The sequence below is a fragment of the Neodiprion pinetum genome, chromosome 3 (genome assembly GCF_021155775.2).
Source record: "Neodiprion pinetum isolate iyNeoPine1 chromosome 3, iyNeoPine1.2, whole genome shotgun sequence".
In the NCBI taxonomy this organism is placed as follows: Eukaryota; Metazoa; Arthropoda; class Insecta; order Hymenoptera; family Diprionidae; genus Neodiprion; species Neodiprion pinetum.
In genome coordinates, this window is record NC_060234.1 from 15,630,139 (window position 1) to 15,698,870 (window position 68,732).

Genomic DNA, 68,732 nt, shown 5'->3' on the forward strand with positions numbered 1-68,732 from the left:
AAATATCGATGTTAGCAATTTGGTTTTCTGAAACTTTTTTGTAGGAAATTGAATTTCCTACAAATTTGTTGAATATTTTTTTTGTAGCTCTTGTTATTTACGAGTTACGGGCAAAAAGACAAGAATTTCATGAAAAAATTGGGTTTGGGTGGCCCGTACGACTTCGCCGGTGTGAGTTACGACTTCACCGCAATAAGCACTTTTGTAGAGCATTTCATTCCGAAAAAAACCTACTGACGTCCTAGACTACACCATAGAATGCCTCTAAACTGTAGATGTTTTGAAGAAAAAAATTAAAGTTTACGTGTATTTTAAGCGCGAAATCTTGACATGCCTTGGGCGAGCACTTAATATTAATATTAAGGGCTCATTCTTTCAGGGAATTTTTTTTGTTGTATTTTCAACAAAATTTCACGATGGGACCGAAAAAAAAAAAATATAGTCCAAAAAAAAAGCACCCTAATATATATATATATATATATATGTCGGAGTATCACTAATTTCGTTTAATAATTCCATTTTAAAATGTATTTAGTGATTAAAAGGATATTTCTTTTGAAATTGAACTCTCGATGAGTCCACCGTATCGAGCGTCAAGCGTTATTAGCAAGCTAAGAGTATAGCTGAATGACAGAATCCTAGCAACAAACAAATGGTTTGTTTATAACAACGCTTGGACGAAATCGACAGTCGTGAATTAGCTAGAGAGCAGACCAGACGTGTCGGGATCGTCACGCTAAATATGAATAATCAACGCCCAAATAAACGCTTTACATCCTCTCCGCCTTTCCGAGGCTTTACGCTGATATATATATGTATATATTGTGACGTGGTATTTCGCACCCCGTCACTTTGTTCAACTATTGCACTTCCCTAGGTACAAATATCGCCAAAAATAACGAAAGCACGTCTGAGGCCAATACTCCAAAAATGAACGACTAATTATCTTTAAGTTGAATTCTCTTTACTAAGCTAATTTGATGCTATTTTCTAATTCTGTAACGCTCTACGAGGACCATCTACGAGACCTTCGCTTCGAGATACCAGGACACTGCTTGACAGGGGTCACGTACCAGCTCAACATCGACCACAACCGACTACAGACGAACGAATACCGCTGGAACCACTCCCGATGGATGCCTATCTAGTTGTCGAACAGGGTCGTGCGTGATGCACAAACAGTACCTCCGACTATTTAAGACTTATCGGCCAGGAGCCGAACCACGAATGAATGCTTCTACCGCTCGGATGCATCGTCAGGCAGCGTACAGGGCTGTGCGTCAAAAACACAACAAAGCCTCCCGTCGACGATACTTATCAGCCTGGAGCTGAACCGACCCTAACATCTACTAAGTCGTTGTCTATCAAATAGAGGACGGTTTTCTCTTCACGAACCGTCCTATCGAAGGACTGCGGCGTGGAATAGACTAGACTATGCTGACCACGTGGATCTGGTGGATATAGTGTGGGGATCCAAGTTGAGGGCCATCACCACCAGATCGTTCCGACATGAGAGCTTCAATGAGCGAGGGCCGGGATGCAGCGCCGATGAAATAGCTACAACGGGGAGTACCAGTAAAGCAAGGAGTGAAGTACAGTCGGTCGCTAGTCCAAAAGATCGGTGGCGTAATATTGTCGCACATCTCAATATCGCAACACATGAGCGGTACGACCTCCCCTCTCACCAACGATACCACACAGCTGAGGGAAAACATCTCCGACCAACTTCCGACGTCCCGATACTTCGATACCTGTCGTCGCGGAAGAAGAAAAATTAGCAGCGAGGGATTATCGCCGCCTATCCGTAGACCAGACCTACGCGACCTGCTGGTCCAATTAGAATACCGCAAATTTAAGGAAGAATCACGTGACGGTAGCTCGACGAAAATCAGGATCATCGCTCGTCTCGACACTCTACGTTCAGTTATCGCTCTAAGAAGACGTGCTATCGCTATATCGTACCGCTATTATTATCTCTTGTATCTCTCGTATTGTAAATTCAGTTTTGCTATTATTATCTCTTGTGTCTCTCGTATCGTAAATTCAGTTCTCGCTTTTGTTACCGCATCTTCGGTGCCTTCTCCGTCTTCTTTTTACGTGAGTGAGGTTCCTTTTCTATTTTGTGAAGCCACGAGATTACTTGCAATATATCGTATCTTTATTTTTATCTCTCTCTCTTTATCTCTATCTTGCAGTTGGTTTGCTTGAGCCACCTGGGCTCGTATCTTATTCTCTATTATCTCTTATCTTGTCCCTTTCCATTTCTTATTGCAAGTAACCTCGCGACTGGTTGACTATTACTTACGCATTGTTAGTGACTATCGCTTTATTTTATTATCTTTCTCTTCTGGAATATCTAAATGTCTAATATCGCTGTATAGCAGCGTGTTCTCTTGAATGATCAATTTTTATCTTGGTTAGTGAGCATTATTATTTCGCTATACTTTCTCTGATTAATTCATATCTGTTTCTGTACCTATTACCTTTGATTGATTTATCTTAGTGAGTGTACTGCGTGAGCGATCTTACATCGCCGCGCGGTCCCGCTCGTCGTTCATTTGACATTGGAGTATTTTGCCGTATCGCATAACATCTTTTTCATTATTTTCTTCGCTAATATCGCTGATCGTAGTTGTCCGTAGTCTCTTTGGTTTGCCGTATGTTGCATATTAATTCTCTTGAATATTATTTGTCTTATGTTAAATTACCTTTTACCGTACCAAACATTATCGCTTTTTCTTCTCGCGCTTACCGCAAACTAGAAACTACGTATTATCTGTTAGTATCTATATTTCATAATAATCTTCTACTTGACCTGTTTCCTTGAATTTACCTTGTAAGTCATAATTCCCTGTCTTCGCATATTTCTGATAATTCTGGTAATGTGATAACTATTACGATTTCTGTATTTCGCATGTGTCTTATAATCGCTTCTCATATCTTATGGTTTACTTGATCCATGCTTAATTTGAGTACCGTTTATCTTTTCTGTTGTGCCTATTCATTATAAAACCGTGTGAGTCATTACCTCGAATCATAGTATTGCGAGCCTACGCATATCTCTCGCTTATTCAGAAAACGCTCTGTTATTTGTTAAATCTCTTGCTTAACTTTTCTCTGGCTGTGAATATTAATTATCGCATTTATCGTAATTGTATCTTAATCTCTGCAGTTGTCTGCTTGTTATTAAAATTTATCGCTTCTTAATCGATATATTCGATACTATTCCGCTTCACCTGTTTCTTATTTTACCTATTGGATTCTACTCCGCCCCTCTACCATTATCTTGTCTATACTGAGCAAGCTGTGCAAAACCGTCGTAGAACCTGACCTTACCTTTACCGATTACCTTTACCTTTACTTATATCTTATTCTCTAATTACCTATTCTCTTTGACGCATGTGCGTCTGTCGCCCAACAATCATATCTGTCTCTTTTCTTATCTCTCCCTATTTCTAATTATTCAGGTTGGTGACTGCGCCGTAGGGTAACTAATTGGCTCATTTCTTCATTTTACCCTCAACGCCAAAAATTTGTTACTATATATATATATATATATATATATTTATATATACAGGGTGACCACGATGAGGTGGCCACCCCCCTCCAAAATCTAGCCGTGTGATAATTTGAGAAATTTTTTGCATGATTTTTGAAGGATTTGCGACGATCTCTCCGATAGTGAAGTCGAAATTTTTTTAGAAACAACCGTTTTTGCGCGCGAAAAAAAAAATTTCGATTTCGAGACCAAAAATAGGGTTTAATTTTTTTTCTGAAAAAACGCAAAATCCTGAGCGCGGATTTCAAAAATTTTCCGGGATTCGTCGAACCAATCACCCAGAAATAAATCTCAAAATTCGAACTTTTTGTCGAAAATTCGGTACTAACTGGCGGAACAGGTGGAAATGAAATACCTGGCAAAATCGACCAGCGCCAACTTCACCCAAGTCCAGGTAGCGGTATACGATATGTCATTGACGATTCTGCGCGATGAGTTTCGTTGGACTGACTTTCTCTGTTTGCAGCTAGGCGAGCAGCAAGATTAGTAGTTTGAAAATATCTGCATTGAGAGAAGCGTGACAAAAACGTCCGCATTTAAAATTATCAATGATAATTACACGAAAGCAGCATAACGGGAGGTTAACAAGCATTTTGTTATCATCGGTTGCCAGTGACAACCGTTGTAGCACGGAGGTGAGCGAACGCTCGCGCGTGGCCGATCCGGCCAATCAAGATCCCGCTATTACCGTTTGCCGACGCGGCGACGTCGAGATGATGTAGCGCAAAAATTAAAATTCTTTCGAAAATGATCATCGAATCATCCCGATTCCGTCAGAGTGCAGCATTATTGACAAAGGCTTATCACTCTTGTTTTACACTAAAATGATTTGAAGAAACGAACAGAATCGACCCGAATTTTGACAGTGTATTGCTTGTTCATCGCAAAATTCTAGGTCAGTTTGTTCATATTCTGGAGAATGATGCGCGAAAATTGGTTAGTTCTGACACCGTGTATTTACTTTCGTACGTCGAATATTTCCGCGGCAACAAAGCACATGGGTGGCCGACTTTTCTGTAATTCTAGTAGTAACAATGAGCGCAATATTGCCACGAGCCAGCGTTATTTTCATGAAATGATCAAACCGGGGACAGTAAAACACGGTTCAAAATTATTTTCGATGAAAATATGCCGTTGCATTTTGGAATTTCGTTGATTGTCCGACAAATTGATACGTAATGCGTAAGAACGAAATGACTCGCATTTGTTTAGAACGAAACCCTTGCATTGCTCTTTACTTCAATACGAAAATCGTACTGTTCTTATCCAGATGACATAAGTATGTACGAAGCACGAGAGGCTGAGGTATCGTTGAAGTACGGCGGTAGTATGGCCGAAGTTATGACAGAAGTAGAAGCATGAAGGAATAATCGTCAGGTTATGATTCATCTACCTTTTACCTGTGATTTTTCCATTTCGTGGGCGGCAAAGACAGTATTTTGTCGTAAATGCGATCGCCACGCTTCACTTTCCATTTCAATTCAATGACAGTTCGTCAATGACAATAATTAGCAGCATAATATTGAGTTTGTAAACCGATGCAGAGATTTGATACTTAATTCTATACAATTCCTTACAGATATGGCAATACAAATGTTTGATTGGTTTTTACATGTGCAATGGAATATTTTGTTTCATTCAAAATATGTACAATGCGTAAATTCGGGAATCCGTTATTTTTTCGGATCGCGCATAGTATTGCACAACAGAATTATGCACCTTCGATACTCCTCTTATGTTAATCCGTCCTCCTCGCTGAAAATTTTTTCAACGAATGCTGAAATTTACAGGGACGCGGGCATAATATTTGCAATGTTGCCCGCTACATTTCATACATTGAATAATGCGTAATTACTTTTCACTGCGTAATAAATATTCTCCGGCATTGCTTCGTGTTTGCCTTTCCCGTTCGGACTCATCTCTGTCAAACTATCGTTGTCTCGGATAATTTTGAAGAGTGCTCGGTTCGTTTCTTTCCGACTCTTGTACATAATCTCTGTGACGGCGGCGATTTGCACATTGTCAACCCACACGTCGTACCCTATGTTTAACCGTACTTGATGACAATTTAAAAATGATAATTATCTTATTAAAATTAGTGACCATTTAGTGTGAAAGTATTACCAACAGATCGTTCTCCGCTACTCGGTGCTGTCACTTTCAGAACAATTTGAAAAGTGTTCTATGAATTCGTTTGATTAACGCATTTATTCGTTTCTTTGTTTTAATTGCGACTGTAGTCGCAGTTTCATAATGTAGCTACACAACATTTTGTTGGAGACATTGAATTGATGCATTATTTACTGAAAATTTAATGCATTATGAAACGGACGCAGCATTATTGTGAATGGTGTATTTTTTCACAGATCACGAGTGCACCACCTCGACATACAAGTTTAAATTTCTGAATCGACGTGATCTGAGATACTGTATTCGTGCGTGTACATATAATTATTTTTAATTATTTAATTTATTCATTTATTTATTTATTCATTCATTCATTCATTCATTTAATTATTCATTGATTCATTCATTTATTTATTCATTGATTAATTCATTGATCCATTCATTTGTTCATTCGTTTGATCATTCATTTATTTATTTATTCATTTACTTATTTTTTTTTTCTCTTCTCTGCGTATGGCTAAATCGGTAGGGAAATCCTTTATGGACCACCCTAGGTAGGGTACCGTCACTCCCAGGAGTGTGGGACTCGCCTTACGGAATACCCACTAAAACCACCACCAAAAACAGTTCCTTGCTGTCGTCCACATCCCACGGAACTTCCGTCGTACCTGTTTTTGAGATTCAAATATCACGATTAGAACAATACCAGGCAAATATTTTGATAAAATTAAATCTAACAAACGAATGTGAACTAGACTTTTCACCATTTTCGTGACACCATTCTCGCGTTACAGAAACGCTAAAACTCAGGTTTATTTGCAATAAAATTCATTAGAGTTCAGTAGTATTCAATACGAGCCTGTAGTAAGGAGAAACTTGTCTTGTATTCCACTTCTGGTTTCGTTCTGTGTTTTCGTCCGCCAAAAGCCATTTCTAGCTGTCGTCCACACCACACGAAATTGTCGTCGCATCTGTTTTCCAGAATCAAATATGAGGATTAGAAAAATACGAGGCACATGTTTTGATAAAATTAGATTTGACATTTTTGAAACTACAGATGCAGTATAACGTGCATCAAAAATAAACGAATGTGCACTCGACTTCATACGATTTTCGTGACACTATTCTCTTATTACAGAAACGCTGAAGCTCAAATTTCTTCGCAATAAGAATCAATCATTAGAGTTTTGTGGTGTTTAATACGTGCGTTTAGTGATAAGAAACTTGTCTTGCGTTTTACGTCTGATTTTGCCAGCTCTTCGTGTCCGACGATAGCCGTACCTTGCTCATCCTCGAGACCCCACGGGACTTTCGTCTTACCTATTTTCAACATTAAACAGCAAAATAAGAAAAATACGAGGTGCCTTTTTGAGAATAACGATTCCTATGTTATTCAAACATCAGATACAGTTTTGTGTGCGGTAGCAAACAAAAAGAGTTTTGACGTCCCACCACTTCTGTTATATTATTTTCACACATCTGAGGATTTTTTTTTTTAACCCTCTAAATAACAATAATAATAATTCATGACAGTTTCGCGTTGTCAATCATTGAAGATTTGTAAAAAGAATCATATCTTACATTTCATTCCTGGTTCCGTTGCCGGAAGAGATGCTCGATGTGCCCTCCGTTCTGCTGGACAGTGAGTGCAAGCCGTTTCCGGATCGACCCTCGCACCCGTTGCATCTCCCTAACAGGAATAGCGGCACACGCTTCGGCGATGCGGAGGCGCATGTCGTGTTTTGTTGTGGGGGCCCGTTTGTAGACGATTTCCTTGACTCTACTCCAGAACCAGAAATCACAGACGGTGAGATCTGGTGAGTGCGCTGGCCACCTAACCGGACCTCTCGTACCGATCCAGCGCTCCGGGAACATGGCGTCCAGGATTGCCTTGTTCGCGTTACTGTTGTGGGCAGGGGCCCCGTCCTGCTGCCACCAAACCTGGTCCATACGGATGGGGTTTCCGTCCATCAGGCGGGGGAGTTCCTTGGTGGGTACGGTCGTGTACTCGGCTGACGTGAGATTTCCGTCGAGGGAAATGGGCCCGAGGATCCTGTCCTGTAATACTCCAACCCAGACGTGGAGCTTCCAACGGTGCTGGTTGTCCTGTTCGACGATCCAGTGTGGGTTTTCCGGAGCCCACCAACGACAGTTCTGCTTGTTGACGAGTTCGAGGTTCGCGAACAGCGCTTCGTCCGTGAAGCACACGATCCTGAAGAAATCGGGATCCTCCTGCAGACGCTCCAGTCCCCAGCGACAGTACGTCAGTCTTCGTTCGGCATCACCTGGGCACAGCTTTTGCACCGGCTGGTACTTAAACGGACGGTTCAGCTCGCGTGCGATTTTTCTCACAGATTCTCGAGGAACCTTTGTACGGAATTAATTACTCCTTTTAGAAAGCACGAAGAGACAATTATCGCATTGACCCCTAAATATACGTTGAATTTGTGTCCAGAATTGTCTCGTCTCTAATAAATCTCACCCAACAGAACGAGGTATGACTTGGTAATATAATTTCGCATCAAACCGACGGGGAAATATCTCGCCGAACTCACGAGTCAATGGATTTTCGGCTTAAGTACAATTCACCTGAATAAATGTTGAATAACTTGATTAATGAGAATTAACTGAATCACTAAATATAACTGAAATGTTGAGAATTAACTGAGACACAACTGAATTACGGAAAATTAAATCAAGTATATTGGCTATTCCGCGTCAACCGGATCAGTCATCTCTCAGATATTTTTTCAATTTGGCATGTGGATTGTGTGGGAAAAGTTAGATTCTTGTGCCAAAGCGCGAATCTCATAATGCAAAATTCGATTTTTTATTAACAAAAACAAATTAGACTTCCATTTTTTTCAAAAATTCATAACTTTGGCAAAGAATTAGATACAATACATTTTTTTTTCAAATCACGCGAAAAGCTCCATAGAATTTAAAAAAGATACGAAACGGTAAAAAAAAGTTGTCATCAATTGTTTATTTAACAATTAATTTTTCAAAGATTTTTAAAACAGTGACTGACACGATCAAAAAATTTTTCTTAAATTCCGACATGTACCTTGAACTGTACTACAACCTGTGAATTGATTCCAGAGGGGTGTTTTCCTTCGTTTTCGAGTAAAAAATCATTAAAGGTGTCGATGCGCATGAAATTGCGGCGCGCCGAGTTTCTACGTAATGGCGGGCGGCCGGTTGCCGTCCACCGCTACACCGCGGTGGCGTCGCAGTGTTATGGAGCTTTCCGCGTGATTTGAAAAAAAAATGTATTGTATCTAATTCTTTGCCAAAGTTATGAATTTTTGAAAAAAATGGGAGTCTAATTTGTCATTGTTAATAAAAAATCGAATTTTGCATTATGAGATTCGCACTTTGGCACAAGAATCTAACTTCTCCCACACAATCCACATGCCGAATTAAAAAAATATCTGAGAGATGACTGATCCGGTTGACGCGGAATAGCCCATATACTTGATTTAATTTTCCGTAATTCAGTTGTGTCTCAGTTAATTCTCAACATTTCAGTTATATTTAGTGATTCAGTTGATACTCATTAATCAAGTTATTTTACATTCATTCAGGTGAATTGTCATTAAGCCGAAAATCCATTGACTCGTCAGTTCGGCGAGATATTTCCCCGTCGGTTTGATGCGAAATTTTATTACCAAGTCATACCTCGTTCTGTTGGGTGAGATTTATTAGAGACGAGACAATCCTGGACACAAATTCAACGTATATTTAGGGGTCAATGCGATAATTGTCTCTTCGTGCTTTCTAAAAGGAGTAATTAATTCCCTACAGAGGTTCCTCGAGAATCTGTAAGAAAAATCGCACGCGAGCTGAACCGTCCGTTCAAGTACCAGCCGGTGCAAAAGCTGTGCCCAGGTGATGCCAAACGAAGACTGACGTACTGTCGCTGGGGACTGGAGCGTCTGTAGGAGGATCCCAATTTCTTCAGGAACGTGTGCTTCACGGACGAAGCGCTGTTCACGAACCCCGAACTCGTCAACAAGCAGAACTGTCGTCGGTGGGCTCTGGAAAACCCACACTGGATCGTCGAACAGGACAACCAGCACCGTTGGAAGCTCCACGTCTGGGTTGGAGTAATACAGGACAGGATCCTTGGGCCCATATTCCTCGACGGAAATCTCACGTCAGCCAAGTTCACGACCGTACTCACCGAGGAACTCCCCCGCCTGATGGACGGAAACCCCATCCGTATGGACCAGGTTTGGTGGCAGCAGGACGGGGCCCCTGCCCATAACAGTAACGCGAACAAGGCAATCCGGGAAGCCATGTTCCCGGAGCGCTGGATCGGTACGAGAGGTCCGGTTAGGTGGCCAGCGCGCTCACCAGATCTCACCGTCTGTGATTTCTGGTTCTGGAGTAAAGTAAAGGAAATCGTCTACGAACGGGCCCCCTCAACAAAACACGACATGCGCCACCGCATCGCCGAAGCGTGTGCCGCTATTCCTGTTAGGGAGATGCAACGGGTGCGAGGGTCGATCCGGAAACGGCTCGCACACACTGTCCAGCAGAACGAAGGGCACATCGAGCATCTCCTCAGGCAACGGAACCAGGAATGAAATATGAGATATGATTCTTTTTACAAATCTTCAATGATTGACAACGCGAAACTGTCATGAATTATTATTATTGTTATTTAGAGGGTTAAAAAAAAATCCTCAGATGTGTGAAAATAATATAACAGAAGTGGTGGGACGTCAAAACTCTCTTTGTTTGCTACCGCACACAAAACTGTATCTGATGTTTGAATAACATAGGAATCATTATCATCAAAAAGGCACCTCCTATTTTTCTTATTGTGCTGTTCAATGTTGAAAATAGGTAAGACGATAGTCCCGTGGGGTCTCGAGGATAAGCAAGCTACGGCCATCGGCGGACACGAAGAGCTGGCAAAATCAGACGTGAAACGCAAGACAAGTTTCTTTTTATTAAACGCTCGTATTAAACACTACAAAACTGTAATGATTGATTTTTATTGCGAAGAAATTTGAGCTTTAGCGTTTCTGTAATGCGAGAATGGTGTCACGAAAATCGTGAAAAGTCGAGTGCACATTCGTTTGTTCTTGATGCACGTTAAACTGCATCTGTAGTTTCAAAAATGTCAAATCTAATTTTATCAAAATATGTGCCTCGTATTTTTCTAATCCTCATATTTGATCCTCAAAAACAGATGCGACGACAGTTCCGTGTGGTGTGGACGACAGCTAGGAATAGCTTTTGGCGGACGATATCACAGAACGAGACGAGAAATGAAATGCAAGACAAGTTTCTTTCTATTAAACGCTCGTATTAAACACTACAAAACTCTGATGATTGATTTTTATTGCGAAGAAATTTGAGCTTCAGCGTTTCTGTAATGCGAGAATGGTGTAACGAAAATCGTAAAAAGTCGAGTGCACATTCGTTTGTTCTTGATGCACGTTAAACTGCATCTGTAGTTTCAAAAATGTCAAATCTAATTTTATCAAAATATGTGCCTCGTATTTTTCTAATCCTCATATTTGATCCTCAAAAACAGATGCGACGACAGTTCCGTGTGGTGTGGACGACAGCTAGGAATGGCTTCTGGCGGACGATAACACAGAACGAGACGAGAAATGAAATGCAAGACAAGTTTCTTTCTATTAAACGCTCGTATTAAACACTACAAAACTCTGATGATTGATTCTTATTGCGAAGAAATCTGAACTTCAGCGTTTCTGTAATGCGAGAATAGTGTCACGAAAATCGTAAGAAGTCGAGTGCACATTCGCTTTTTTCTGATGCACGTCAATCTGCATCTGTAGTTTCAAAAATGTCAAATCAAATTTTATCAAAATATGTGCCTCGTATTTTTCTAATCCTCATATTTGATTCTCAAAAACAGATGCGACGACAGTTCCGTGTGGTGTGAACGACAGCTAGGAATGGCATTCGGCGGACGATAACACAGAACGAGACCAGAAATGAAATACAAGACAAGTTTCTTTTTACTACAGGCTCGTATTGAATACTACTGAACTCTAATGAATCTTATTGCAAATAAACCTGAGTTTCAGCGTTTCTGTAACGCGAGAATGGTGTCACGAAAATGGTGAAAAGTCTAGTTCACATCCGTTTGTTAGATTCAATTTTATCAAAATATTTGCCTGGTATTGTTCTAATCGTGATATTTGATTCTCAAAAACAGGTACGACGACAGTTGCGTGGGGTGTGGACGACAGCAAGGAACGGTTTTTGGTGGTGGTTTTAGTGGGTATTCTGTAAGGCGAGTCCCAGACTCCTGGGAGTGACGGTACCCTACCTAGGGTGGTCCATAAAGGATTTCCCCACCGATTTGGCCATACGCAAAGAAAAAAAAAAAAAATAAGTAAATGAATAAATAAATGAATGAATGATCAAACGAATGAATGAATGAATGAATCAATGAATGAATCAACGAATAAATAAATGAATGAATCAATGAATAATTGAATGAATGAATGAATGAATGAATGAATGAATGAATAAATAAATAAATAAATTAATCAATTGAAAATAATTATATGTACACGCACGAATACAGTATCTCGGATCACGTCGATTCAGAAATTTAAACTTGTATGTCGAGGTGGTGCACTCGTGATCTGTGAAAAAATACACCATTGACAATAATGCTGCGTCCGTTTCATAATGCATTAAATTTTCAGTAAATAATGCATCAATTCAATGTCTCCAACAAAATGTTGTGTAGCTACATTATGAAACTGCGACTACAGTCGCAATTAAAACAAAGAAACGAATGAATGCGTTAATCAAACGAATTCATGGAACACTTTTTAAATTGTCCTGAAAGTAACAGCACCGAGTAGCGGAAAACGATCTGTTGGTAATACTTTTAAACTAAATGGTCACTAATTTTGATAAGATGATTATCATTCTTAAATTGTCATCAAGTACGGTTAAGCATAGGGTACGACGTGTGGGTTGACAATGTGCAAATGGCCGCCGTCACAGAGATTATGTACAAGAGTCGGAAAGAAACGAACCGAGCACTCTTCAAAATTATCTTAGACAACGATAGTTTGGCAGAGATGAGTCCAACCGGGAAAGGCAAACACGAAGCAATGCTGGAGAATATTTATTACGCAGTGAAAAGTAATTACGCATTATTCAATGTATGAAATGTAGCGGGCAACATTGCAAATATTATGCCCGCGTCCCTGTAAATTTCAGCATTCGTTGAAAAAATTTTCAGCGAGGAGGACGGATTAACATAAGAGGAGTATCGAAGGTGCATAATTCTGTTGTGCAATACTATGCGCGATCCGAAAAAATAACGGATTCCCGAATTTACGCATTGTACATATTTTGAATGAAACAAAATATTCCATTGCACATGTAAAAACCAATCAAACATTTGTATTACCATATCTGTAAGGAATTGTATAGAATTAAGTATCAAATCTCTGCATCGGTTTACAAACTCAATATTAGTTTGCTAATTATTGTCATTGACGAACTGTCATTGAATTGAAATGGAAAGTGAAGCGTAGCGATCGCATTTACGAAAAAATACTGTCTTTGTCGCCCACGAAATGGAAAAATCACAGGTAAAAGGTAGATGAATCATAACCTGACGATTATTCCTTCATGCTTCTACTTCTGTCATAACATCGGCCATACTTTCGCCGTACTTTAACGATACCTCAGCCTATCGTGCTTCGTACATACTTATGTCATCTGGATAAGAATAGTACGATTTTCGTATTGAAGTAAAGAGCAATGCAAGGGTTTCGTTCTAAACAAATGCGAGTCATTTCGTTCTTACGCATTACGTATCAATTTGTCGGACAATTAACGAAATTCCAGAATGCAACGGCAGATTTTCATCGAAAATAATTTCGAACCGTGGTTTACTGTCCCCGGTTTGATCATTGCGTGAAAATAACGCTGGGTCGTGGCAATATTGCGCTCATTGTTACTACTAGAATCACAGAAAAGTCGGCCACCCATGTGCTTTGTTGCCGCGGAAATATTCGACGTACGAAAGTAAATACTCGGTGTCAGAATTAACCAATTTTCGCGCATCGTTCTCCAGAATATAAATAAACTGACCTAGAATTTTGCGACGAACAAGCAGTACGCTGTCAAAATTCGGGTGGATTCTGTTCGTTTCTTCAAATCATTTTTGTGTAAAATAAGAGTGATAAGCCTCTGTCAATAATGCTGCACTTTGACGGAATCGGGATGATTCGATGATCATTTTCGAAAGAATTTCAATTTTTGCGCTACATCATATTGACGTCGCCGCGTCGTCAAACGGTAATAGCGGGATCTAGATCGGCCGGATCGGCCACGCGCGAGCGTTCGCTAACCTCCGTGCTACAACGGTTGTCACTGGCAACCGCTGATAACAAAATGCTTGTTAACCTCCCGTTATGCTGCTTTCGTGTTAATCATTATTGATAATTTTAAATGCGGACGTTCTTGTCACGCTTCTCTCAATGCAGATATTTTCAAACTACTAATCTTGCTGCTCGCCTAGCTGCAAACAGAGAAAGTCAGTCCAACGAAACTCATAGCGCAGAATCGTCAATGACATATCGTATACCGCTACCTGGACTCGGGTGAAGTTGGCGCTGGTCGACTTTGCCAGATATTTCAATTCCACCTGTTTCGCCAGTTAGTACCGAATTTTCGACAAAAAGTTCGAATTTTGAGATTTATTTCTGGGTGATTGGTTCGACGAATCCCGAAAAATTTTCGATATCCGCGCTCAGGATTTTGCGTATTTTCAGAAAAAAAAATTAAACCCTATTTTTGGTCTCGAAATCGAAAATTTTTTTTTCGCGCGCAAAAACGGTTGTTTCTAAAAAAATTTCGATTTTACTATCGGAGAGATCGTCGCAAATCCTTCAAAAATCATGCAAAAAATTTCTCAAATTATCACACGGTTAGATTTTGGAGGGGGGTGGCCACCTTATCGTGTTCACCCTGTATATATATATATATATTATAATTTTCAATTTACTTTTAAAAAAAAAGAAATTTTTTGAAAAAAAATATTTTTTTTACGTCAATTAAATTTTTTAAAATTATATATAATTATTAAAAAAATCCTATATATTTTTTAATTATCTGCTCACATGTTAATTGGAATAAAAATATTATTCATCAGAAAAATGCCATTTAATTTACTTCATGAATTGTAATTTGGAACCTTTATACAATGGATTAGAACTTATTATGAAATTTGAAGAGAACATACAGATAGAATAATGATTATTTATTCAATTCCATATTTTCAATTTTTAAAAATGAATTATTCTTCAATTTAAGAAAAATAAGTTATTTAAATTAATTGTTTCTTTTTGTTAATCAATTATTTAACTTGATTGCCTCTATTTATATTCAATTATGTTAATGTATAATAATAATGTTTAATAATAATGTATAATAATAAGGTGTGTATATATACCACTGATATATATATGCACTGGATTGGATATTACCGTATACTCTACGTGTAAGCTCGTGCGTCCAATTAAACACTTGAATTTCCGCCATCTTGTACAGAAAGTTGTCACAGAATGCGCGCTAGATTTGAACTGCGTAAAATATGCTATTCAAATCTAACGATATATTCGTCACACAAAAAAGTTTTTGACGAGTAAAATAATGTTTGATACATTAAATGGAGAACAAATCATTTTTTCGAAAGTATATTATTATTTACAATTATATGATGTAAAAGATCATTAAATAATATGACGAAAAACTTGTATTTAAGCGTGATTTTTCTTTATGTTTAAAAGAAGTCCTCAATTCTAAGAAGTTTCCGTCCATTATCCTTTATCCGATGGTGGGCTGAATTCCATACGGATGATTCAAAAATTTGTATAACACTAATTCAACCGTTAGGGAATCCATTTACCATCCATTGGCATCAAAGTGGAGCTCAAGACATGTAAAAAAAGTTTTGAATTAAATTATATCGAATTGGGTGAGTAAAAACTTTATTCAAAAATATGGAGAATAAAACATTCCTTGCAAATGTTAAGGGACTTTTATAGAGTAGCGTGCGATAAACCACAACCGTAATATAATTAGTAGTATCAATCCACAATCCATTCACACGAAGAAAAAGTTACAAGCACAATTAAAAGAAAATAAAAAAGATATACATATCTGAGCATGCGAATCAGGTACAAATGTGTAGGTGACATATTGGATCTCGTCAGGGGATATAAATGGTTACTGATTGGCCCATACGAGTTGCCGATTTGTGTAATGCCGTATATTCAATCCTGTTTGTCGCAAAGTAGCAATCTTGGTTAAAGCAAACATTTGTAATTCGATATACTCTTTGATGACAGATTTTGTGAGTTGATATACGTGATTAGAAAGCTCATCTGGCGCATCGTCGAAAATGTGAGCATCTAGCTCACTGAATATTAAATTTTCCAACGGATTCTGTAAAAGACTTTTTAAAATCTGCAAACACAAAATACCTGGAAACTGAGGCTCTACTGGAGGGAGACCTTGATTGCAATTTACAGCATGCCTGAACATTTTTTCAGCAACAGAGGCAATGTTGATCACTGATTCGCTCGGTACGGCAAGGCCTCCCCTATTCTTAATGATCAGAAGTTTTAAGCTTGTGGACACAGTTTGATTGGTATCTTCGGTTATATCATATAGGAGAGCCAATCGACAATCATCACACTTTAGGCGCTTCAGTATTTTCCTAACCACATAACCGCAAGTATATGCAATTGCATTTGCCGAGAAGTTGCTCAAGTTTTCCGGCAGCATATGCTGAGAATATAAAAAATTATCGTCAATGTTCTCATCAGTCCCCAAACTATCATGTAAGTCGTACTTTTTGCATATCCTTATGACATCCATCTCATCGTATAATCGTGAATCGTACCGGTCGACAATTTTTTTTTTTTTATGACCTGAAGAAACTGTTAGAATTCCAGTATTATCCATAGATGCGGAATTACCATTTGAAGCCTCGATCTCGTGTCGGGTCAATAAGCGTTTATATGCCGATACAAACTGCGAGCAGGTTGGATTTGGGCACCAACGACCACATGCCCTAATCGCACAAAAGAAAAGTTCCAAATGGTCCTGACTAAGCTTGTAAATGAGGAGGTAGTTTATCTGTGCATCTTTGGGAGATACATATGTATCAAAGATATTAATAACAGAATGAGCTGCTGTATACATTCCTACAAACCCTGTTTTCCTCCGACTATCCTGCATCAGTTTACCCTCTGGATCTCTCACCTTTGAAATGTAATGAAGAATTTCTAGAATTCGTGGACGCCATAAATGTTCATTGCTTCTCTCAAGTGGAGCTTTATAGCCTTTGGCAAAAGGATTTCTAGAGTTCAAAAAGTCGAACAGTATGTCCACACACCGTATAAACTGTATAGTAGCCTCACAATCTTCAAATTCGGGTAACCCGAGATGTAAACAAAATTCCAACGAATCAGCTACACTTTGACTTAGCGTTTTAGCAGCTAATCTTACTTTCATTTTCATTTTAGAGTACTATATATGACTGAGTCGCAATTTGTTACCTGCTCTCAAGCCCTCAATCTCTTGTAAATGCGCAAGCTCTGCGATAAATCTCCACTCGATTTTATTCCCAGCTTCATCGTATAGAATTTTAAAGTCACCCAAGCAATTTCTGATCAACTTAAGCATATGACAAGCGTCAAAAATTACGTGTATCCGATGTTCAGTTATGGGGTGTGGAAAGGAAGGCTGCGGATCAGGCATTTTGAAATTAGCACCTAACAATCGCACCAAGGCAAAGTGTTCACTAGGCCCATCTAAAGTTAGGGATACAACGTGAACGTTAATTTCATGCAATTTTATCAATGCATCAGTGACCAAAGTGTACAATGCTTCTGATCCGATACCATTCAGGAGAAAATATCCAATTGGTAATTTCCAACGATTATTAATAGCAACTACCAACAAAACAAGGACATTTTTGGCTTCTTTTATCAGATCATCATTCGACTCCAAAGTAGTACCAAAATCAACATGACCTCTAATAGTCCCATCTCTGTTTCGCTGAATTCCTTTTTTTATTCCCATTTCATCGAGTATCAGACCACAGAATACGTCTTTGTTATTAGTTCTTTCACTCTCTACTCTTATTTTTAAAGTAGCAAAACTTTCTGCCGTAAAGCCAGGTTCACAGTCAATGCTTTGATACCAGTCTCGTAACACACGAAGATCAGGCAGAGCTAAATTAAATTTTTTTCTCACAAAATTATAAGCTTTTGCCGAATAGAAATGGAGTGTCAAAGCAAAAGAACGAAGTGCAGGCGGATACTTTTTTCTTGTAATACGTACTTTACCATTTTTAGCAGCACGTTCAATTAGTTCCGAAACAGCTTCGTCCGGTATTGATTCCAAGGAACTCAATGCATTTTCAGATACCAACCTTTCATTTCGAAGTTCGGTAATGATATCTTGCAAAGATGTTACTCGTCTTTTTAAGCGACCTATTTCTATCTCTTTGTGATTTTATAAGTTTTTTTTTCACATGCAGAATGGCCCTGGTTTGAAACAGTTTCTTTATAGTGGTCCTCGGACTATGTGTGTAGCGATGATCATGTGAGACTGCCTTCGAACTTCTCGGCGTACCAATGCATACGCTTGTTGGTGTCAACTTAGTCCTCAGGTTATCCCTAGAGTCATCTAAAAATAATTTTTGAATTGAATTAAGATTCGTATTTCCTCCATAGTTCTGTAACAAGTGGTATACTAAGTAATATTTTCACATACTATTACTTGAGCTGAGGAGGTTAGTACTCAAACTGAGACGATCACTATCAGTTTCTATGGCGTTGGCGTTTTGCTCTGTTACATCTACGGAGACAATGGCATTGGCATTCTGGTCTGTTACATCTACGGAGACAATGAAATCTTGGATTCAATTTTACTGAACAGAAGACAAAAAACATCGGTAAACCTAACAACATTTCAGAATAATACAATTACCTGAAATCAGTAGCTTATTAACATCATGTACTTCGGTTGTATTTACTGTGGTAGACAATGGCTCATCAAGATCATGTAATTTGGTTACATTCACTGTGGTAGGCCGATCGGATTCATTCTGAAATTCGGTCTGCTGCAAGTTTTCACCTACAGATAAGTTACTAATAAATAACGACAATGGAAATACACAGAAATATGTCACACACGATTTTTTTGTAACAGAGCGCTTTATAATCTGTAGGTAATTAACCGCTTCGACGGCATTGACGCAATAGTGCATCACATCAACGTGTCTTCATGCACACTGAGTTTTCTCTGACCTAAAAGGGATTAATAGTTTCAGATCTTACCAAATAACGTTGGGATACTGCCTTTTCGTAAAGTTATATAATTTTTGCTTTTCTTCTGGAAGCAAGAGGGTTCAAAGTGGTCGGAACACAGAAGGCTATCACTTGATGGAGACCACGGTCCAATGTTTATATTTGCGATCCACTGCTTCATAATATCAGGTTCATCCAATGGGAACCTACATAACAAGCAAAGTTTAAATTCATTAATTCACACGTTATGTTGCATTGAGTAACGGTACTTACTTGAAGAATGAATAGCCACGTCCATATTCCCTTAATCGGCGACAAGATGAACACTCTGATTTTGGGTTGTCAAATACAGTTGGTACACTGTTCTTTTTCAATGTAATTAGGAATCCTGTCCTATCAAAGCAGTCGTTTGTAAAATGAGCTGAACACAATGTACTATTTCGGTTTGGCTTCCAGTCCTTCCTCTTCATTTCTTTTAACCACTGCTGAAGGCGAAACACATCTTTCACGGGAAATCTACACATCGAATTATAATTTAATCCCTGAGTCAATAATACCCGAGTTTTCAATTTCAATTATAATAAGATCGGTTCATAATTCAAATATTGTGAATTTTTACTGACACGATTCGTACGTTATAATACTCGTTGAATATAATTAGTAAATACTTCGTATGCTGACATAACCTCTGCAAGTTATCATTTGCAGAACGCTTCAGCGTTGTATACTCACTTGTGAAATGATCGCCCACAATATTTTGATTGCTTTGTTTTGCAAAAAACGCAGGTACTCATTGTTACCTCAATAATTGTAACTGCAATTTTCCAACACAATCGATTGTATACACATACATATATCACGTATATATTTATATATATCTGAAGTGACAAGAATCTGTACAAAATGGCTACCGTTCAATTGGCGTGACGGCACCACGCTTAATCCAATCCAGTGTACATATATATCAGTGATATATACGTATATATATTATGATTTTCAAATTACTTTTAAAAAAAGAGATATTTTTGAAAAAAAAAAAATTTTTTCACATCAATTAAATTTTTTGAAATTATACATAATTATTCGAAAAATCCTATATATTTTTTATTTGTCTGCTCACATAATGATTGAAATAAAAATATTATTCATTAGAAAAATGCCATTTAATTTACTTTCTGAATTGTAATTTGGAACATTTATACAATGGATTAGAACATATTATAACATTTGAAGAAAACATACAGACAGATAATTGATTATTTATTTAATTTCATATTTTCAATTTTTAGAAATTAATTGTTTTTCAATTCAAGAGAAATTATTTATTTGAATTGATAATTTTTCTATTCTATCAAATTATTTAACTGAATTGCCTCCATTTATATTCAATTATATTAATGAATAATATTCATGTGTATACATATATATATATATATATATATATATATATATATATATATATATATATGTATACATCATAATTTCAAATTTCCTTTGAAATCCAAAAAAATTATTATAATAAAAAAAATATGTTCATGAAAAAAACACGAATCGCGAATTTATTCCTCGTCCACCTTTCAAATAAATATATATATATATATATATATATATATATATATATATATGTACATCATAATCATGAAATAACTTCGAAAATCATTTTTATTAAATAGACGGACGAGAAATGAATTTGTTATTTATGTGTCTTTTTCTATACATAATTTTTTTATAACATGAATTATTTTCCTTTCGAAGCTGATTAAAAATTATAATATGGGCTATTCCGCGTCAACCGGATCAGTCATCTCTCAGATATTTTTTTAATTTGGCATGTGGATTGTGTGGGAGGAGTTAGATTTTTGTGCCAAAGCGCGAATCTCATGATGCAAAATTCGATTTTTTATCAACAATAACAAATTAGACTCCCATTTTTTTCAAAAATTCATAACTTTGGCAAAAATTAGATACAATATATATTTTTTTTTTAAATTACGCGGAAAGCTCCATGGAATTTAAAAAAAAATACGAAATGGTAAAAAAAAGTTGTTATCAATTGTTTATTTAACAATTAATTTTTCAAAGATTTTTAAAACAGTGACTGACGCGATTAAAAAATTTTTTCAAAATTCCGACATGTTCTTTGAACTATACTACAACCTGGTAATTAATTCCAGAGGGGTGTTTTTCTTCGTTTCCGAGTAAAAAATCATGAAAGGTGTCGATGCGCATGAAATTGCAGCGCGCCGAGTCTCTACGTAATGGCGGGCAGCCGGTTGCCGTTCATCGCTACCTCGCGGTGGCGTCGCAGCGTTATTTTAGAGTCATTTCCACGATGTAGGACACGATTGAAGAATCTGAAAAAAATACTGTACCTTCACAAGGCCTGCTCAAAGCGATAAGTGAAGTTTCAAGAATGTGTTTTTATTTTGAAATAAGTAGCAAGTTATGTAATTATTATCATTTATGTGCCCTCTCATGGTGTGTAACCGTTATTTTGAATCTCTGTAATAAAAAAACGGTGAAAAACACATTCCTGAAACTTCACTTATCGCTTTGAGCAGGCCTTGTGAAGGTACACTATTTTTTTCAGATTCTTCAATCGTGTCCTACATCGTGAAAATGACTCTGAAATAACGCTGCGACGCCGCCGCGGGGTAGCGGTGGACGGCAACCGGCTGCCCGCCATTACGTAGAGACTCGGCGCGCCGCAATTTAATGCGCATCGACACCTTTAATCATTTTTTACTCAAAAACGAAGAAAAACACCCCTCTGGAATTAATTCACAGGTTGTAGTACAGTTCAAGGAATATGTCGGAATTTTAAAAAAATTTTTTGATCGTGTCAGTCACTGTTTTAAAAATCTTTGAAAAATTAATTGTTAAATAAACAATTGATAACAACTTTTTTTTACCATTTCGTATTTTTTTTCAAATTCTATGGAGCTTTCCGCGTAATTTGAAAAAAAAATATGTTGTATCTAATTTTTTGCCAAAGTTATGAATTTTTGAAAAAAATGGGAGTCTAATTTGTTATTGTTGATAAAAAATCGAATTTTGCATTATGAGATTCGCGCTTTGGCACAAAAATGTAACTCCTCACACACAATCCACATGCCAAATTAAAAAAATATCTGAGAGATGACTGATCCGGTTGACGCGGAATAGCCCATATATATCTATATATATATTTATATGTGTATAAGTACATTGGAAATCTTGACGACTCTTGAAAAAAAAAAAAAAACATAATGAAAAAATATATATATAACAAACAACATGAATTTTTTTTTATTCGTATTTTTTGTTTTTCAAGTCAATCAAAAGTTATAATATATATATGATGAATACATATATATATAATAATTTTGAATTAACTTTCAAAATCATTTTCATCAAAAAGGTAGACGAAAAATAAATTCATGATTCCTTTTTTTTTTTATTTATATATTTTTTTCATTATAATAATTTTTTTAATTTTTAAAGAGTATTTGAAATTTGAAAGTATATATATATATATATATATATATATATGTATATATATATATATATATATATATATATATATATATATATATATATATATATCATGATTGATAATTACCTTTCGAAATCATTTTGATTCAATAGGAGGTCGAGAAATGAATTTATAATTCATGTTTTTTTCTATGTATATATTTTTTTCGTGACATGAATTTTTGTTTTTCAAAGTTAATTGAAAATCATTATATATACACATATATATATAAATATATATAAATATATATATATATATATATTTATATATATGTATATATATATATACATGTACATATATATATATATGAATATGTATGTATATTGAAATTTTTGATGACCTTTGAGAAAAGAAAAAATAAAATAAAAAAAATATATATATGACAAGAAGTATGAGTTATAAATTCATTATGTATTTTTTTTTTTGTACATAATTTTTTTTTTATAATGCGAATTTTTTTTTTCTGAAGTCAATCAAAAGTTATAATATATGTCTACATATATCATGATTTTGAATAACTTTCAAAATCATTCTTATTGAAAACGTGGACGAGAAATGAATTCTTGATTCCTGTTTTTTTTTATATATATATTTTTTACATCATAATAATTTTTTTGGATTTACATGGAAATTTGAAATTATAATGTATATACATATGTATATCATAACTGATAATTACCTTTCGAAATCATTTTTATGAACTGGGAGGTCGAGAAATGTAGTTATTATCGATGTTTTTGTTTATGTATATATTTTTTTCATAACATGAATTTTTTTTCTTAAAGTTAATTGAAAATCATTCTGCATATATATATGTATTGTAACGCTCAATTCTGTTACCCTCGGATGAGGACTCACCGTTGACACTTTGGCGCGATTCTCTACTTATCCACAATACCAAACTATAACAAAATCAATGAGGTTGGGCGCCAGATGCGTTAGCGTCGATTTTCAAACAATAATACAAATCAATAAAAATAACACAAAACCGTACAAGAAAGACAAATAGAGAACCCGTTGTATGGCTGGCTAGGCTCAGGTACGTTCGCGTACATCCCGGTAGAGTGGCGGTATTCAAGGCAGCTAACAGTAATTCCAGAATTAAAGAAAATAACAAAATAAAGAATAAACTCCAGGCAAAAGGAAAATGAACAGGTCAATCGATCATATATTGACGAGAAGTTTACATGGTTGAGACAGGCAAATAAAATGGTATCGACAGCGGTAGTTAACAAAATAAACAATCGTTGTTCCCAATAATTTCGGTAGAATAGCAGTAAACGGTAGCTTTAAAACGAGAGGCGGTAGTTAACAGAGAAAAATGAACGTAGGTCGCGAGATGCGATATAATGCAAGAATTTACTTAAAACTACACGTCACTGGGCGACGTGATCTTACCCAAGTTGCAAATGACGCTACGAAAATTATTATTCTGTCAATGAGAAACGAGAGAACTTTACTGCGATTGGTAGAAAACAACGTAACGATAGTTCGGTAGATAATACGACGAATTTACCATGAATTATAACCAGTACGAGAGATTGACATTCATTAACAATTTACAAAGTCGGCAAACGATCGACTAGATAGCCTTCGGTAAAATTATTCATAAACGGTAGATTCGATAATTTATAATTATTACGGACTTGAGGAATTAAATAATGAATTCCTAAACATCACTTTTGAGAGAATACAAAATACAAAATTACGAGAGAGTGAGAATTTCGGAGAGTTTACAAAATAAAGAAATACACTAAATACACGGCGGTACAAAACAATAATTCGCAGAACTCAATTTAACAAGGTACAGAGAAATAAATAACAGGCAAAAATAATATAAAATTGCCAATAGCAATAAAGAAAAAGTGCAGTAATATCTAGGGGCTGATTCTACGCTCGGTTGTACTCCAAGGAACTCGATATATGATACAATAGGCACAAAAATAAACGAAAATATAATAAGCAATAACAGAAATAAAATATGAAGCACACTTTTATTACAAAAGAGTATGAAATGAAATATAAAGCCAATAGGGCTCAAAATACGATAGAAAGTACAGAAGCAAGCTGATAGTAACTCACAAATAATCAGAAAAATCATAAATACATAAGAAATAATTATTCGGCAGTTATGAGGTCGCTCAGATACGAAAATAATAAATTACTGAAATCATGCAGTCACACGGCGGCTTACTGCAACTCCAGGCCGTGGACCATGATTCACACAAAACTGGCATCACACGATGCAACCAAGAAACAATAAATATGATATGAATGACCGAAATCATGCAGCCACACGGCGGCTTATTGCAACTTTAAGCCGTGGACCATGATTCACACAAAGTCGATGAATACCATAAGAAAGAATAAAAATTATGAGCAACTTCGTAACGATACAATTCAAAGGCAGAAGCCTTACCTTGGCTGTTGACTTCAGGCACACAAACTTACTCTAATTTAAATCAAACTTAGAATAATAAAACGAAAGTAGAAAGGAAGGAAAGGACTTGAATTTACAGGAAGAAGTTAACGGTAGTGCAACGATAGAGAGTATGGAAAAACGGTAGATACAATAACGGTAGAATGAAAGGAAGAAGGATCGGTAGCTTAAACCGAGAGAACAATCGGAAGGATGCGGAAAACAAAGCTGTCTCTCAGCAGGTCAAGCGTAGAATAGGAGGTCGTAGTTCGGCTCGCCGATCTTGCGGTTGTCGTGAGGTGATTCTTCTTCTTTGATTGGTGGGTTGAACCCCACCGCAAATAGGCCATCCCCCTGTGGCAAATATTGGTTACGGCGTGGTCATACGTTTTCCAAAATTACCGCTAGATGTGGCGTAATGTGCTGCTCGCGATTTCGTCGTTGACACCAACTCGTACGTTTTTGTAGCTGCTTCGGTTTACGGTCTAGGCTGCCTATCATCGGGGACTTCTTTGACAGAGGCATACACAGGGTGCCTCTCAGCCAAAGTTACCGGGTGGAGAGTGACGCCTTATTGTTCTCCTCCACCGGCTTTTGCACAGACAGTAGCTAGCTGCCTGTACCTGAGGTCGTGCAGTCAGACGGTTGGCCAAACCGTGAACCACGACCCACACAATTAGTCCTTGCCGATAGGAAGGCAGCGCGATCCTCGGAACGATGGCTTTATCAACCTGAACGTAGTGGTTTGGGGTCGGTCCGGCACCAGGCCGGTAAGTCGGAAAATGGCAGGCTACGGTCTGCCCTTCACGCCATCCTTACGGCATCCGATAGAGCTGGCGGCTGCTTCCTCTTCGAGAAACGGTGCCCTTGGCCGCCGGGAGGATTTTTATCTTCCTGTTCACCGGCAGTCGAGGCGATACGGAAGGTTTGGGTGGATGCTACCCCAGGTGTATGTAAAGGTGCACCAAGGTAGCCAGTATAGTCTGATTAGACCGTCAGTAGGCGAAGTCGTCGAGAGCTGCAAACGGTAGCTAGTGGTCCCTTGTTGGTCGGGATCGTTGTCGTCCAAGTACCTTATTAGCTTGCGCCGAAGCGCGAAATAAAGAATTTACAAAAAAGAATTAGTTAAACGTACTTATTGCCTATTTTGTGTCGAGTTCGGTTGGAGTACCCTGCTGAGGACGCGTAAACTAGGAATAATAGCGGTTGTGTGCCCTTGTGACGGGTGACTCTGAAACGCCACGTTACAATATATATATATATATATATATATGTATATATATATATATATACACATTAATATTATACATTAATATTATACATTAATATAACTGAATATAAATGGAGGCAATTAAGTTAAATAATTTGATAAAATAAAAAAATGATCAATTTGAATAAATTATTTTTCCTAAATTGAAGAATAATTAATTTTTAAAAATTAAAAATATGAAATTAAATAAATAATCATTTATTCATCTGTATGTTTCCTTCAAATTTCATGATAAGTTCTAATCCATTGTATAAATGTTCCAAATTATGATTCATAAAGTAAATTAAATGGCATTTTTCTAATGAATAATATTTTTATTTTAATCAATATGTGAGCAGATAATTAAAAAATATATAGGAATTTTTTTAATAATTATACATAATTTTAAAAAATTTAATTAATGTAAAAAACATTTTTTTTTGCAAAAATTTTACTTTTTTTAAAAGTAAATTAAAAATTATCATATTATATATATATATATATATATATACATAATTAAAATAAAAACATTAAATTATTATTTAATTAAAATAAATTTAAATATATTTAAATAAATAAATGTAAAAAAAATAAATAAATCCATTTCTTAATTTATATGAATTATAATTGATAAAAATTTTAATAGAAGACATTTCAATTTCATAAATAAATTTACAGTTTATCGCCTAAATTCAGCCATTTTATCAAATATTGAATAAATGATTATTTTCAACTAACCATAGAAACATTGGCACATTATACTTTATATTTGGAATCTGATCAGGAATATTTGGATTATCATCTAGAATAATTATTCCCATAGAACTAGGAACACCTTCATCATTTATTGGTGATGATCAAATTTGTAACATAATCGTAACATCTCATGCATTCTTAATAATTTTTTTTATAGTTATACTTATTACAATTGGATGATTTGAAAATTGACTAATTCCTCTAATACTAGGAGCCCCAGATATAGCTTTCCCCGAATAAATAATGTAAGATTTTGATTGCTTCCACCATCATTAATCTTACTAATTTCAAGAAGATTAGTAGATTCAGGTACAGGTACAGGTACAGGTTGAACAGTTTACCCTCCATTATCAAGAAGTCTTGGACACTCAGGACCATCTGTTGATTATACAATTTTTTCTTTACACATAGCAGGAATTTCATCAATTCTTGGGGCAATCAATTTTATTTCTACAATAATTAATATACGACCAAAAGGAATAAGATTTGAACAAATACCTTTATTCGTTTGAGCAGTAAAATTAACAGCTATTCTTCTTTTATTATCTCTTCCAGTTCTAGCAGGAGCAATTACAATATTATTAACAGATCGAAATATAAATACAACTTTTTTTGATCCTTCAGGAGGAGGAGACCCAATCTTATACCAACACTTATTTTGATTTTTCGGACACCCAGAAGTTTATATTCTAATTTTACCAGCCTTCGGAATAATTTCACACATTATTTCACAAAAATCAGGAAAAAAAGAAACATTTGGAACTCTTGGAATAATTTATGCAATAATAACAATTGGACTATTAGGATTTGTAATATGAGCCCACCATATATTCACTGTAGGTAGAGATGTTGATACACGAGCTTACTTTACCGCCGCTACAATAATTATTGCAATCCCTACTAGTATTAAAATTTTTAGATGATTAGCAACTCTATATGGATCTAAAATAAATTTTAGATCATCAATACTATGAACATTGGGATTCATCTTTCTCTTTACAATAGGAGGATTAACAGGAATTATACTTTCTAACTCTTGTATTGATATTATTCTACATGACAAATATTATGTTGTAGCACATTTTCATTATGTTTTATCTATAGGAGCAGTATTTGGAATTATAGCAGGTTTCATTTACTGATACCCATTATTTACTGGAATAACATTAAATATAAAATGATTAAAAATTCAATTTACTATTACATTCTTAGGAGTAAATATAACTTTCTTTCCTCAACATTTTTTAGGTTCAAATGGTATACCACGTGGATACTCTGATTACCCTCATGCATTTACAATATGAAATATTATCTCAACAATTGGGTCAATTATATCATTTATTAAAGTACTATACCTAATTTTTATTATTTGAGAAAGAATGTCAACTCAACGACAAATTATATTCATAGAAATTACAAACTCATCTATTGAATGAAAACAAAAATTTCCACCTTCAGATCATAGATATGAAGAAATTCCAAGAATAACAAGGAAATTCTATTACGGCAGAAAAATGCATTGAATTTAAACCCCATAAATAAAGTTTTAAACTTTTTTTAGAAAATGATAACCTGATCAAGAATAAATTTTCAAAACGCTAATTCTCCTATTATAGAACAATTAATCTTATTTCATGATTATACTATAATTATTTTAATTTTAATTACAGTCTCAATTTTATATTTAATATTAACAATATAATTAAATGAATTTACTAATAAAAACCTTGTAAATAAACAAAACATTGAAATTATTTGAACAATAACCCCTTCAATATTACTAATCTTTATTGCTATACCATCAATTCATCTACTATACTTAACAGGCGAAATTAATAAACCCCTAATTACAATCAAAACAATTGGGCATCAATGATATTGAAGATACGAATACTTAGACTTCAAAAATATCGAATTTGACTCTTATATAAATAAATCAATTAATAAAAATTCTTTCCGTTTATTAGATGTAGATAATAACACAATTATTCCCTTAAATACACAAATTCGTATAATTGTTAGATCAAATGATGTAATTCACTCTTGAACAATTCCTAGACTAGGACAAAAAATTGATGCAATTCCAGGACGATTAAATCAAATTAGATTATTAATCAAACGACCAGGATTAATATTTGGACAATGTTCAGAAATTTGTCGAGCCAATCATAGATTTATATCAATTGTTATAGAAAGAATTCCAATAATTTATTTTTTAAAGTGAATTAATTCATTTTAATTCATTAAGTGACTGAAAAGCAAGCAATGATCTCTTAAATCATTTTATAATATATGAGCAAATATTCTTAATGAAAAGAATTAATTTATTAAAATAATAGTTAGTCAAACTATAAATATTAGGAAAATCTATTATTCTTTTATTCCACAGATATACCCTATAAATTGATTATTTTTATATACAATTTTTACTATTCTTTTTATTACAATTATTATTATAGCATACTTGAGAAAAAAAAATTTTTTTTAAAAAAAATTCGATAAATTTTTTAAGAAGAAAAAATTTAACTTTTGAAAATGATAATAAATTCATTTTCCATTTTCGATCCAACTTCAACATTTTTTCCTAACCTAAACTTAAATTGATCAAGAACATTAATTGGAACTTTCCTATTTCCATCAACAACTTTTTGATTAATTATATCACGGAAAAATATTTTATGATGAAAATTAATATATATAATTCATTCAGAAGTAAAAATTTTATTAGGTAATTTTAAAATTAACAGAACGTTAATTTTCTCATCTTTATTTTTATTTATTTTATTTCATAATTTTATAGGTCTTTTTCCCTATATTTTTACTAGAACTAGACATTTATCAAATAGAATTACATTATCATTATCTTTATGATTAAGACTCGTACTATTTGGGTGATTAAAAAATATAAATCATATATTTACCCATCTTGTACCTCAAAATACACCAAATGCATTAATACCTTTTATAGTATTAATTGAATCAATCAGAATTTTAATTCGCCCTTTAACACTTGCGGTACGATTAACAGCAAATATTATTGCAGGCCACTTATTAATAACCTTATTAAGAAGAATCGGAACAAAAATTAATATATTATCATCATCTTTTTTAGTAATTAGACAAATTTCTTTATCAATTTTAGAATTCGCTGTTTCAATTATTCAGGCTTATGTTTTTATAGTGTTAATCACCCTATACTCTAGAGAAGTAAACTAATGTCAAATAAAAATATATCCTTTCCTCAACATCCATTTCATTTAGTTAATTACAGACCTTGACCTTCATTAGGATCATTAGCTGTAATAATTCTACTTTTAGGTTCTATTAAATGATTCAATTTCGAAATAAAAAATATATTAATATTAGGAATTCTAATCACCATTTTAATTATAATTCAATGATGACGAGACATCATTCGAGAAAGAACTTATCAAGGATTACATACATCAAATGTAATAATAGGAATAAAATTAGGAATAATTTTATTCATTATTTCAGAAGATTTTTTCTTTTTATCTTTTTTTTGAGCATTTTGTCATAGATCCCTCTCACCTTCAATTGAAATTGGGAGAATAATACCACCCAAAAATATTACACCATTTAACCCTTATGATATTCCTTTATTAAATACAATTATTTTAGTTTCTTCAGGAGCAACAATTACATGAGCCCACCATAGATTAATAAATAATATAAAAAAGGAAACACTTAAAAGAATATTATTAACAAGCATTCTAGGTATTACTTTCTCAATCTTACAATGCTACGAATATTTAGAAGCACCATTCACTATAGCAGATTCAGTTTACGGATCAACTTTCTTTATTGCTACAGGATTTCACGGAATTCATGTTTTAATTGGTACAACATTTATTATAATTAACTTATTTCGAGTATATTTAAATCATTATTCTAATTTTCATCACTTTGGATTTGAAGCAGCAGCATGATACTGACATTTCGTAGATGTAATTTGACTTTTCCTTTATATTTCTATTTACTGATGAAGAACCTACCAATATAATTTATATAATATAACTTAAGTATAATTGATTTCCAATCAATAAGTCTAATAAAATTTAGTATAAATAATTAAATTAATATTTAATACCTTAATAATAATTATAATACTTACTATTATTATATTAACTATTTCAATAATCTTATCAAAAAAAACATTTTATGAATTAGAAAAAAATTCACCCTTTGAATGTGGATTTGACCCAAAAGGATACCCTCGTATATCATTTTCTATTCTTTTTTTTTTAATTGCAGTTATTTTTTTAATTTTTGATGTAGATGTAACATTAATATTACCAATAATTATAACCTTAACAATTTCAAATATAAAAATTTGACTATTTATAGTATCATACTTTATCTTAATTTTATTGTTAGGATTATATTATGAATGAAAATTTGGGGCACTAAATTGAATTTAAAAATTATAAAAATGAATTAAATTTTATATTCAGTTTCGGCCTGAAATTATAGTTATTTATTAATAACTCTACTTTATGGGATAATAGTTAAATATAACATTTGATCTGCATTCAAAAATTATAATTATTAATTAATTTATCTTAGATAATTTATATTAAAAATTAATTGAAGCCAAAAAGAGGCTAATTATTGTTAATAATAAAAATGAATATAAATTCCAATTAAATAGATATATAAAATAAAAATGCTTCTAACTTTTTATTAAATGATTAAAATTCATTTATATTTCTAATTTATATAGTTTACAAAAACATTACATTTTCATTGTGAAAATAAATTATTTAATTTTATAAATTAAATGTTTAAAGATTTAAATAAATCATCATATTATCTTTAATAATATACTTTTAATTTTAAGCTATTTAAACATTTATAACATAAATAAATAATAAAAAAATAAAAAAGCAAATAATAAAAATAAATTTAAAATATTATTAAAATAAAAAATCAATAAATCTATAAATATATAAAAATTTTTCATAAAAATTATAATAATTCTTCTTTTATAAAATTCTAATCAATTTTGATTAAAATTTAATGTTAATTCTTTATTTATAAATGCAATATTTTTAATTAAACCATCAGTAGAAATAACAGGTAAAAACCATATTGTTCTAAAAAATAACTTTAAAAAATTAAACTTCAATTTAAACGTTTCAACATTTAAATAATAAACAAAAAATCCAAATAATGTACCTAAAAAAATAATTAAAATTGGTAAAATTTTTATATAAAAAGGCAAAATAATGACATATCTATAAGGAAAAATCAATCATCTAAACATAGAACCTCCTAAAATTACCATCAATATCATAAAATATATTGAATTATTTATATAAACATCATAATCATTTAAGGGGGTATTCTAGTGTAGAAATTTGAAAAAATCGTTTTTTTTTTTTTTATATTTTCAAAGCTTAACCTTTCAAGAATGTGTCCTTAAAAGGACAAGTCAAAATTTCAATTATTTTCAGAGATATAGCTATTTTAGTGACACGTCTTCAATACTGGCTCGGCTGGAACGAATTTTACTCGAAACTTTAAACGCGTTTTTCTCAAAACTACATTTTTCAAAACGGTTGACATGATTTCTCAAGTTCTATTGAACCGATTTACTTGAAATTTGGTGAGAATCTTCTCAATACATGTCTCTATTGCACAAACTATTATTATAACGAAATAATAATTTTGACTATTTTTAAAAAATTCAGAAACGTCCAAAAAAGTCAAAAAAAACGTATTATTTTTTCGGACAGCCGTAATTTGGCAAAAAAAAAATTTTTTTCGACTTTTTTTTAGTTAGTACGATAGCTGCATTTATTTAGATTACTAATCTTTTTTTTTTTTTTCCTCTGATTTTGAAAATGCTTGCAATCGTGACAACATTGGCGCGCCATTTTTTTTGTACCCCCCACTTCAACAACTCATAGCACTTTCAATTTTGTATTTTTTGACTTGTTTTTTTTTTTTTTGTAATCGTGAAATAATAATAAACGCCTGATAAAAAAATGGATGGTAAAAATATTTTTTGTTTTTTGTTTATAGCACTTCAAAAAACACCTCAAATTCATGCCTCTACACTAGAATACCCCCTTAAATAATTTAATCTAATTATATTATACCAACCTAATAAAGAAAAATAAATCAAACGAAAAGTATAAGAAACAGTGAAAAAAGTTGAAATAAAAAAAATAAATATAATAAATATATAATTATAATTTAATATTAAAACTATTTCCAAAATTATATCCTTAGAGTAAAACCCAGCTAAAAAAGGAAATCCACATAAACATAAATTAGAAAAATGAAAACATATAGAAGTAAATGGTATTTGATTAAATATTGAACCTGATAAACGAATATCCTGAAAATTATTCAATTCATGAATAAAAACTCCTGAACATATGAATAATAATGCTTTAAAAAATGCATGTATTAAAAGATGAAAAAAGCCAAAAACTTAAATCCTAAAAATAAAATTTTTATTATTAAGCCTAATTGACTTAAACTTGATAAAGCAATAATTTTTTTTAAATCAAATTCAAAATTTGCATTTAATCCTGACATAAATATAGTTAATCTAGATAATAATAAAAATAGAATAATAAAATTCTCTCCATTAAATAAATTTTCAAATCGAATTAATAAATAAACTCCTGCCGTTACTAAAGTAGAAGAATGAACTAATGAAGATACAGGAGTAGGAGCTGCTATTGCCGCAGGAAGTCAAGAAGAAAAAGGAATTTGAGCACTTTTAGTAAATGAAGCAATCAAAATTATTAAAGTAATTACTATTATAAAAGAATTATATTTTGAAAAATCTGTTTAAAAATAAAAATTTCAACCCCCAAAATTTATTATTCAAGAAATTGATAATAATAAAAAAATTTCACCAATACGATTAGAAATAACAGTTAATATACCAGCATTAAAAGACTTAACATTTTGATAATAAATTACTAAACAATAAGAAATTAATCCTAACCCGTCCCAACCTAATAAAATACTAATTAAATTTGGACTAACAATTATTAATATCATTGATACAATAAATAAAATTACTAATATAATAAACCGATTCAAATTTAAATCATTTATTATATAAGAATTTCTATATAAAATTACCAAAGAAGAAATAAATAAAACTGTTCTTATAAAAATTAATGATATCCAGTCAAACAAAAATGTTATTACTACACAAGGAGAATTAATTTCAATCAAATTATACCCAAAAAAATAGACTGAATCATATAATAAAAAATAAATACTTAATATAAATAAAACTAATCTAATAAAAAAAATTATATCGAGATAAACAAATATTCAATATAAAAATAATTTGAAAACTAAATTTAATTTTCTTTGACACCACAAATCAATATTTTATATGAACTATTTAAATTAATTTATATTCAAGCAATAAAAGATTCTCTATTTAGAATAATTAAATTTAAAGGAATTCAATGTAATATTAATAAAATATACTCAGGAATATTACCTTGAGAAAATGAATAAAAAAAATAATTTATTTTACCATGTTGAGTAATATATATATTAATTTCAAAAAAAAGAAAAAATTTCCTATCATTAATCTCCAAAATTAATATTTTAATAAACTGTTTTTCGAAATTTTAATAAAATATAAGTTTTAATAGTTTATTAAAAATATTGATTTTGTAAATCAAAGAAAAAAAATTTTTTTTTTTAAAACTAATTAAGATAAATTTATTTAAATTAATTAACAAAAATTAATTAAATATTTAACGAAAACTCCATTTACAATAGGATTAATCTTACTAATCCGAACATCTTTAATTTCTGTAACATCAGGAATGTTAAATATAAGATTTTAATACTCATTTATAATTTTTTTAATTTTTTTAGGAAGATTTTTAATTATTTTTATTTATGTATCAAGATTAATCTCAAACGTAAAATTTCTTTTTAACAAATGAATAATAATAAATATTATCATAATTATTTTAATATTTATATTAATAATTAATTATAATAAAATAAATTTCATATTTGAAGATACAATAAAATTACCTTATATCTCTCTATCTAATAAAAAAGTTTCAAACAAATGAACGCAGAAAAAGATTATAATAACAATAGTAAAAAAAGATTATAATAACAATAGTATACGCATGAAGTTGGCGGTGGGGTGAGATCCCGAAAACGAAACAAAAAGCATCTAGCAAACCCTTTGACAGCTGTCATCGGCTGTTTATGACAGTCTTTGACAAATATATTTATAGGTATCTGTTTCTGACGCGCAAACAATGAACATGCAAACGAAAATTATCACGATGATTCCCGACAGGAATTGTCTTTTTCGCGCGTTGGCGTATTGTCTATACGGCACTCAAGATCGACACGCAGAGGTAAGACTGAGTATCGTTTCAAATATAGTGGATAATTGGTCTACATTTGCGGGTTTTATTACAGGTAATGAGTCAAACGGTGCTGTGATTAGGTGACCTGGTGATTACAAATCACATATGAATAAAAATGCAATATATGCAGCTGCGGATATTTTTAGGATATGTTTAATCGTGTATCGCGAAGAACAAATTCATCCACACCGGATCGGATCACAAAATGGAACACAATTCTCGCTACTCTTCACCGGCGCCGGAGACAGTGGACACTTTGATGTCTTACAGAACAAAAATAAAATTCAGATAGTGAGTAATAAGTATGAAAAGTAACAATCAAATAATAGTAAATCTAAATATATCACCAAACAGTCAAAAGGACAGCCAGGATTTACGATGACAATGGAGAAAGGAGGAGTTTCAAGCAGCAAACAAGGCGATGAAGATGGTGGATGGTCGGAAGTATCACAAAAGAAATAGGAAAATAAAATTGTAAGTGCGAAGAACCAAATAAGCCATAGAATAATATCCACCAAATATTCGTATAACCAGGAAAGAGGACGACCAGGATCGATGTTGACCACAAGAGAAAGAGGTGTTTTGCGGAATGAACATCAACGCAAATATAGAGAAAAAAATAATATAAAGAAGGTGATTTTGGAGAATAACCGGCAGAGCGGCAGTAAAAATAATTCAACGAAGGGTGTCGAAGAATTAGAAGAATCGATTGCGATGATTGATTCGGAAAATAAATCGAGAGGACGACCAACTAATGTGATGTACAAAGAAGAGCGAAAAATTAGACGACGGGAACAACAGCGAAAATATAGGGAAGCGAACAAAAAATATCATACTGGCTTTTCAACCAACGAACAGAAAGGAGGAGTTTCAACCAGCAGACAAGGCGATGAAGATGGTGGATGGTCGGAAGTATCACAAAGGAAAAAGGAAAATAAAATTTTAAGTGAGAAGAACCAAATAAGCCAGAGAATAATAGTAAACAAATATTCCTATAACCAGGCAAGAGGACGACCATGATAGATGTTGACCACAAGAAAAAGAGGTGTTTTACGGAGTGAACAGCAACATAAATATAGAGAAAAAAAAAATATAAAGAAGGTGATTTTGTAGAATAACGGGCAGAGCGGTAGCAAAAATAATTCAGCAAGTCAAGGAGATAGACAGATATCAATAGAGAAGGAACACCAATTTTCAACCAACAAATGGAAGCTTAGATTGATGAAAAAAAGAAAAGTAAGCACAGAAAGAATAGATGTGGACAGCAAGTGCAGGACCTGTCATTAAATCAACATGAAGGAATTCGCCTGTCTACTAGACAATGCGTAAGGAAATAGTGAGGCGCGAAGCGCCGAACTACGAGGCGCGCAGCGCCGAGTGCCCGAGGCGCGTAGCGCCGAGATGGGGTTGGCGCGCGAAGCGCGCAGGGGCGAAGCCCCTAGTAATTATATAATTTAAAATCAAGTATAAAATTAAGAATTAAAGCTAATCCCTTAAAACTTTTATATCAAAAATAATTATTTTCATAAATTAAAATAATTAAAAATGATATTTAAATTAAATTTATTTATCAAAAAACTAGATAACTTAAAAACCGAAAAACATTTCATTTCCATTTAAAATTTAAAAATAATTACTAAGCATTAAAAATAATTTTAAATTAAATAGCTCTTTTCAATTCGAGAAAAATATTAATTTATATTATTTTTTCAATTAACACTGATACACAAGGTACAATAAATAGTATATACTTTTTTGAAAATTTCATTTTTGTAAATATTTCAAATTTCTATCATTATACAATTAAACTATAATTTAAATTATTTTTTCTTTCAACAATACTGAAATTATAAATTTAGTAAAAATATTTTTATTGATAAAAAAATTTTAAATATAAAAAATATAATTTATCAATTTCAAATTAAGTTGAATTGGACAACTATTTAATTTATTGCAAATAAAAAAAATCCTTCTAAATAATTTGAATTCTAAATACACTTTCCAGTATATTTACTTTGTTACGACTTATCCCATTTTATAATGAGAGTGACGGGCGATTTGTACATATTTAGTTCTTAATTCGAATAAATATAATTTCAAATTTTACTAGTAAGTCCAATTTTAAATAAATATGTCAATTTAATATCCAAAAATAAAATTTTGATTGTAATTCATTTAAACTTTAATATAAGCTACATCTTGATCTGAGATGAAATTTCTATAAAATTAAATGAAAATTAATAGTTTTGAAAAAATATTCTGTAACGAAAATAAATAAACTCAATTAATTAAAGTAAGATTTATCGCGGATTATCGTTTGATGAACAAATTCCCCCAATTATTTTTAAATACAGCCAATTTTTTCAATTTTAAAGAACACAACTATTAATTATTAAAATGTAATATTAACATCTCAAATAATGAGGTATCTAATCCTAGTTTAAATTTTAGATTTCATAAACTATAATATATATATATATATATATATATATATATATATATATATATATATATATATATATATAATCAAAAAATTCTATTTCACCATAAAGATCTTTTTAATTAAATATGAATAAATGAATACAATTTATTAATTAAAAATAATAACTTGTATAAAACGTTTAACCGCTACTGCTGGCACAATTTTTGTGTCTATACTTTTATATTATTCATAATTCTAAATTTCTTTAATTATTAAAATTAAATGCTGCAAAATAATATTTTTGATCAATCAAAAAAATGCATGCAAAAAAAAAATTATACTAGTATAGAAACCAAAATCAAACTTTAATAAAAAACAAATAAAAATTATAATATATATATATATATATTATTTAGTGTAATAAGCACAAAGATTTTTGAAATCTTTAGAAATAGTTCAATTCTTTTATTAATAAAATAAGATTTGAAAACAAATTTTTATATGAAACTTTGAAGGTTATTAGTTTGATTGGGTCAAACTCTTAATTTTATAGTTAGATATACATATAACATTAAATTGCGAATTGAAAATTACGAAAATTATGACAATTTTTTCAAATTAAATATTAAAATATAATAAAATAGAAAAAGTCATTAATATATTAAGACATCGAATGAAATAATTATAATGAAATAGAACAATTATTGTGAAAATAATAAATGTCAAAAAAATTGAAAAATAAAAAATATGATTTATTAATTTCAAATTTTTATATTAGTTAAATTTTGTGGAATTATATATAATTATCAAAAAAATCTTATGTATTTTTTAATTATCTGCTTACAAATTGAATAAAATAAAAATAGCATTCATTAGAAAAATGCCATTTGATTCACTTTGTGAGTTGTAATTTGGAACATTTATACAATGGTTTACAACTTATAATGGAATTCAAAGAAAACATACAGATAGATAAATGATTGTTTATTTAATTTCATTTTTTTAATTTTTAAAAATTAAATATTCTTCAATTTAAGAGAAATAATCTATCTGAATTAAACATTTTTTGATTTTATTCAATTATTTTACTTAATTGCCTTTATTTATATTCAATTATATTAATGTATAATATCAATGTGAAGTATTAATGTGTGTATATATATGTATATATATATATATATTGTTACGTGGGGGTGAGTGTGTACTGAGCGGTGGTAGTTAATGATCAATTGAATAATCTAGCTCCCACGTAACGACAATGAATAATAATTAAATCTAAGAAAAGACTTACCTTTCGGTAAGCCGGTAATTTGTAGGATCGTGTCGCTATAGACCTGTACAGGTCTGTGAGGTTTGTTTAAATAGTTGAGGCTATTTTATAATAAAGAAAATGGGAAGAAGGTCGCTCAAAATAAATGTTTAAAAAGATTTAACTGGTAAAAGATGAAGTATATTCTGGTTCAATTTAGTTATTGAAATATCTGGTAACAATCGATGGTGATAATTATATATATGAGCCAAAAATAACAATTTATAAAGGTTTCAAATTGAATAAAAAATCGCGTGTTATACTATTCTAGAAGATAATATTATTTGGTACCAGGAACATCTACTCTGAACGATGGTTATAACTAGCTGGTCGTGATAATTGTATTGTATCTCTCTTTTTAGATTATCTTAAATCGTTTAATATTATATATATATATTCAATATATATATTTAATCGTTTAGTCTTATTTGTTAATTCTTGGAAACAATAAGTGGAATTTAATTGGGGGTAGTGAAGCTAGCCACCAATTCTATGCTTGGTTTTTGTGAATTTACTGAAGTAGTTTTGATTATCAAGGTGAAACAAGAATTCGTCTAATTTCGAAGATTAACACTCGGATTGACTTAGCTTTTTGGTGAATCGGTCGACGAGATTGAGAGCCGTCGGATCGTGTCGGTCTGCGTCGGTAGAATGCTGGACCAGGGGCCTCACCTCAAATTTGGAAGAGTTGATGAATCGAATGATGTTGAACGTTGGTCACTTAGTCTTTGTGAATTTAGAATGATATCTTGTTATCGAAAGTTTGAAAGTGTCTGTTTGTGATTTTGATGATAAGTTAAAATTGATTGGAACGATTATTTATTAAAAATGATAGTGTAATTATTATTATTTTTACTTAAGATTACCTGATTCGCTTGAATCAGGGCCGAACTCAATTTTAACTAAGGAAAATGGAATATCATAAAAATGTCTATTCGCGAAATGACGAGATTTAGTAAAGAACAGAAAAGATGGAAATGTAGAAGATAGTGAGTCTTTTGCAGCTAACAGAATAACTGAATGCTCGAATTTAACGAATTAGCGCGAGACTTTAGGTCGGTCACAACTAAGATTTTCCAAACGCTACTCTTGCTCGAGAGGGCTAATCCGGGTTTACGTCCACGCACTTCGCGACTTGACAGACGAAAGACGCGGCTTCTTGGGCCCGAGGGTCCAAGGAGCTGCAGTTGTAATTAGTTACAACGGTAATTAGCCAATGAGGTGCGAGGGCGTCCTCCTGGCGCCCAAATCCACGTGGTCAGCGTTACTTCTCGCTCTTCGACGGTGTTCCGGCGATTCTCAATCTCGTCGGTGACACATTGGAAATATGAACAAAAGATATTTGCATGCAATGTTCACACATTCATTCATACAGTCCAATGAGTAATCTATTTTAATTTGATGGTCCTGAAGGTAGTGGTTTATCCTAGTTATTGATTATAATTTTAATTTAAAAAGAGGAATATTTCCAGGCTGAGCGCTACTGATACTAACTCAGCAGTCTCTCATCTCAGTTCTTGGTACCAGATAAATAGAATAAAGTTGAACCTTATACTAGGGATCATCGTTGGTCTCTACGTGACTTTTGCCAGGAGGGGTGGAACTCGCCGTTATTAGAATATGAGATTTTGATAAAATGATATCTGTGCAGTGAAGAAATTAAAGAAATGAAATGAAATGGAATTTTGAAAAAGGTACGCCAAGGCGGTACGTCGGGGCGTAACATATATATATATATATATATATTATAATTTTTAATTTACTTTTAAAAAAAGGGAAATTTGAAAAAAAAAAATTTTTCTACATCGACTAAATTTTTCAAAATTACACATAATTATTAAGAAAATCCAATATATTTTTCAATTATCTGCTCACATGTTAATTAAAGTAAAAATATTATTCATTAGAAAAATGCCATTTAATTTACTTTATGAATTGTAATTTGGAACATTTATACAATGAATTGGAACTTATTATGAAATTTAAAGAAAACATATAGATGGATGAATGATTATGTATTTAGTTTCATATTTTTAATTTTTGAAAATTAATTATTCTTCAATCAGAGAAAGATAATTAATTCAAATTAATCATTTTTTCATTTTGTTGGATCATTTAACTTAATTGCCTCCATTTATATTCAATTATATCAATGTATAATATGAATGTATAATATTAATGTGTATATATATATATGTATATATATATATTATAATTTTAAATTTACTTTTAAAGAAAGAAAAATTTTTCAAAATGAAAATTTCTTCACATTAATTAGATTTTTCGAAATTATACATAATTATTAGAAAATTCTATATATTTCTTAATTATCTGCTCAAATATTAATTGAAATAAAAATATTATTCATTAGAAAAATGCCATTCAATTTACTTTATGGATTGTAATTTGGAACATTTATACACTGGATTGGAATTTATTATGGAATTTAAAGAAAACATACAGATAGATGAATTATTATTTATTTAATTTCATATTTTCAATCTTTAAAAATTAATTGTTCTGTAATTTAAGAAAAATAATTTATTCAAATAAATCATTTTTATTTTATTAAAGTATTTAACCTAATTACCTCCATTCATATTCTATTATGCCGAGAGTCTCGTTCTCCAGATTACAAGGTAGTACCGCTACTTCTCGCACGATGTCGCCACAATCTTCAGAATATAAAATTCACAACCCATTTTCCCTTCTTCCTTCCGCTCTCCCGCTCATGCGTCATCACGTTCTTTGTGCGTGGTGGCGTCACTTCTTCGCGAAGGTTTTCTTCAAGAAATCTAGAAAAAATTAAACTAACGACGAAATAAAAACATGCCCAAGTCAAGGAAAAGGTCGCGAGAATCCCGGGAGGAGGATTGCGACAGACTCTGGCGAAGACTGAAGAAGCTGGAGGAAAAAATCGAGCGCCGACGCGAACGTCCGTCGACGGCGGCGCAATCCAGCGAAACAGATCGAGAATCGGTTTTACAGAGGCAGAATCAGGCCCCGGTTACAGGTAAGAGGCGAACACGCAGTTTCAGGGCATCTCCATCCCCCTTGGCGGTACTCTCACAAGTCTGTGACTCAGTATCCGTGCATTTTGGTCTAGAGTCATGTAAAAGTCCGAACGGACCAAACATCACCTAGATGCATTCTCGTTCTTGCAGAACCCTCTGTCAGAGACGAAGACACTTCGTCACAAAAGGAAAATTTAGAGGATTTCTCTTCTAATTTGACAGTCGGTCTGCTAGAAGCGAATATGGCTTCACCAGAAATCCAGAAACTGGATCAAGAAACGCTAAAACTCCTAGGAGATGATGCGTTTTCGGCTGCAGCAAATGAAGTTCAATTCCATCCAGAATTAGCTTCAAGGTGGAAAAACTGGATCCGTGGGGGTGTAAGCAAGGAGAAAAAAAAAGAACTCTTGGATAAGCATACCAGAACTGGAAATTGTCCCTTGGAAGCTCAGCGTCTGAACCCAGAGGTCTCAGCCTCGTTGAACGGGACATCCAAAAGGAGAGATAAGCACTTCGCTGATTCTTAGAATACTATTGGCTCAGCCTTGTCCGCCATAGGAACTGCCGCTACGCTCATTCTCAATGAGAAAGAAAACGAGGGCTTAGACAGAATGCAAATACTGGAATTGCTTCTGGACGCAGGAAAGCTGCTCTCGGAGGGACATCATCAAGAAGCTGTAGCCCGAAGGGCTTATATCTTGCCTTTCCTGGAAAAAAGGCTAAGGCAGTGCTGGAAAATTCAGGTATTGATGAATTTCTATTTGGTGAAAACTTGGTAGACAAATTGAAGTCTGCTAAGGCTATTGAGAAGGTGGGATTGGATTTGAAACCCCAACCATCAACAAAAAAGCCTCCGCTGCGTCAACCAACGTCGGTAAACTGGAAGAGCCCGTCTGCGAGATTCCAGGGCAGCTCTCAGGCGGGCAACTATCAGTCGCACAACCAGCAGACAAGCAACAAACGCTTTCCACCGAAAGCCGGGAAATATCCGACAGGCAGGTCGTTCGAGAATCAGCCTCGGGGCCAGACACAGGCTCGGTCGCAGAACAGTCAACCCAGTCTTCAACAGAAACCATAGCGGTAAGAAAGGTCGCTGGGCGGCTATCTAACTTCTTTAAAATCTGGAAGAATATTACGTCAGACAAATTTGTTTTGGCTTGTGTACGGGGGTACGAGCTAAAGTTCAGTAAACCCCCTAATCAAGCATATATTCCTTCAGAACCCTCGTTTAATCCTGAAGAATTTCTTAAGCATAAGGAACAGATAAACCATCTTCTAACGCTAGGAGTGGTTGAAAGGTGCTCTTACAGCCCAGGCCAATTTATTTCTACTTATTTTTTAGCCCCGAAACCAAACGGTTCTGACAGATTTATATTAAACTTGAAAAAGTTGAATACCTTTATTGACACCGAACATTTTAAGATGGAGGATATACGTTCGGCCACGCGCTTGATATCTTTGGGAGCTTTTATGGCCAATTTAGAACTGCAGGATGCATACTTTTTAATTCCTGTTGGTAAGAAATGTAGAAAATTCTTGAGATTTTCGTTCGAAGGGCAATTATATGAATTCACTTGCCTGCCGTTTGGACTTTCCTCAGCACCTAGAGTCTTTACTAAGGTCCTTAAGCCTGTGCTTAATTGGCTGCGTAGCAGGGGGTTCTTATCAGTTGCCTACTTAGATGACATCCTATGCATCGGGGATAATTATAAATCCTGTTTGGACAATGTGAAGAGCACAGTAGATATATTTGAGTCTTTGGGATTTATCGTTAATAACAGAAAGAGTAATCTCACACCCAGCACCCAGTGTAAATTCATAGGATTTATCTTAAACTCAGAAAATGTAACACTAGAACTATCTCAGGAGAAACGAGATAGAACCCGAAAACTTATCGTGCTTTTTAATTCAAAGAAAGTGTGCAAAATCCGTGATTTCGCTCACTTCATCGGCATTATAACTTCTTGTTGTCCAGCTATCAAATATGGCTGGCTTTACTCAAAAAATTTTGAGCGAGCCAAATACTTATCTCTATTGGTAAATGAAGGAAATTACGAGGCCCAAATGCTTCTTCCCGAATGGCTGCAAGAGGATTTTGCTTGGTGGAAGGTTAATATAACACTTGCGGTTAATCCAGTTAGAAAGTTCAAATTTCAAAAAGAAATTTTTTCAGACGCATCTACTACTGGATGGGGTGCGTTTTGCGATGGGAATACAGCCCACGGGTTTTGGAAAAGCTCTGAGATAAACTTACATATCAACTGTCTAGAACTCATAGCGACTTTTATGGCCTTAAAGTGCTTTGCTAGGGATTTGAGCAATTGTGAACTCCTACTCCGGATCGATAATACTACGGCAATTGCTTATGTTAACAGAATGGGGGGAGTGCAATACCCAGGCTTAAATAAGGTTTCTAAAGATATCTGGCGTTGGTGTGAAAAGAGAAATATATGGCTTTTTGCAACGTATATTCCGTCTAAGGAGAATGTAGAGGCGGACAGAAGTTCAAGGATTAAAAATATTGATACTGAATGGGAGCTGGCAGATTACGCTTTTAGTATGATTGAAAGGTCTTTTGGAGTACCAGAAATCGATCTGTTTGCTTCTAGAATTAATACAAAATGCATCAAATTTTGTGCTTGGCAGAGGGATCCAGAGGCACAGGCTATCGACGCGTTTACTTTAAATTGGTCCCAATGGCGTTTTTATGCATTCCCTCCATTTGCTCTCATTCTGAGGGTATTAAGAAAATTAATTCAAGATGAGGCGGAGGGTATAGTTGTCGTCCCATATTGGCCGACGCAACCGTGGTACCCTCTGTTTAGGTCCATTTTGGTCAATGAACCGATTATTTTGAAGCCATCGGCTAATTTGCTGTCATCTCCTTGTAGGTCCCATTTGCATCCTCTAGCCAGGACGCTGGCTTTAGTTGTAGGAAAGTTATCGGCGAGGCCTACAAACGAAAAAACGTTGCAGATGCAACGATAGATCTCCTTATCGCTTCTCTGGCAGATAACACTATTAATCAATATAGTGGTCCATTAAAGGCTTGGATACACGTTTGTGGAAAATTCAAAATTGATCCATTTACGGGTCATGAAAACCAAGTATTGGAATTTTTGACGGAACGCTATGAAGCAGGTGCTTCATATGGTACCCTTAATTCCTGCAGAGCAGCGATTTCACTAATATCCAACGAGAATAAAGGAAAAAGCCCGACAATTGGCAGATTTTTCAAGGGTGTTTTCAAAACAAGACCTTGTAAACCCAAGTACGATAGAACCTGGGATATAACCCCAGTATTAAACAAGATTTCAGAAATGTTTCCTTTAGAAAAATTGGGTCTACAAGATCTTACTGTCAGGCTAGTCACGCTGTTAGCCTTGGTAACTGCGCAACGGGTACAGACTCTGGCTTCTATTAAACTTAGCAATATTAAAGAAACTCGTGACGGATTCGAAGTCAAGGTTACGGATATTTTAAAGACTTCAAAACCTGGGTCTAGTCAACCTCTTCTGTTGTTGCCCCGCTTTGAGCAGCAGCCTAAACTATGTATAGCAAGTGTACTAGAGCGGTATATCGAAAGGACTAAGCCCCTAAGAGGCAATTGCAATACGTTACTAATTACAATTAAAAAACCGTATAGAGCGGCTTCGTCGCAAACTATCAGCAGGGGGATCAGGAGCATGCTAGCTCGGAGTGGGATTGGCGAGGAATATTTCGCGCATAGTACTAGACACGCATCCACTCCTGCAGCCTTAAAAAAGGGTATCGATATTAATATAATGAAGTCGGCCGCGGGATGGTCTAAAGAATCCCAGGTGTTTGCCAAATATTACAACAGACCTATTGCTAGACTTAAAAACAGTTTTGCTTCCTTCTTACAATAATAAGCACATAGTATATTCCTCCATATTTATGTTACCATTAAAAATAGTTGATAATTATCCACATATGTGAAAATTCTAAGAGTTGAAGGTCCTCCAGAGGCTTTATATATGAAATTAAAAAAAAAAAAAAAAAAAAAAAAACGTAAGATTCTCTGAACATCTACCTTGTAATTTGGAGAACGAGACTCTCGGTATAATTGCTCGATCGAATGAACTTAGCTGAGTGAAGTTCGATCGAGATTATGATGAGAGTCTCGTTCGAAATGATTACAACCCTCCCAGTGTGCTAATTTTCCGGCAGCGAAAATTTGTTTTTACCCTACCCTGACATTTTTTATTGTATATATAAATGCTATACTTTGAACATAATAAAGCATGAGCGGGAGAGCGGAAGGAAGAAGGGAAAATGGGTTGTGAATTTTATATTCTGAAGATTGTGGCGACATCGTGCGAGAAGTAGCGGTACTACCTTGTAATCATGTCGAACGAGACTCTCATCATAATCTCGATCGAACTTCACTTAGGTAAGTTCATTTGATCGAGCAATTATATTAATGTATAATATGAATATATATAAATATAAATATATATATATATATATATATATATATATATATATATATATATACAGGGTGACCACGATAAGGTGGCCACCCCCCTCCAAAATCTAGCCGTGTGATAATTTGAGAAATTTTTTGCCTAATTTTTAAAGGATTTGCGACGATCTCTCCGATAGTGAAGTCAAAATTTTTTTAGAAACAACCGTTTTTGCTCGCGAAAAAAAAATTTTCGATTTCGAGACCAAAAATAGGGTTTAATTTTTTTTTCTGAAAATACGCAAAATCCTGAGCGCGGATATCAAAAATTTTCCGGGATTCGTCAAACCAATCACCCAGAAATAAATCTCAAAATTCGAACTTTTTGTCGAAAATTCGGTACTAACTGGCGGAACAGGTGGAATTGAAATATCTGGCAAAATCGACCAGCGCCAACTTCACCCGAGTCCAGGTAGCGGTATACGATATGTCATTGACGATTCTGCGCGATGAGTTTCGTTGGACTGACTTTCTCTGTTTGCAGCTAGGCGAGCAGCAAGATTAGTAGTTTGAAAATATCTGCATTGAGAGAAGCGTGACAAAAACGTCTGCATTTAAAATTATCAATGATAATTACACGAAAGCAGCATAACGGGAGGTTAACAAGCATTTTGTTATCATCGGTTGCCAGTGACAACCGTTGTAGCACGGAGGTTAGCGAACGCTTGCGCGTGGCCGATCCGGCCGATCAAGATCCCGCTATTACCGTTTGCCGACGCGGCGACGTCGAGATGATGTAGCGCAAAAATTGAAATTCTTTCGAAAATGATCATCGAATCATCCCGATTCCGTCAAAGTGCAGCATTATTGACAAAGGCTTATCACTCTTATTTTACACAAAAATGATTTCAAGAAACGAACAGAATCCACCCGAATTTTGACAGTGTATTGCTTGTTCGTCGCAAAATTCTAGGTCAGTTTATTTATATTCTGGAGAACGATGCTCGAAAATTGGTTAATTCTGACACCGTGTATTTACTTTCGTACGTCGAATATTTCCGCGGCAACAAAGCACACGGGTGGCCGACTTTTCTGTGATTCTAGTAGTAACAATGAGCGCAATATTGCCACGACCCAGCGTTATTTTCACGCAATGATCAAACCGGGGACAGTAAACCACGGTTCGAAATTATTTTCGATGAAAATATGCCGTTGCATTCTGGAATTTCGTTAATTGTCCGACAAATTGATACGTAATGCGTAAGAACAAAATGACTCGCATTTGTTTAGAACGAAACCCTTCCATTGCTCTTTACTTCAATACGAAAATCGTACTATTCTTATCCAGATGACATAAGTATGTACGAAGCACGACAGGCTGAGGTATCGTTAAAGTACGGCGAAAGTATGGCCGATGTTATGACAGAAGTAGAAGCATGAAGGAATAATCGTCAGGTTATGATTCATCTACCTTTTACCTGTGATTTTTCCATTTCGTGGGCGACAAAGACAGTATTTTTTCGTAAATGCGATCGCTACGCTTCACTTTCCATTTCAATTCAATGACAGTTCGTCAATTACAATAATTAGCAAACTAATATTGAGTTTGTAAACCGATGCAGAGATTTGATACTTAATTCTATACAATTCCTTACAGATATGGTAATACAAATGTTTGATTGGTTTTTACATGTGCAATGAAATATTTTGTTTCATTCAAAATATGTACAATGCGTAAATTCGGGAATCCGTTATTTTTTCGGATCGCGCATAGTATTGCACAACAGAATTATGCACCTTCGATACTCCTCTTATGTTAATCCGTCCTCCTCGCTGAAAATTTTTTCAACGAATGCTGAAATTTACAGGGACGCGGGCATAATATTTGCAATGTTGCCCGCTACATTTCATACATTGAATAATGCGTAATTACTTTTCACTGCGTAATAAATATTCTCCGGCATTGCTTCGTGTTTGCCTTTCCCGGTTGGACTCATCTCTGTCAAACTATCGTTGTCTAAGATAATTTTGAAGAGTGCTCGGTTCGTTTCTTTCCGACTCTTGTACATAATCTCTGTGACGGCGGCCATTTGCACATTGTCAACCCACACGTCGTACCCTATGCTTAACCGTACTTGATGACAATTCAAAAATGATAATTATCCTATCAAAATTAGTGACCATTTAGTGTAAAAGTATTACCAACAGATCGTTTTCCGCTACTCGGTGCCGTTACTTTCAGGACAATTTGAAAAGTGTTCCATGAATTCGTTTGATTAACGCATTTATTCGTTTCTTTGTTTTAATTGCGACTGTAGTCGCAGTTTCATAATGTAGCTACACAACATTTTGTTGGAGACATTGAATTGATGCATTATTTACTGAAAATTTAATGCATTATGAAACGGACGCAGCATTATTGTAAATGGTGTATTTTTTCACAGATCACGAGTGCACCACCTCGACATACAAGTTTGAATTTCTGAATCGACGTGATCTGAGATACTGTATTCGTGCGTGTACATATAATTATTTTTAATTATTTAATTTATTTATTTATTTATTGATTCATTCATTCATTCATTGATTTAATTATTCATTGATTCATTCATTTATTTATTCATTGATTCATTCATTGATTCATTCATTGATTCATTCATTTATTTATTCATTCATTTACTTATTTATTTATTTTTTTTTTTTTTTTTGTTTTTCTTTGCGTATGGCCAAATCGGTGGGGAAATCCTTTATGGACCGCCCTAGGTAGGGTACCGTCACTCCCAGGAGTGTGGGACTCGCCTTACAGAATACCCACTAAAACCACCACCAAAAACCGTTCCTTGCTGTCGTCCACACCCCACGGAACTGTCGTCGTACCTGTTTTTGAGAATCAAATATCACGATTAGAACAATACGAGGCAAATATTTTGATAAAATTAAATCTAACAAACGGATGTGAACTAGACTTTTCACCATTTTCGTCACACCATTCTCGCGTTACAGAAACGCTGAAACTCAGGTTTATTTGCAATAAGATTCATTAGAGTTCAGTAGTATTCAATACGAGCCTGTAGTAAAAAGAAACTTGTCTTGTATTTCATTTCTGGTCTCGTTCTGTGTTATCGTCCGCCAAAAGCTATTCCTAGCTGTCGTCCACACCACACGGAACTGTCGTCGCATCTGTTTTTGAGAATCAAATATGAGCATTAGAAAAATACGAGGCACATATTTTGATAAAATTAGATTTGACATTTTTGAAACTACAGATGCAGTTTAACGTGCATCAAAAACAAGCGAATTTACACTCGACTTTTTACGATTTTCGTGACACTATTCTCGCGTTACAGAAACGCTGAAGCTCAAATTTCTTCGCAATAAGAATCAATCATTAGAGTTTTGTAGTGTTTAATACGAGCGTTTAATGGAAAGAAACTTGTCTTGCATTTCATTTCTCGTCTCGTTCTGTGTTATCGTCCGCCAAAAGCCATTCCTAGCTGTCGTCCACACCACACGGAACTGTCGTCGCATCTGTTTTTGAGAATCAAATATGAGGATTAGAAAAATACGAGGCACATATTTTGATAAAATTAGATTTGACATTTTTGAAACTACAGATGCAGTTTAACGTGCATCAAAAACAAACGAATGTGCACTCGACTTTTTACGATTTTCGTGACACCATTCTCGCATTACAGAAACGCTGAAGCTCAAATTTCTTCGCAATAAGAATCAATCATTACAGTTTTGTAGTGTTTAATACGAGCGTTTAATAAAAAGAAACTTGTCTTGCGTTTCACGTCTGATTTTGCCAGCTCTCCGTGTCCGCCGACTGCCGTACCTTGCTTATCCTCGAGATCCCACGGGACTATCGTCTAACCTATTTTCAACATTAAACAGCACAATAAGAAAAATACGAGGTGCCTTTTTGATGATAACGATTCCTATGTTATTCAAACATCATATACAGTTTTGTGTGCGGTAGAAAACAAAGAGAGTTTTGACGTCCCACCACTTCTGTTATACTATTTTCACACATCTGAGGATTTTTTTTTCAACCCTCTGAATAACAATAATAATAATTCATGACAGTTTCGCGTTGTCAATCATTGAAGATTTGTAAAAAGAATCATATCTCACATTTCATTCCTGGTTCCGTTGCCTGAGGAGATGCTCGATGTTCCCTCCGTTCTGCTGGACAGTGAGTGCGAGCCGTTTCCGGATAGACCCTCGCACCCGTTGCATCTCCCTAACAGGAATAGCGGCACACGCTTCGGCGGTGCGGTGGCGCATGTCGTGTTTTGTTGTGGGGGCCCGTTCGTAGACGATTTCCTTGACTCTACTCCAGAACCAGAAATCACAGACGGTGAGATCTGGTGAGCGCGCTGGCCACCTAACCGGACCTCTCGTACCGATCCAGCGCTCCGGGAACATGGCGTCCAGGATTGCCTTGTTCGCGTTACTGTTGTGGGCAGGGGCCCCGTCCTGCTGCCACCAAACCTGGTCCATACGGATGGGGTTTCCGTCCATCAGGCGGGGGAGTTCCTCGGTGAGTACGGTCGTGTACTTGGCTGACGTGAGATTTCCGTCGAGGAAAATGGGCCCGAGGATCCTGTCCTGTAATACTCCAACCCAGACGTGGAGCTTCCAACGGTGCTGGTTGTCCTGTTCGACGATCCAGTGTGGGTTTTCCGGAGCCCACCAACGACAGTTCTGCTTGTTGACGAGTTCGAGGTTCGTGAACAGCGCTTCGTCCGTGAAGCACACGTTCCTGAAGAAATCGGGATCCTCCTGCAGACGCTCCAGTCCCCAGCGACAGTACGTCAGTCTTCGTTCGGCATCACCTGGGCACAGCTTTTGCACCGGCTGGTACTTGAACGGACGGTTCAGCTCGCGTGCGATTTTTCTCACAGATTCTCGAGGAACCTCTGTAGGGAATTAATTACTCCTTTTAGAAAGCACGAAGAGACAATTATCGCATTGACCCCTAAATATACGTTGAATTTGTGTCCAGGATTGTCTCGTCTCTAATAAATCTCACCCAACAGAACAAGGTATGACTTGGTAATAAAATTTCGCATCAAACCGACGGGGAAATATCTCGCCGAACTGACGAGTCAATGGATTTTCGGCTCAATTACAATTCACCTGGATGAATGTAGAATAACTTGATTAATGAGAATTAACTGAATCACTAAATATAACTGAAATGTTCAGAATTAACTGAGACACAACTGAATTACGGAAAATTAAATCAAGTATATGGGCTATTCCGCGTCAACCGGATCAGTCATCTCTCAGATATTTTTTTAATTCGGCATGTGGATTGTGTGGGAGAAGTTAGATTCTTGTGCCTAAGCGCAAATCTCATAATGCAAAATTCGATTTTTTATTAACAATAACAAATTAGACTCCCATTTTTTTCAAAAATTCATAACCTTGGCAAAGAATTAGATACAATATATTTTTTTTTCAAATTACGCGGAAAGCTCCATAGAATTTAAAAAAAATACGAAACGGTAAAAAAAAGTTGTTATCAATTGTTTATTTAACAATTAATTTTTCAAAGATTTTTAAAACAGTGACTGACACGATCAAAAAATTTTTTTTAAATTCCGACATGTTCCTTGAACTGTACTACAACCTGTGAATTAATTCCAGAGAGGTGTTTTTTTTCGTTTTCGAGTTAAAAATCATTAAAGGTGTCGATGCGCATGAAATTGCGGCGCGCCGAGTCTCTACGTAATGGCGGGCGGCCGGTTGCCGTCCACCGCTACACCGCGGTGGCGTCGCAGGGTTATTTCAGTCATTTTCACGATGTAGGACACGATTGGAGAATCTGAAAAAAATACTGCACCTTCACAAGGCCTGCTCAAAGCGATAAGTGAAGTTTCAAGAATGTGTTTTTATTTTAAAATAAGTAGCAAGTTATGTAATTATTATCATTTATGTGCCCTTTCATGGTGTGTAACCGTTATTTTGAATCTCTGTAATAAAAAAACGGTGAAAAACACATTCCTGAAACTTCACTTATCGCTTTGAGCAGGCCTTGTGAAGCTACAGTATTTTTTTCAGATTGTGCAATCATGTCCTACATTGTGGAAATGACTCTAAAATAACGCTACGAGGCCACCGCGGGGTAGCGGTGGACGGCAACCGGCCGCCCGCCAATACGTAGAGACTCGGCGCGCCGCAATTTCATGCGCATCGACACCTTTAATGATTTTTTACTCGAAAACGAAGAAAAACTAAAGTCTGGAATTGATTCACAGGTTGTAGTACAGTTCAAGGAACATGTCAGAATTATAAAAAAATTTTTTGATCGTGTCAGTCACTGTTTTAAAAATCTTTGAAAAATTAATTGTCAAATAAACAATTGATAACAACTTTTTTTTACCGTTTCGTATTTTTTTTTAAATTCTATGGAGCTTTCCGCGTAATTTGAAAAAAAAATATATTGTATCTAATTTTTTGCCAAAGTTATGAATTTTTGAAAAAAATGGGAGTCTAATTTGTTATTGTTAATAAAAAATCGAATTTTGCATTATGAGATTCGCGCTTTGGCACAAAAATCTAACTGCTCCCACATAATCCACATGTCAAATTAAAAAATATCTCAGACATGAGTGATTCGGTTGACGCGGAATAGCCCATATTCAAATAACTTTGGGTTCATGCCAGAATTATATGTTTACAGAGAGTAAAAATTAAATAAAAATGTGAAATGAAGTAGAGTTAAGAAAAATAATTTGAATTCATTGGAAATGCGATAGAACGAATTCAAAACTTTTCAACCTCACTTGAATTAGCGGGAATTATCAAGAATTGAAATTTATGAATTGAAACGAATCAAGTTGAATCATATGAATCTACCTCACTTAAAAGAATTGATTTCAAATAAGAAAATTAAGTTAAATCACATTAATTTATTCAGATTAATTCAACTCAAACAATTACCGTGTTACTCAAATCTCGAATTATTTCCCCCTCGCATGAAACGAACAGTTCAGGTTGCCCGCGCACCATTGATTTTAATTCGAATAACTAAAATACGGTTAATTCTGGTCAGTTGGAAATTTCTGGAAACGCCGGAAGCAATATTTAAAAAATCATCTAATCACGGGGTCGATCTGAAATTGATGAAAACACGAAATTGAATTTTTTAGCGTTCTCACAGATCCTGGAAAAGGTTTGGATATTCTTCACCCCGAAGCGGATACACGGAAAAATGTTGCACGGCAATTGGTAGTTTTATAGACACTATTGCGTCAAAAAAATTCAAGAAAACCAATAATAGAGAGTGTTGAAATTAGCGAATTTGGCACGGAATGCCCCATACGTACATCTGAGAATAAATTAAATTGAGAAAAAATATAACGAAGAAAAAATGAACGTACGCAGTGTCCTCGCGAGGCGTCTGAGGCTCTGTCTTCCGTTTTCCTGGACGGCGTGTTCCACCGCTGCTCGGACTGGGCCATCCCGCACCGGCTTGATGCGCTGCTCTCGTGCCCGCTTCAGCACGCCGTGCTCCTGCTCCGTTGCCGCCAGCCTAGAGATGAAGTTTCGCATACTCGAATCATACATTGTTGCAAAGTTTCACAAGCATCGGCTTCTTGCAGGAAAAAAATCGACGTAGCCGACAGTTATGTCGCATAAATGTTTAAAATATATTATTCAGGGCAATGCGCGCCAGCTGCATAGAGTTATAGTGCAAATGACCACGATTATGCAATTCTGAAAATTATTTCATTGCGAACATCGTACCTTCGAAAAGACTGCCTCGACGGTGGCTGCCCGTCCTCCGGGAATCGCTCTCGGTACATCCTCGCCGATCCTGTAAAGTTGTTCCCGGTCTCCGCCAGTATCCGATGCATCCTGGTCGTCCGCACGTCCCTGTCCATCTTAATCTCTAATTTTCTAGTACAATTATTCTAACAATACAGCTACAGTAAATCAACGTTGGTAAGATTATTGGTAAAATAAAAATATTCTTTAACAGCTAACTACGCTACAGTTAAACGTGTAAAATTAACAATTATCACAACACTTCACGGTAACTTAACGATTATAAACGTAATGAGAATATTTAAACGATTGAAACTACGGGTAATGCAACGAATAAACGTGGCGATAACCTCGATTTTTTTTAAGTTTTGGTTGAAACTCGGATATTGGCTGGTGACGCTTCGAGCGAATCTTAGCGTCTGTTTGCTGAAATTAGCTCGAAACAATGCCAGATCTTCGATTGTCATTTACTACGCCTGACGCGCCGAGCTGCGTCTGTTGGTTATTTCACGAACTGTCGGACAGCAGCGTGTAATAACAAATGAATACATTCGGGATCGTACGATATCCTAATTATTGTAACCAACGGACGCAGCTCGACGCGTCAGGCGTATTAAATGACAATCGAAGATCTGGCATTGTTTCGCGCTAATTTCAGCAAACAGACGCTAAGATTCGCTCGAAGCATCACCAACCGAAATCATAGTTTTACCCAAAACTTTCACAAAATCAAGATTATTGCCACGTTCATTCGTAGCATTACACGTATTTTTAATCGTTTAAATACAGGATGTCCCTAAATTGGTGGACACGGACCAGCCAGCGTGATACCTGACTCAAATCCAACCGAGAATTTCTTTGCCGCAAGCTCGTCCGACGCATAGTTTTTTAATTATAAACGATAGCGTTCGGCTAATCAGAGTGCACCATTTCATCTGGATTTGCCGCCACGGAAATTGCTGTTTTCTTCGTCTGGGTGAATTATTATTTTTCGGTTACAAAGTAAATATCGGCACCCCCCCTCTCTCCCTGTTGTACCCCTTCTCGAGCGCTGACCTCGGTATTGTTGCCGCGGCACACGCTGCCGGCCGCACACCCACGGACGCACACTCGTGTGTGTGAAACATAAGCAAATGCCCACCTACACAATACTACGAAACACACATCTACGAGTGAAAATAAAAATAAATCTCCAAATAAATCAGCGGATTTAAGATTTAATGTTACAAAACACTTCCAATCATCGATGTATGCATAAAACTAGAGATTTTAGACGGTTGATATGCCGTTAGGGTTCAAAATTGGTCATTCAATCAATCTGAATTATGCTTTCCGAACATTTTTTGTGTCTTTGCAACATAATTTTTCCACTAGTTTGAAATTCATCATTGACATCCGATTTTTCAATAATGCGAGGGAAAAATAACTCGCTGAATTGACGTGTCAATAGGTTTGTGAATCAGTTACGATTCACCTGAGTTGACACAAAATAACTGAATAAATGAGAATTCACTGAATCACTAAAAATGATAACCGAAATCATCAGAATTATTTGAGATATAACTGAATTAGGAAGAATTGTAATAAGTCAAGTTACTTTGAATAACTTTAGATTCGTGCCAAAATTTTATGTTTAGAGAGAAAAATAATTAAATTAAAATAAAAAAGTAATTTTAAATCAGGAAGAAGAAAATTTCCAAATACCTGAGTTCAAATGAAGCAATTTGAATTTAATAAATCTATCCGAATTTGAGGAAAAATAATAATCATTATTTGGAATAGAAAAATGAAGTCGAATTACATGAATAAATTCAATCAATTCAACTAAAAAAAATATGGTGTCATTCAAATTCCCAGTTATTTCCTCGTCGATTCATTGTGGGTCTGGAGTGGTAAGTAACGTTGAAATTGTTGAGATCAATGCTAGTGATGGCCACTTATCTGAGAATAATCGATGTATCGATTAATCGATTTAAACAAAATAATCGGACACGGTTCCATTGAATTGGTAAAAATTGATCAATTTGGTACATTTCTGCGTGCAGTCTTAATATCAGAAGAGATACACTCAGCAAAAGAATTAAAGGAACAGTAGGATTTCTAACTTTTTTCAGTGATTTTTGAAGAGCTGTAACTTGGTGAAAAATAGTCGAATCGTAAAAAACCAAGAAGCATTTCGAAGCTTGAAACGTCTAGTTTGAAATCCTCATCACTTATTTTTTTCTTAAACATCACGCTAAGTGTGACCCTCAGAAATAGCGCAAGGCGAAATTCCTCACAATTTCTGTCTTTTTCAAAAGCGTGCACGAGCTCAAAAAAATTTTTCACCGCTTTGTCAATATTGGATTCATCTAGCCTGATTCTTCAGCTTCAAAACGATCGGTTTTGAACCTCTGTACGACCATTTGTCGTTGAGATATTGGCGTATGAACAAAAAAGGAGCTCTTTTCGTTGATCATCAATATCTCATCAACTAATGATCCCGCAGCAAGCTGAACCTGAGTTCCGTGAACGGTAAGAAACGCTCTCAAAGTACGTTCGATAACTTAGTGCAAGATATTTTTTTTTCTAATCTCATTGTTCATCTGAAAAGGTACAAACAAATCGGTTTCTTCTTTAGTTTGGAAAATCCACGTCAACTTTACAAATATTGCGAAAATGACTCATGTTTCCAGGTTTTTTTTTAGTTCAATACATGCCTAAAAACCCCTCGAAATTTAAAATTGATCGGCTGAACCGTAATTGTTGACCGAACCGTCAAAGTTTTATTTAAAATTGAAGGAACATTTTTGTTTTTCCTTAGATGGCAAATAATGATGATTAAAGTGGAAAAATGACTATTCCGTTATTTTTCTTCACAATTTCCCAACAAGTACGCTTTAAATCTTGGACAAAGAGAGAAATTTGAAATTTTATTTTTCTTTAGTTTTTCAAAATTCTAAATCTTTTTTTTTCAGATTTCAACAAAAATTGTGTTCTTTTGCTTCCAATTATTCATGAACGATGTTTCAAATACTCGAGCTTTTTTTAAATTGTCAAGAAAATCGTTTTCACGCAATTTTTCACCGCCAGCATTAGCATTACCCAAAGCGTGCCGCGTGGAGGTTGCATGGTCGGATTTACGCTTCTCGTCTGTCTGTCTGTACGTCTATCCGTCTATCCGCCTGTCCGTCTCTCTGTAAGATCTGTGCGTGCGTAAGTGCGTGTGTGTTAGTGTGCGTTCAAAAACGCGTATGTCCACCACGGCCCTGGATTACAGCGTTCAATCTGTCCGTCATATTAATGCATCTTCTTATCACCGCTTGAGGAATAGTCCTCCAAATTCGGACAGATGGACAGGCATAAAGACATACAGACGTACAGACGTACAGACAGACAGACGAGAAGCGTAAATCCGACCATGCAACCTCCACGCGGCACGCTTTGGGTAATGCTAATGCTGGCGGTGAAAAATTGCGTGAAAACGATTTTCTTGACAATTTAAAAAAAGCTCGAGTATTTGAAACATCGTTCATGAATAATTGGAAGCAAAAGAACACAATTTTTGTTGAAATCTGAAAAAAAAAGATTTAGAATTTTGAAAAACTAAAGAAAAATAAAATTTCAAATTTCTCTCTTTGTCCAAGATTTGAAGCGTACTTGTTGGGAAATTGTGAAGAAAAATAACGGAATAGTCATTTTTCCACTTTAATCATCATTATTTGCCATCTAAGGAAAAACAAAAATGTTCCTTCAATTTTAAATAAAACTTTGACGGTTCGGTCAACAATTACGGTTCAGCCGATCAATTTTAAATTTCGAGGGGTTTTTAGGCATGTATTGAACTAAAAAAAAACCTGGAAACATGAGTCATTTTCGCAATATTTGTAAAGTTGACGTGGATTTTCCAAACTAAAGAAGAAACCGATTTGTTTGTACCTTTTCAGATGAACAATGAGATTAGAAAAAAAAATATCTTGCACTAAGTTATCGAACGTACTTTGAGAGCGTTTCTTACCGTTCACGGAACTCAGGTTCAGCTTGCTGCGGGATCATTAGTTGATGAGATATTGATGATCAACGAAAAGAGCTCCTTTTTTGTTCATACGCCAATATCTCAACGACAAATGGTCGTACAGAGGTTCAAAACCGATCGTTTTGAAGCTGAAGAATCAGGCTAGATGAATCCAATATTGACAAAGCGGTGAAAAATTTTTTTGAGCTCGTGCACGCTTTTGAAAAAGACAGAAATTGTGAGGAATTTCGCCTTGCGCTATTTCTGAGGGTCACACTTAGCGTGATGTTTAAGAAAAAAATAAGTGATGAGGATTTCAAACTAGACGTTTCAAGCTTCGAAATGCTTCTTGGTTTTTTACGATTCGACTATTTTTCACCAAGTTACAGCTCTTCAAAAATCACTGAAAAAAGTTAGAAATCCTACTGTTCCTTTAATTCTTTTGCTGAGTGTATCTCTTCTGATATTAAGACTGCACGCAGAAATGTACCAAATTGATCAATTTTTACCAATTCAATGGAACCGTGTCCGATTATTTTGTTTAAATCGATTAATCGATACATCGATTATTCTCAGATAAGTGGCCATCACTAGCATTGATCTCAACAATTTCAACGTTACTTACCACTCCAGACCCACAATGAATCGACGAGGAAATAACTGGGAATTTGAATGACACCATATTTTTTTTAGTTGAATTGATTGAATTTATTCATGTAATTCGACTTCATTTTTCTATTCCAAATAATGATTATTATTTTTCCTCAAATTCGGATAGATTTATTAAATTCAAATTGCTTCATTTGAACTCAGGTATTTGGAAATTTTCTTCTTCCTGATTTAAAATTACTTTTTTATTTTAATTTAATTATTTTTCTCTCTAAACATAAAATTTTGGCACGAATCTAAAGTTATTCAAAGTAACTTGACTTATTACAATTCTTCCTAATTCAGTTATATCTCAAATAATTCTGATGATTTCGGTTATCATTTTTAGTGATTCAGTGAATTCTCATTTATTCAGTTATTTTGTGTCAACTCAGGTGAATCGTAACTGATTCACAAACCTATTGACACGTCAATTCAGCGAGTTATTTTTCCCTCGCATTATTGAAAAATCGGATGTCAATGATGAATTTCAAACTAGTGGAAAAATTATGTTGCAAAGACACAAAAAATGTTCGGAAAGCATAATTCAGATTGATTGAATGACCAATTTTGAACCCTAACGGCATATCAACCGTCTAAAATCTCTAGTTTTATGCATACATCGATGATTGGAAGTGTTTTGTAACATTAAATCTTAAATCCGCTGATTTATTTGGAGATTTATTTTTATTTTCACTCGTAGATGTGTGTTTCGTAGTATTGTGTAGGTGGGCATTTGCTTATGTTTCACACACACGAGTGTGCGTCCGTGGGTGTGCGGCCGGCAGCGTGTGCCGCGGCAACAATACCGAGGTCAGCGCTCGAGAAGGGGTACAACAGGGAGAGAGGGGGGGTGCCGATATTTACTTTGTAACCGAAAAATAATAATTCACCCAGACGAAGAAAACAGCAATTTCCGTGGCGGCAAATCCAGATGAAATGGTGCACTCTGATTAGCCGAACGCTATCGTTTATAATTAAAAAACTATGCGTCGGACGAGCTTGCGGCAAAGAAATTCTCGGTTGGATTTGAGTCAGGTATCACGCTGGCTGGTCCGTGTCCACCAATTTAGGGACATCCTGTATTTAAACGATTAAAAATACGTGTAATGCTACGAATGAACGTGGCAATAATCTTGATTTTGTGAAAGTTTTGGGTAAAACTATGATTTCGGTTGGTGATGCTTCGAGCGAATCTTAGCGTCTGTTTGCTGAAATTAGCGCGAAACAATGCCAGATCTTCGATTGTCATTTAATACGCCTGACGCGTCGAGCTGCGTCCGTTGGTTACAATAATTAGGATATCGTACGATCCCGAATGTATTCATTTGTTATTACACGCTGCTGTCCGACAGTTCGTGAAATAACCAACAGACGCAGCTCGGCGCGTCAGGCGTAGTAAATGACAATCGAAGATCTGGCATTGTTTCGAGCTAATTTCAGCAAACAGACGCTAAGATTCGCTCGAAGCGTCACCAGCCAATATCCGAGTTTCAACCAAAACTTAAAAAAAATCGAGGTTATCGCCACGTTTATTCGTTGCATTACCCGTAGTTTCAATCGTTTAAATATTCTCATTACGTTTATAATCGTTAAGTTACCGTGAAGTGTTGTGATAATTGTTAATTTTACACGTTTAACTGTAGCGTAGTTAGCTGTTAAAGAATATTTTTATTTTACCAATAATCTTACCAACGTTGATTTACTGTAGCTGTATTGTTAGAATAATTGTACTAGAAAATTAGAGATTAAGATGGACAGGGACGTGCGGACGACCAGGATGCATCGGATACTGGCGGAGACCGGGAACAACTTTACAGGATCGGCGAGGATGTACCGAGAGCGATTCCCGGAGGACGGGCAGCCACCGTCGAGGCAGTCTTTTCGAAGGTACGATGTTCGCAATGAAATAATTTTCAGAATTGCATAATCGTGGTCATTTGCACTATAACTCTATGCAGCTGGCGCGCATTGCCCTGAATAATATATTTTAAACATTTATGCGACATAACTGTCGGCTACGTCGATTTTTTTCCTGCAAGAAGCCGATGCTTGTGAAACTTTGCAACAATGTATGATTCGAGTATGCGAAACTTCATCTCTAGGCTGGCGGCAACGGAGCAGGAGCACGGCGTGCTGAAGCGGGCACGAGAGCAGCGCATCAAGCCGGTGCGGGATGGCCCAGTCCGAGCAGCGGTGGAACACGCCGTCCAGGAAAACGGAAGACAGAGCCTCAGACGCCTCGCGAGGACACTGCGTACGTTCATTTTTTCTTCGTTATATTTTTTCTCAATTTAATTTATTCTCAGATGTACGTATGGGGCATTCCGTGCCAAATTCGCTAATTTCAACACTCTCTATTATTGGTTTTCTTGAATTTTTTTGACGCAATAGTGTCTATAAAACTACCAATTGCCGTGCAACATTTTTCCGTGTATCCGCTTCGGGGTGAAGAATATCCAAACCTTTTCCAGGATCTGTGAGAACGCTAAAAAATTCAATTTCGTGTTTTCATCAATTTCAGATCGACCCCGTGATTAGATGATTTTTTAAATATTGCTTCCGGCGTTTCCAGAAATTTCCAACTGACCAGAATTAACCGTATTTTAGTTATTCGAATTAAAATCAATGGTGCGCGGGCAACCTGAACTGTTCGTTTCATGCGAGGGGGAAATAATTCGAGATTTGAGTAACACGGTAATTGTTTGAGTTGAATTAATCTGAATAAATTAATGTGATTTAACTTAATTTTCTTATTTGAAATCAATTCTTTTAAGTGAGGTAGATTCATATGATTCAACTTGATTCGTTTCAATTCATAAATTTCAATTCTTGATAATTCCCGCTAATTCAAGTGAGGTTGAAAAGTTTTGAATTCGTTCTATCGCATTTCCAATGAATTCAAATTATTTTTCTTAACTCTACTTCATTTCACATTTTTATTTAATTTTTACTCTCTGTAAACATATAATTCTGGCATGAACCCAAAGTTATTTGAATATGGGCTATTCCGCGTCAACCGAATCACTCATGTCTGAGATATTTTTTAATTTGACATGTGGATTATGTGGGAGCAGTTAGATTTTTGTGCCAAAGCGCGAATCTCATAATGCAAAATTCGATTTTTTATTAACAATAACAAATTAGACTCCCATTTTTTTCAAAAATTCATAACTTTGGCAAAAAATTAGATACAATATATTTTTTTTTCAAATTACGCGGAAAGCTCCATAGAATTTAAAAAAAAATACGAAACGGTAAAAAAAAGTTGTTATCAATTGTTTATTTGACAATTAATTTTTCAAAGATTTTTAAAACAGTGACTGACACGATCAAAAAATTTTTTTATAATTCTGACATGTTCCTTGAACTGTACTACAACCTGTGAATCAATTCCAGACTTTAGTTTTTCTTCGTTTTCGAGTAAAAAATCATTAAAGGTGTCGATGCGCATGAAATTGCGGCGCGCCGAGTCTCTACGTATTGGCGGGCGGCCGGTTGCCGTCCACCGCTACCCCGCGGTGGCCTCGTAGCGTTATTTTAGAGTCATTTCCACAATGTAGGACATGATTGCACAATCTGAAAAAAATACTGTAGCTTCACAAGGCCTGCTCAAAGCGATAAGTGAAGTTTCAGGAATGTGTTTTTCACCGTTTTTTTATTACAGAGATTCAAAATAACGGTTACACACCATGAAAGGGCACATAAATGATAATAATTACATAACTTGCTACTTATTTTAAAATAAAAACACATTCTTGAAACTTCACTTATCGCTTTGAGCAGGCCTTGTGAAGGTGCAGTATTTTTTTCAGATTCTCCAATCGTGTCCTACATCGTGAAAATGACTGAAATAACCCTGCGACGCCACCGCGGTGTAGCGGTGGACGGCAACCGGCCGCCCGCCATTACGTAGAGACTCGGCGCGCCGCAATTTCATGCGCATCGACACCTTTAATGATTTTTAACTCGAAAACGAAAAAAAACACCTCTCTGGAATTAATTCACAGGTTGTAGTACAGTTCAAGGAACATGTCGGAATTTAAAAAAAATTTTTTGATCGTGTCAGTCACTGTTTTAAAAATCTTTGAAAAATTAATTGTTAAATAAACAATTGATAACAACTTTTTTTTACCGTTTCGTATTTTTTTTAAATTCTATGGAGCTTTCCGCGTAATTTGAAAAAAAAATATATTGTATCTAATTCTTTGCCAAGGTTATGAATTTTTGAAAAAAATGGGAGTCTAATTTGTTATTGTTAATAAAAAATCGAATTTTGCATTATGAGATTTGCGCTTAGGCACAAGAATCTAACTTCTCCCACACAATCCACATGCCGAATTAAAAAAATATCTGAGAGATGACTGATCCGGTTGACGCGGAATAGCCCATATACTTGATTTAATTTTCCGTAATTCAGTTGTGTCTCAGTTAATTCTAAACATTTCAGTTATATTTAGTGATTCAGTTAATTCTCATTAATCAAGTTATTCTACATTCATCCAGGTGAATTGTAATTGAGCCGAAAATCCATTGACTCGTCAGTTCGGCGAGATATTTCCCCGTCGGTTTGATGCGAAATTTTATTACCAAGTCATACCTCGTTCTGTTGGGTGAGATTTATTAGAGACGAGACAATCCTGGACACAAATTCAACGTATATTTAGGGGTCAATGCGATAATTGTCTCTTCGTGCTTTCTAAAAGGAGTAATTAATTCCCTACAGAGGTTCCTCGAGAATCTGTGAGAAAAATCGCACGCGAGCTGAACCGTCCGTTCAAGTACCAGCCGGTGCAAAAGCTGTGCCCAGGTGATGCCGAACGAAGACTGACGTACTGTCGCTGGGGACTGGAGCGTCTGCAGGAGGATCCCGATTTCTTCAGGAACGTGTGCTTCACGGACGAAGCGCTGTTCACGAACCTCGAACTCGTCAACAAGCAGAACTGTCGTTGGTGGGCTCCGGAAAACCCACACTGGATCGTCGAACAGGACAACCAGCACCGTTGGAAGCTCCACGTCTGGGTTGGAGTATTACAGGACAGGATCCTCGGGCCCATTTTCCTCGACGGAAATCTCACGTCAGCCAAGTACACGACCGTACTCACCGAGGAACTCCCCCGCCTGATGGACGGAAACCCCATCCGTATGGACCAGGTTTGGTGGCAGCAGGACGGGGCCCCTGCCCACAACAGTAACGCGAACAAGGCAATCCTGGACGCCATGTTCCCGGAGCGCTGGATCGGTACGAGAGGTCCGGTTAGGTGGCCAGCGCGCTCACCAGATCTCACCGTCTGTGATTTCTGGTTCTGGAGTAGAGTCAAGGAAATCGTCTACGAACGGGCCCCCACAACAAAACACGACATGCGCCACCGCATCGCCGAAGCGTGTGCCGCTATTCCTGTTAGGGAGATGCAACGGGTGCGAGGGTCTATCCGGAAACGGCTCGCACTCACTGTCCAGCAGAACGGAGGGAACATCGAGCATCTCCTCAGGCAACGGAACCAGGAATAAAATGTGAGATATGATTCTTTTTACAAATCTTCAATGATTGACAACGCGAAACTGTCATGAATTATTATTATTGTTATTCAGAGGGTTGAAAAAAAAATCCTCAGATGTGTGAAAATAGTATAACAGAAGTGGTGGGACGTCAAAACTCTCTTTGTTTTCTACCGCACACAAAACTGTATATGATGTTTGAATAACATAGGAATCGTTATCATCAAAAAGGCACCTCGTATTTTTCTTATTGTGCTGTTTAATGTTGAAAATAGGTTAGACGATAGTCCCGTGGGATCTCGAGGATAAGCAAGGTACGGCAGTCGGCGGACACGGAGAGCTGGCAAAATCAGACGTGAAACGCAAGACAAGTTTCTTTTTATTAAACGCTCGTATTAAACACTACAAAACTGTAATGATTGATTCTTATTGCGAAGAAATTTGAGCTTCAGCGTTTCTGTAATGCGAGAATGGTGTCACGAAAATCGTAAAAAGTCGAGTGCACATTCGTTTGTTTTTGATGCACGTTAAACTGCATCTGTAGTTTCAAAAATGTCAAATCTAATTTTATCAAAATATGTGCCTCGTATTTTTCTAATCCTCATATTTGATTCTCAAAAACAGATGCGACGACAGTTCCGTGTGGTGTGGACGACAGCTAGGAATGGCTTTTGGCGGACGATAACACAGAACGAGACGAGAAATGAAATGCAAGACAAGTTTCTTTCCATTAAACGCTCGTATTAAACACTACAAAACTCTAATGATTGATTCTTATTGCGAAGAAATTTGAGCTTCAGCGTTTCTGTAACGCGAGAATAGTGTCACGAAAATCGTAAAAAGTCGAGTGTAAATTCGCTTGTTTTTGATGCACGTTAAACTGCATCTGTAGTTTCAAAAATGTCAAATCTAATTTTATCAAAATATGTGCCTCGTATTTTTCTAATGCTCATATTTGATTCTCAAAAACAGATGCGACGACAGTTCCGTGTGGTGTGGACGACAGCTAGGAATGGCTTTTGGCGGACGATAACACAGAACGAGACCAGAAATGAAATACAAGACAAGTTTCTTTTTACTACAGGCTCGTATTGAATACTACTGAACTCTAATGAATCTTATTGCAAATAAACCTGAGTTTCAGCGTTTCTGTAACGCGAGAATGGTGTGACGAAAATGGTGAAAAGTCTAGTTCACATCCGTTTGTTAGATTTAATTTTATCAAAATATTTGCCTCGTATTGTTCTAATCGTGATATTTGATTCTCAAAAACAGGTACGACGACAGTTCCGTGGGGTGTGGACGACAGCAAGGAACGGTTTTTGGTGGTGGTTTTAGTGGGTATTCTGTAAGGCGAGTCCCACACTCCTGGGAGTGACGGTACCCTACCTAGGGCGGTCCATAAAGGATTTCCCCACCGATTTGGCCATACGCAAAGAAAAACAAAAAAAAAAAAAAAAATAAATAAATAAGTAAATGAATGAATAAATAAATGAATGAATCAATGAATGAATCAATGAATGAATCAATGAATAAATAAATGAATGAATCAATGAATAATTAAATCAATGAATGAATGAATGAATCAATAAATAAATAAATAAATTAAATAATTAAAAATAATTATATGTACACGCACGAATACAGTATCTCAGATCACGTCGATTCAGAAATTCAAACTTGTATGTCGAGGTGGTGCACTCGTGATCTGTGAAAAAATACACCATTTACAATAATGCTGCGTCCGTTTCATAATGCATTAAATTTTCAGTAAATAATGCATCAATTCAATGTCTCCAACAAAATGTTGTGTAGCTACATTATGAAACTGCGACTACAGTCGCAATTAAAACAAAGAAACGAATAAATGCGTTAATCAAACGAATTCATGGAACACTTTTCAAATTGTCCTGAAAGTAACGGCACCGAGTAGCGGAAAACGATCTGTTGGTAATACTTTTACACTAAATGGTCACTAATTTTGATAGGATAATTATCATTTTTGAATTGTCATCAAGTACGGTTAAGCATAGGGTACGACGTGTGGGTTGACAATGTGCAAATGGCCGCCGTCACAGAGATTATGTACAAGAGTCGGAAAGAAACGAACCGAGCACTCTTCAAAATTATCTTAGACAACGATAGTTTGACAGAGATGAGTCCAACCGGGAAAGGCAAACACGAAGCAATGCCGGAGAATATTTATTACGCAGTGAAAAGTAATTACGCATTATTCAATGTATGAAATGTAGCGGGCAACATTGCAAATATTATGCCCGCGTCCCTGTAAATTTCAGCATTCGTTGAAAAAATTTTCAGCGAGGAGGACGGATTAACATAAGAGGAGTATCGAAGGTGCATAATTCTGTTGTGCAATACTATGCGCGATCCGAAAAAATAACGGATTCCCGAATTTACGCATTGTACATATTTTGAATGAAACAAAATATTTCATTGCACATGTAAAAACCAATCAAACATTTGTATTACCATATCTGTAAGGAATTGTATAGAATTAAGTATCAAATCTCTGCATCGGTTTACAAACTCAATATTAGTTTGCTAATTATTGTAATTGACGAACTGTCATTGAATTGAAATGGAAAGTGAAGCGTAGCGATCGCATTTACGAAAAAATACTGTCTTTGTCGCCCACGAAATGGAAAAATCACAGGTAAAAGGTAGATGAATCATAACCTGACGATTATTCCTTCATGCTTCTACTTCTGTCATAACATCGGCCATACTTTCGCCGTACTTTAACGATACCTCAGCCTGTCGTGCTTCGTACATACTTATGTCATCTGGATAAGAATAGTACGATTTTCGTATTGAAGTAAAGAGCAATGGAAGGGTTTCGTTCTAAACAAATGCGAGTCATTTTGTTCTTACGCATTACGTATCAATTTGTCGGACAATTAACGAAATTCCAGAATGCAACGGCATATTTTCATCGAAAATAATTTCGAACCGTGGTTTACTGTCCCCGGTTTGATCATTGCGTGAAAATAACGCTGGGTCGTGGCAATATTGCGCTCATTGTTACTACTAGAATCACAGAAAAGTCGGCCACCCGTGTGCTTTGTTGCCGCGGAAATATTCGACGTACGAAAGTAAATACACGGTGTCAGAATTAACCAATTTTCGAGCATCGTTCTCCAGAATATAAATAAACTGACCTAGAATTTTGCGACGAACAAGCAATACACTGTCAAAATTCGGGTGGATTCTGTTCGTTTCTTGAAATCATTTTTGTGTAAAATAAGAGTGATAAGCCTTTGTCAATAATGCTGCACTTTGACGGAATCGGGATGATTCGATGATCATTTTCGAAAGAATTTCAATTTTTGCGCTACATCATCTCGACGTCGCCGCGTCGGCAAACGGTAATAGCGGGATCTTGATCGGCCGGATCGGCCACGCGCAAGCGTTCGCTAACCTCCGTGCTACAACGGTTGTCACTGGCAACCGATGATAACAAAATGCTTGTTAACCTCCCGTTATGCTGCTTTCGTGTAATTATCATTGATAATTTTAAATGCAGACGTTTTTGTCACGCTTCTCTCAATGCAGATATTTTCAAACTACTAATCTTGCTGCTCGCCTAGCTGCAAACAGAGAAAGTCAGTCCAACGAAACTCATCGCGCAGAATCGTCAATGACATATCGTATACCGCTACCTGGACTCGGGTGAAGTTGGCGCTGGTCGATTTTGCCAGATATTTCAATTCCACCTGTTCCGCCAGTTAGTACCGAATTTTCGACAAAAAGTTCGAATTTTGAGATTTATTTCTGGGTGATTGGTTTGACGAATCCCGGAAAATTTTTGATATCCGCGCTCAGGATTTTGCGTATTTTCAGAAAAAAAAATTAAACCCTATTTTTGGTCTCGAAATCGAAAATTTTTTTTTCGCGAGCAAAAACGGTTGTTTCTAAAAAAATTTTGACTTCACTATCGGAGAGATCGTCGCAAATCCTTTAAAAATTAGGCAAAAAATTTCTCAAATGATCACACGGCTAGATTTTGGAGGGGGGTGGCCACCTTATCGTGGTCACCCTGTATATATATATATATATACATATATATATATATATATATATATATATATATATATATATATATATATGTATGTGTGTGTATATATTAGAGTGTCCCAAAAAAACCGACTATTTTTTTTTTTTCAAAGAACATTGAAAAATCGTCACAGTATCTCTAGAAAATGACCCTGTGAAAATATAAGCTCTTAATATTAATATTTAGAGGTGGCG

At 35.1% G+C, this 68,732-nt stretch overlaps 1 protein-coding gene and 3 pseudogenes across 1 annotated transcript; 3 read left to right on the forward strand and 1 right to left on the reverse strand.

Moving 5' to 3' along the window:
• Positions 1–28,531: 28,531 nt before the first annotated feature.
• LOC138190609 (cytochrome c oxidase subunit 2-like) lies at positions 28,532–29,191 on the forward strand (annotated as a pseudogene).
• Positions 29,192–30,182: 991 nt separating this feature from the next.
• Positions 30,183–30,991, forward strand: LOC138190610 (cytochrome c oxidase subunit 3-like; annotated as a pseudogene).
• A 1,255-nt stretch (positions 30,992–32,246) lies between these two features.
• On the reverse strand, positions 32,247–41,700 carry LOC124214360 (NADH-ubiquinone oxidoreductase chain 5-like; annotated as a pseudogene).
• Positions 41,701–43,536: 1,836 nt separating this feature from the next.
• On the forward strand, positions 43,537–46,004 carry LOC124214361 (uncharacterized). The gene is made up of 3 exons (XM_046616627.1): positions 43,537–43,630; positions 43,715–44,853; positions 45,006–46,004. Exons 1-3 carry the CDS (start codon positions 43,537–43,539, stop codon positions 46,002–46,004), a joined length of 2,232 nt encoding a protein of 743 aa, XP_046472583.1.
• Positions 46,005–68,732: the final 22,728 nt, after the last annotated feature.

Bases quoted from the DNA above. Each gene is read 5' to 3' on its own strand.
- LOC124214361 (XM_046616627.1), top strand. From the start codon at position 43,537: ATGGAGGATATACGTTCGGCCACGCGCTTGATATCTTTGGGAGCTTTT. The intron at 43,631-43,714 runs GTAAGAAATGTA...GACTTTCCTCAG, and splicing joins ATACTTTTTAATTCCTGTTG to CACCTAGAGTCTTTACTAAG. The intron at 44,854-45,005 runs GTATTAAGAAAA...ATCTCCTTGTAG, and splicing joins CATTTGCTCTCATTCTGAGG to GTCCCATTTGCATCCTCTAG.